At 40.6% G+C, this 72089-nt stretch overlaps 1 protein-coding gene across 2 annotated transcripts; it reads left to right on the top strand.

The window, feature by feature from the left end:
* Positions 1-5555: 5555 nt before the first annotated feature.
* Positions 5556-34475, top strand: LOC148027447 (polyadenylate-binding protein-interacting protein 8-like). 2 transcript variants are annotated; one of them, XM_087689134.1, is made up of 10 exons: positions 5556-6405; positions 6741-6854; positions 7043-7087; positions 7176-7248; positions 7364-7476; positions 7560-7619; positions 7719-7766; positions 7901-7969; positions 33472-33533; positions 33878-34475. In XM_087689134.1, the coding sequence occupies exons 1-10, from the start codon at positions 5926-5928 to the stop codon at positions 33933-33935; spliced, it is 1122 nt and encodes a 373-aa protein (XP_087545260.1). In that variant the 5' UTR covers positions 5556-5925; the 3' UTR covers positions 33936-34475. The 2 variants fall into 2 exon arrangements, with proteins under 2 accessions (XP_087545260.1, XP_087545261.1); XM_087689135.1 differs by having other exon boundaries at positions 5557-6405; positions 6744-6854.
* The last annotated feature ends 37614 nt before the right edge of the window (positions 34476-72089 follow it).

Consider the following 72089-nt stretch of genomic DNA (forward strand, 5'->3'; position numbering starts at 1 on the left):
TATCTTTCCTCTCTATTATTCTCTTTCTCTTTCTCTCTCCTCCTCCTCCTCCTCCTTTTTCTTCTTTCACTTTCTTTCCCCCCTCAATCTCTCTTAAAGTATGCAAATTTTTATTTTTTCTTTTTTACTTTTATTTTTTCTCTCTCTATAATTCTCTCTCTTCTTTTTATTTCTCTCCTTTTCTTCTTTGTCTCTCTCCCCCATTTCTCCTCTTTTTTCCTTTTTTCTTTTCCTCTCTCTCTCTCTCTCTCTTAAATTTATATTTCCTCTCTTTATAATTCTCTTTCTGTTTGTTCCCCCTCACTCTCCCTATCTTTCTCTCATCTTCTTTCTTTTTTGCTCTCTTGTATCTTTCTCTTGATTTCTCTCTCTCACCTTATTTTTCTTTTCCTCTCTCTTTCTCTTTCAAGTTTTTTTCTCTCGCTCTAATTTCTCTCTATATATTTTTTCTTCTCTCTATTTTTCTATTTTCTCTCTTTCCCTTTCTCTTCTCCTGTTTTCTCTCTCTTTCAAATTATATATATTTTCTCTGTGTGTGTGTGTGTGAGAGAGAGAGAAAAAAAACTATATCAAAAAATGTTTAAGTTGAAAAATACTATTTTCTTTTCTCTTTTCCCCCTCTCTCCATCTTTTTCTCTTTCTTCTTCTTCTTCTTTTTATCATTTTCCTTTTTCTTCTTCTTTTATCTCCCTCTCAAAGTGTATGAAAAACTGTTCAAAAAACTTTAAATTAAGTTATTAAATATTTAATTAAAAAGTATAAATTAAAAAGTTTAATCTATGAGAGAGAGAGAGAGAGAGAGAGAGAGAGAGAGAGAGGACCTAGGCCCTACACATGAGAGAGAGAGGGGGAGGGGAGGAAGAAAAATGTTTAATTTAAAAAAGACTATTCTCTTTTCTCTTTTCCCCCTCTCTGTCTTTTTCTATTTATTATTATTCTTCTTTTATCCTCCTCTTTCTTCTTTTTCTCCTCTCTCTCTCTCAAAGTGTGTGAAAAACTATGTTCGAAAAAGATTAAATTAAAAATATTTTTAAAAATATTTAATTAAAATAAAAGTGTAAATTAAAAAGTTTAATGAGAGAGAGAGAGAGAGAGAGAGAGAGAGAGAGAGAGAGAGAGAGAGAAACCTAGGCTCTACACATGAGAGAGAGAGGGGGGAGGAGGAAAGAATTTAATTAAAGAAGAGAGGGGAAAAAGAAAGAGAGAGATTATATGAGAGAGAGAGGGGAGGGGGTTTAATTTGAGAGAGAGAGAGCCTAGGCCGTACAATGAGAGAGGAGGAGGGGGAAAGGGGATTTTAATTAAAAAAGGAAAGGGAAAGAGCCTAATTATATATATATATATATATATATATATCTCTCTCTCTCTCTCTCTCTCTCTCTCTCTCTTTACCTTCTATTTTAGTTTATGTTTTCTCCTCTCCTAGTTCTCTCCCTCTCTCTCTTCTTTTTCTCTCGTTTTTCTTCTCTCTGTCTCTCTCTCTTCATTCTCTTTTTAAATTTTTTCTTCTCTCTCTTTCTGTCTCTTGTTGTTATTGTTGTTCTTCTTCTCTCACTCTCTCTCTTTCTCTCTCTCTTCTTCTTCTTTCACTTTCTTTCCCACTTTAGTCTCTCTTAAAGTATGTAAATTAAATCTTTTTCCTATATATAATTCTCTCTCTTTATGTTCATATTCTCTCTCTTTTTCTCCTTTTATCCTCTCTCTCTCTCTCTCGCTCCCTTTTATTCTCATCCCCTTTCTCATAATTTTCTTTTTTTTCTTTTCTCATTCTCTCTCTTTTAAATTTTATATTTCCTCTCTCTCTCTCTCTCTCTCTTTCTCCCTTTGTCCTTCTTTCTTCCTTCTCCCTCTCTTAAAAACTATTTAAATAAAAAAAGAATTTTCTCTTTCCTCTTTTATCCCATCTCTCTTCCTCTTTTTCTTTTTCTTCTTATTCTTATTCTTCTTCTCTCTTTCTCTCTCTCCCCTCTCTCTCCTCTCTTTTCCTTCTCTCCCTCTCCTCTTTTATCGTTTTTTTCTTCTCTCTCTTCATTCTCCCTTTAATTTTTTTCTTTTAAATTTTATATTTTCTCTCTCTATAAATCTCTCTTTGTGTTCAATTTCTCTCTTCTTCTTCTTCTTCTCTCTCTCTCTCCCTTTTCTTTTGTCCCCACTTTTATTCTCTCTGTCTCTCTCCCCCCTCTCTCCTCTCTTTTCCTTTTTTCTTTTTCTCTCTCTGTCTCTCTCTTAAGTTTTATCTTTTCTCTCTGTACCTCCTCTCTCTCTCTCCCTCTCTCTCCTCATATTTCTTTTTTGCTTTCTCTCTCTCTCTCTCTCTCTCCTTATTTTTCTTTTCCTCTCTATTTCTCTTTCAAGTTTTTTTCTCTTGCTCTCATTTTTCTCTTTATATATTTTATTCTCTCTCTATTTTTCTATTTCCTTTCTTTCCGTTTCTCTCCCCTTATTTTCTCTCTCTTTCAAATTATATATTTCCTCTATGTCTCTCTCTCTCTCTCTCTAAGTCAAAAATTATATTAAAAAAATGTTTAATTTAAAAAACGCTATTATCTTTTCTCTTTTCCCCACTCTCTCCGTCTTTTTCTCTTTCTTCTTCTTCTTTTTTTAATCCTTCTCCTTCTCCTTGTTCTTCTTCTATCTCCCTCTCAAAGTGTATAAAAAACTATCCAAAAAACTTTAAATTAAAAAGTTTAATCTAACTCTCACAGAGAGAGAGAGAGAGAGAGAGAGAGAGAGAGAGAGAGAGAGAGAGAGAGTCTAAGCCCTACAATGAGAGAGAGGAGGAGGGGGGAAGGGGCATTTAATTAAAAAGGGGAGGAGGAAGAGAAAAGGAGAGATTACATATGAGAGAAAGGGGAAGGAAGGGGGTTTTAATTGAAAAATGAAGGTTTGGAAAAGGGGGCAGGTTGGGGAAGCCTTTTGGAGGTTGGGGGCTTTTAGAACCTACAACCAAAATAATATTGTAGTAAGATGAATAGCATTTGCAAATCTTTTTTTCATGAAACTTTGAATGAGCCTACAATAGGTCTTGGGTATGTTTGAAGCTTAGTTTGGTGTTTTTGTTGTTTTAGAATTGTAAAAGTTGGAAACTACCAAAAAGTTTTGTTATTGGCATGCATTTGAGTTCAACTCAAAGTTGAGTTATTAATGTGATTCATTCTATTAAAGTTGTGCTATTTGAAGTGGAGAAACACAATCCTACAATAATGGGGACTTCCCCTAGGGAAAAAAATATTGTGACCCTTTTTTTTTTGCCATGAATATTAAACACCTCTTGCCATCTAAATTTCTTGCTACATAATCAATGATAGAATTTTCCTAAATATATGAAAACATCTTATTTTAGTGGACACAATCCGACACACTTTCAAAACAAAAACATTAAGAGTGCAAATTTGTGTGCTTTTATGAAGGGAAATGCACATAGAGTGGCAACAACCTAAAAAATGTTCAAAGAAAGTAGTCAAATACAATTGCATTTGCTGTGAAATGAAATGCATAAATGGCGTGTATAAGGTTGGATACTCATTTACTTTCATTAGCAATACTATTCTATAGATTATCTTGTGAGTCACTATTAAATAAACCAATATGGACGAACATTATCACACATGATAGGGTGAACAATATCAGTATTACCTACTTTATCTAACTATCAATTCAATGGTCACAAGTGAACACATATGGAAGTGTCCTTGGGCATAGTGTTCTATAATTTATGATTGCACATTTACATCACATACATAGGTATTTATAACTCCATCCAACAACCTTAAGAAGAATTTAGAAAAATGTAAGGCACTCCCATTTGTACTTTCTAATGAGGGTAGTGTCAAGTACTTTGCATTCCGATATTTAGAAGGTGACAAAGGGAGTAAGAATAGATGTTCTTGCTACAATGTCAAACCATTAAGGGATTGTGGTTGATAATGCCTTTTGTTCTCTAAGGTAGATCCACCACTCACACAATAATCATCATAGACAAGGACTAGCTTAAAGCATACATGCCCCATAAAGAAATCACTCATTGCTAGTTTCTAACATTCATAGAGAAATGTTGCAACTCTGAAGATAGAAGGTTAAAGGCTTTCTAACCATACATATAGGGAAAGCTAAAAAATATACAACACTAAATATATAAAGTCATCTAACCAATGTGAAAGTGCGCCCACCAAATGTTTCAAGGGCATTATCATGTGTCCAAATTGGTATGTCATCAATAACCTTATTACTATTGTTCATTTGCCAGTATTATATTTCCTCTTATTTCAAGCCTTATTTTTTTATTGTGACACTCTTGAATACCTTAAGATTTCAAGCCTCATTCCTGCTCATTTGGAAATATACATTGTAGAAAACCAATAATCTAGCCTTATTATTAGTTATTTGCAGATAGTATTCTTGTTTATTAATTGACCTTATTTGAGATTTTATTTTGTTGTAAGTAAATCCTTGTCTTGTTGAATTGAACTAGTTTAAAACTAATATGTAGTGTACCTGACTATTATAGCAGGGCAAGGACGAGTGTTCATCTCAAAGTGGTAACCGACAATTGGATGAGCATTAGTTCGCTATTAAGGATCTTGTCACATATGTACTTTCACCCTATCTTGGCATCTCTTCTTGCTCATGTTGAATGAGCATTAGTTTGCTATTCAGAATCTTGCATATGTACGTTCACCTTATCTCGGCATGGGATTAAGACAACAGTTTTTGTGCTACAAAGATGCTAAGGATGTGTTTCAACCAATATTATTCGGGGCAAGGAAAGGGCAAGCATATGTGACATCGATGATGAAAGAGGGTTTTTTTTAAAGGTGCCACACCACTCATGAAAGAGGTTTTTGTTGTGGGTGTTGCATCATGATGTTTGCAATGTCATGTGCCGTTACCATATAGCATAAAAAGCAAGCAAAACCCTATCAGGGTGATTGGATGGCCAGAGAGGGATGATAGAGCTTAATCCTCTTGGTTACCTCTAAGGGTGGGACGGGGCTCTAATGTGGCCTTTTAGGGAAAAGTCATTGGAGGATAGCTTAAAAACCAAGCAAGATCCTGTTGGGGTGAATAGACGTTTGCAGAGGATGAACGATAAAGCTCCATTCTCTCGGTTACCTCTAAGGGTGGGATGGGGCTCAAATGTGGCCGCTCATATTGGTAAGAAGCTTTACACCGACTCCCACATTGTGAATTACAACAACATTATGAGCTTTTGCAACTGGGTGTGTGGTTGGGGGCATGGGGCCAATAGCCACTTCATGGCACCTAGCTAGGTATGTGGTGTCCTTTGAGGAAAAACTCATGATGTTGAAAAACAATGGGACGACAATCCCATGTCCCAACAACACTAGCTAGGTGTGCCACCGGTGTCTCACGAGAAGAAGCTCATGATGTTGGACAAACAGAAGAGCCCCCCCTTTTCCCACAAGTTCGCGTGAATGGAAAGAGAGGAAGGGGCTGGCGTGGGAACGGGCGATTAATGAGAATGGCACACGTGCGCGTTCGCTAAAAAAAATTCTCCCCGAAGAGCACTCGGTCTTTTTCGGCCTCCCCCCCGGCTCTGTCTTCGCCCCCTCTCTGAGAGTCTCTTCCTCTCTCTCCCCCCTTCACCACCCTCCTTTTCCTCTGCTTACACACACAGACACATTGACCCACCCCACCTTTTCTTATGCATTTTCTTCACCTCCTCTCTCCTGCCAGAGTCCTCTCAATTCTTCTTCTTCTCTCTCTGCGCTTTTCCCTTTTACCATAGCCAGCCTCTTGTTCTCTCTCTGCTTGTTGTTCTCTCTCTCTCTCTCTCTCTCTCTCTCTCTCTCTCTCTCTCTCTCTGTGGTCATCGCCCACCCCTTCCCTATTATAATTCTTTTCTCCTGTTTGATCTTCCCCCTCCCCAAGTCAGCTCCTTGCCTCAGGCCCTGCAGCCCTGCCATGGCCGTCCTGGACACTGCCCCCCTGCAATCCTCCCCTGCCACTGCCAATGGAGCACCCGGATTCAGCCGCACCGGCAGTGCTGGCTTCCCTCGCTCTGCCGCCACCCCCACCTATGACCTGCTTGAAGCAGATCACGATCAGCAGCAACAGCACCTTCATCGGCCCTCATCCCCATCCCCATCCCCATCCCCATCCCCGTCCCCGTCCCCCAAATCCCCCTCCTCTGACCTTCCCCTGCAACAGCAGCAGCAGCAGAACAGCCTTGATCGCCCGAATGGAAACCCTAATTTCGAGAATGGGAGCTCCACCACTGCGTCCTCGGATGGGCCGGATGTGTTCCAGCATGACAGCATGCGCGAATTGGAGGATCTTTTCTCGAAGCTCAACCCACATGCAAAAGAGTTCATCCCACCTTCATACGGTGATAGTGCTTCTGTGGGTTCTGCAGGGAATGGAAGCAAATCGACTAATCGAAGAGTAAGATGCCATATTTGAGCTGATCGGCATCTTAATTACATTTGTTTGGGTTGATTATACTGCATTTTGGGCTAATCCGAACAAAACACACATTTAAAAAAAAAACGTAATCATCTAAGTTCTAATCTATCAACATGAAATCAAAGCATGTCCACTGTGTTTTTTTTAAATTTAAAGTTTCCAAATTCAGGCTTTTCTGGAGCCGTACACTTTCAATTCTCTGCTTTGTCAATTCTTTAGATTTAGCAATGATCTTGAGTTTGTGGGGGGGCCGGGGGGGAAAGAAAACAAGATTGCAATGAATGAGTTTTCAACAAATTTTTATTGCGATCTAGAAGAGAAATGGCGGCTACAACACAAACAAGAGGAGGAATAACAGCAGATTACTCAGAGCACAGAGGGATGATAGCATACGAAGAACAGTATACGTCTCCGATATTGATCAACAGGTAAGTATGTTGTCAAGCTGCTTTGACTTTGTTTGCGGTTATTGTGCACCTCTCCCACCTGGGAATAGGAAATTGTAAACCTTTGATCAGTAGTTTCTTAAAAGCTTCCCTATTCCCACTTGTGTTGCAAATTCTGTAGTGCAGCTAGGCTTCGTTTGTATTCATCGTCGAATGATCTCGGTTTGCAGGTTACAGAAGAGCAGCTTGCAGCACTTTTTCTTACTTGCGGACAGGTATTATTTACATTGTCTTTTTTCTGAAATTATTGATGGTTGGGCTTGTATAATCTTGCTTTAACTTCCATATCCATGCCTTGTACAGGTTGTTGATTGTCGGGTTTGTGGAGATCCAAACTCAGTACTCAGATTTGCATTCGTAGAATTCACAGATGAGGGTAAAGCCCTTACTTTGTACTTCCGCTCTGATGATCAAACTGAACTGGCCTCATACTCACCTTGCAAAAAGAGAGTATTTATGGAAGTGTATCCCTTTTTTTTTTATTCCAACAGAGGGGGCACGGTCGGCTCTCAGCCTGGCAGGAACAATGTTAGGTTTCTACCCTGTCAGAGTTTTGCCTTCTAAAACAGCAATTATCCCAGTGAACCCCACATTTTTACCTCGGGTACTGGATGCAGTACTATCTGAAATTTTATGCCAACATACCTCTGGATACCCATTGATTCATTCATGTATTGCCTTATGCAGTCTGAAGATGAGCGTGAAATGTGTGCACGGACAATCTATTGTACAAACATAGACAAGAAGGTGAAGTTATGTGTGGACACAAACCATTTGGTAAACTATACTGTACTTGCATCGTTTCTGAGGTCCTGAATGAGCTGCTATACTTTCTTTGGGGAGCAGGTGACACAGGCAGAAGTTAAACTGTTTTTTGAGACCTTATGTGGGGAGGTATGACTCTGTATTGAGAAAAATTGGTGGGTTTTAAGCTGTGGAAAAGAGAAATATAGCTTTTAAAAATGAAAGTTAGCTTCAATATTATCATACCCTTTCGTAGGTTGATTTTCCTCTTATGCTGAATCCAGGTTGCACGTTTGAGGTTGTTAGGAGACTATCGACATTCAACACGTATTGCTTTTGTGGAATTTATCATGGTAAGCATTAAAACTTTCTATTTCCTCATCATGCTTTGCTATAGCCATGATGTTTCTGTGCAGGTTTGGCCGATCTTCTTTTCACATGATTAATTGTGCTGGTCACCTTGTGCAGGGCAGGTTTTTAATCGTGACATTCTTTTTAGTTACCCTCTTTTAGCCTTGCTATCATGCTGTCAGTTTGTCCTGTCACCAGAAACAGTGTTTTTCCAATATTGGATCAGGTTTAGAGCACTCTCTGGAACAGATAGGTAGCATGAATGAAATGATTCACCTATAAGTGGAGGCAAATCTGAGTAGTAGTAGTAGTATGTGTGAAGCAGGTATAAAGTGTTGTTAAGAGCAACTTGGGATACAAATGCTCTTTCCAGTTACATCTTGTCTTGCAAGTCGTCTGGACACACCAATGTGGATGTACAAAGCAATCCAACTCATGAACTCAATCCCTGAATTCACAGCAAAATGATCAGGTCACAAATGTTTACCTCTTCTAGATGTGTTGTTGTCTGGGTTTCAAACAAATGGCTTTTTAGTTTAACACGTCAGGCTGGAACAAGGCCCCATCCATTGAGACCCACATAAAACTGCTTGGCCTAACCACTGGGCTTCTCACACATGGCTCAGGGATGTCTAGTTGATCCCATGATATGACCAATGGGCTGATTCTTACTTCTCGAAATGAGTGTACAGGTTTGGTGAAGAGAATCGGCCATATATGTTTCTAAAGTCCACAGTGTAAAGGTCCTTAAACGATTCCTCTGCACAAGGCAAAGCTAACCAAGTACGGTGGTGGGCCTTTACTGCATGAGTCAGATCAATACTGCTTTCTGCCCTACACTTGGGTAACTCGACCTTCCTGTCAAGCAAAAGGAAGTTTGACCCCTAATTCGAGCATTCCATGCCAGCAGCAACTGTCCATGGACACTGGAAGAATGTGTTAGCATTATGGCCATCTGCACAAGGCAAAGCTAACCAAGTATGGTGGTGGGCCTTACTGCACGAGTCAGATCAACACTGCTTTTTGCCCTACACTTGGGTAACTCGACCTTCCTGTCAAGCAAAAGGAAGTTTGACCCCTAATTTGAGCATTCCATGCTAGCAGCAACTGTCCATGGACACTGGACTGCATGAGTCAGATCAACACTGTGTTTTGCCCTACACTTGGGTAACTCGACCTTCCTGTCAAGCAAAAGGAAGTTTGACTCCTAATTTGAGCATTCCATGCTAGCAGCAACTGTCCATGGACACTGGAAGAATGTGTTAGCATTATGGCCATCTCTTGCTTGTGGTCCTGTCATTGACTTAGCAAGGGGCACGAGGAGCACTGCTCTTCATCAGGTACTCATTGAAGTTCATTCATTACTCGAGTCTTGTGGTTGCTTTATGGCTGCCCATTCCTTTTTGAGGTAGATTCTTATGGCACCTTGTCTTTTGGTGGTCTATGCAGTGTGCACACTTAGTGCTTTGCGTTCAGCTTTTCTTTGTCATTTTAACATGGTATCTTCACTTTGTTTAATCTCACGGGCTTTTCATGTCTTTTTGCTGTCATTGACGGCAGCATTTTTGTTTTATAAGCCTGAGAACTGTTGTGTTTTCATCCCTCACAGCTGCATTCTGTATTGTTATCTCTAGAATCAGTGTCATCTTTGTTTTGGTGGGTCAGCCCTGTTGATGCATTCCATTCCCAATTTTGTTGTACAGGGTGATAACTGGACTTAAATTTTCACCAACATTACAGCCTTTTGGTATATGCATAGATCATTGGCGGACGCATTTAGATCATCGTGTGAATCTGCTCGAAACTTCATCCTTTTTCTGCTTCCTGCATTTTTTCTTATTTTGATGTTGGTGGTTATTGCACTGCATTTGTACTCATCCTTGGTGACCACTGCTGCATTTTCAGCCACAATCTGTCGTGTTTTGATTCAAGCCAGTGCTGTATTTTTCAACTTAGTCAGGGGTGGCACTTTGCTGCCTAAAAGTTTTGTGTTTTAACTTCTTGGACGGTTGGTTTCTCCATTTGTTTTCTTTGCTGTTGAGACCCTTGCTTTCACATCCTTGGATCAGCCAACTGATCCAACCTGCATACGAGACATGACACAAGCCGCACTTGCAACATAGAACATAAAGTGAACGGACATCAGACTCACTATCATGAGGATGTGTATTTTTAATGCTTAGCTTTGCCATTATTAAGTTGTGCACATGTGAGGTGCACACATGAAGTACAAGTCAGTTAGGTCACCATGATGGCCTAACTAACCCAAGTGAACAGTGGGTGACATTGGCAAAAGTTGTACAAAGTTATGCTAGATAGGTGCTTGTGGTTACTTGGTGTTAGTTTGGGGTCTAGGCCCTTAAATGTTCAATGGTGGCAACATTGTGGGGCTCAGCATTAACTAATAAATCTAAGGCCAATTAATGTTGGGACCATTAAATGTCCTATGGGGCCTAGCACATTAATTGTGAATGGGCACTAGTGAGTTCTTGGGCAAGGCCAAAATGGACAAGTAATTAATTTTCAGAATTTAAATTCTGAAAATTAATTAATTAAAGCTGGAAATCACAATTAGAAGGCTGCCAAGTGGCAAAAGAGGCTGCCACTAGTCAAAATCACCCATGCAAACTGAGAAAAGGCTGGGGCTGGCGGAGGTTCTTTCAGAATTTAGAGGCTGAGGGAGGAGGGAGCTGCTGTCTAATGAGCTCTGAGAGAGGTGACAACATGATCGTGTAGTGGGATAGGGGTGCCGCTTGTCAAAATTACTCATGCAAACTGAGAGAAGGCTGTTTGGGGGACTGGTGGAGGGTCATTCCAGCATTTAGAGGCTGAGGAAGGAAGGAGCCCCCCCCCGTTGGATGGACTGAGAGCCGAAACAACTGATCGTATAGTGCGACAGGACAGAGGTAGGAGGTGAAACTAGCCTTCTTTCTTGGGAAGGATGGTATAAACTTTGATTTAACTCAAATTACAGCAAGCATTAAATACACAAATATGAAAATATACATATCACTTAATCTTGGACAATTGACATCCAATCAGCCCCAACAACTGGCACCCCTTGCAGTATTTCTTTAGCTGAATTGTTCTAATTTGAAGTAGAAAGAGATGTAGATTGATTCCTCTTCAAATGGGCTGTCTTAAATGACCAGCACTGCTTGGGCACAATTTGCCCCTTGATAGTACAACGATTTGGGCATAGGTTGCTTTGGGTCACAATCTCTTGCATGTGGGCCACAAGAATTTGAGAATGGGCCACTCCTTGGTTTTGCTGCAAATATCTTGCCTTGAGCTGCTACTCCAAGTTTTGGGTCTTCAATAATTAGGCACAGATTTGGTAGTGGTTGTAGAAACCCTAATTTTTACTGTAAATTAGGGTTTTAGCAGTAATTTCTGCAATTGCTCTTCACCCCAAGCTGGAAATGGCTGAGAACTATTGAGGGCTAATTTATGACCATTTGACCCTACCCAAGAACTAGCTTTGAACTGACTTATGCCCATTTACCATTATTGTGATTGTTGAACCACTTCTTCGGTTTACACACTTCATTTAGGGTTTCATATTGACAGCCCCAAAAAGGGCTGGTGTCCACATTTTGGTCACTTTTTTCGCGGGCGCCCACATAGTGTTGTGCCACCCTAGACAACTGATGCCTTTAAATAGGCAATCACTTCATTTATTCTTACACCACTTTAGTCATTCTTCACCCCTCATCTTCTGTCACTCTAACACTCTTCTCTCCTCATGCCATCTCTGCCCACACCCTTATTAGAGGACATCACAGTTAGTGGCCTTCTTCCACTCAGCTTGGTGTTGTCTTCCCTGATCAGGTGTCAGCTTTTCCTAATTAGGCATCAGTCTTTATTAGTTGGCGTCATCCTCTTCTTTGTGTTTGTTGCATTCAGATGCTTTCCCTCGGCTGGTGTTAGCTCCCATCACAGCCTGGCTACTTGCTATCACCTGCATTTTGCATCTTGAGGCCTTTCCTCTGCCAGGTGTCAACTCCTAGCACCTAGTTACAGCATTGTGCATTTGGTGATTGCCTTCTCACCCTTTGCTTTAGTTCGACACACCCCATGTATTTGTGTTTTGTAGCTTGGGAACTTCCTCTACATTTGCCATAATCATACTCCACTTGGTGTCTGTATTTGAGCTGTTTTCTTGCGTTTGATAGCTCGGACGCACCCTGGGATTTGCATTTTGCTTCCTAGGCCACTCCCCGGCATTTGAGGACAGTGGTCCGTTCCCTCCATAGCTGGTGATCATCTTCTTCATCTCTGATGGCATTTGAGAAGTGCGGTCCTCTCCCTTGACAATTATCCTTCAACTTCTGGTGATTACTTCGATAACTCATTGCCCAGAGGACTGCATTTTACTCTCTTCTCTGTGTAGATTTCCATAGGTGGTGTTGCTTGATTCAGACATGACAATGCAATCATCTTTTGAGCTTTAGCTTTGTTGTATTGGCTTTTTTTCTCATAGCATGATTTAATGTATCATCATCGTGTTCTTCTTGTGTTTCTGAGTTTCTCTAGCATTGTTATAAGCAAACTCAATCTGAGAAAGATTAACACTCCCAATCAGATTGTCTGTAAGAGATATATACTCAGAGCATATTCTCCATGGTTTGATTTGTCCTTTCGGTCTGTCCATTGGTTTCATGATGTTCTGAGGATGACATGAATAATCGAGTTTTCAGTTTTTGGAAAATCGTTTGCTAGGAATGACAAGTGAACGTATGATCTCGATCATTGACTATTTCTTTAGGCAAATCATAAAGTCTATAAAGATGTTCAACAAAGAGACCGATCAACTCGTGGCTTTTCATGGTTATCTTTGTAGAAATAAATTGAGCCATTTTCCTCAATTGATCGATCATAACCCAGATTGTGTGATGACCTCGATTCCTTCGGGGAAATTCTACTGCAAAACCCATAGAAATGCTACTCCACTTTCTATCGGGAATTTGTAAAGGATGCAACATCTGTGTTTATCTGTGTTGTTTAGCTTTGTTAAGTTGACATTGTGGGCAGTCCTACACACAAGACTTAACCATAGTCTTAATATGCAGTGAAATAAAGTAGCAAGTAACCAAGGTTAAAGTCTAGGGTGTCCAATACTTGGCGCATCGTGATACTCATATAAAAATTTCTTGCGAATATCATGTTCATCGGACACATACACTTTGCCTTGTTTAAAAAACAATTCATTATGAATGAAATACTTTTCTATCATCTTTCTCTTAGTAGCCAGCTTTTGGGTGTTTGGGCTGCTAAATCTTCTCTAGTGACTAGATCCCTCTTGAACTTGTTGCCTTATCTTACCAAAGTGAAGATCATTTTGGCCATGCCCTTTGAGAGGAAGATAGAAATTAGTCAAGATTTTGGAGAAGGATAAGGCATTAACTTCAAGAATTTGACTAAGAGCATCAACAATCATTTTAGTTGCACCCTTTCTATAATGAATCCCAAAGTAAAACTCTTGCATAAGCTTCTTCCATCTCACCTTGTGGCCTCGGAGATTGGGCTGATCACAAATATATTTTAATGAACGGCGGTCCATCCAAATAATAAATTGGATGCCATATAAATAATGATGCCATACTTTAAGCCATAGTTGCTAGGTATTAAAGCCAGATATTGTAATGTACAATAAAATATGGTACTAAATGGTACCTTAAGATTTTATAAGATACGATATGATATTAATATGGAAAAAAATCATGTTGTGTATTTTGGACTAAAGATGATAGAATAAATGTGTAAAGTCTAAATAGCAATGCTATTATAGTATGGCTCTTGCATAATGTGCTACAATTTACAAGTTACAAGTACATAGATGGGATTGGATACGTCATATATACGTGATAATATAAATGTGTGTGTGTGTGAGAGAGAGAGAGAGAGAGAGAGAGAGAGAGAGAGAGAGAGAGAGAGAGTCGATCATTACGAAAAAAAAAGAGAGAAGGTTGATACTTAAAAAAAAGGAGGTTGGGTAGTATGGCAAAAAATATCATATTTTTTCATGTGAAATTATACTATTATATATCCTACCATACCGCATGGGTCAAATCCCTACTATGTAGGGAGACAACTTTGGTTTAAGCGCTTGAGTGGAGTGATGTGTTTGGGCGTTTGAGGTCTATCTTGATAAAGAACAACACCTAAAGCATAAGCACTTGTATTCGTATGAACTTCAAAAGGTTTATTTGAAACTTTGATTGATAATCTATAACATCAGTGTAGTAGCAACTAGGTGTTTTAATGTTTCAAAACATTGATTAAGCTCACTGGTCCAAACAACTGACGGATTAGTGTGCTTTTTTTTGCTTTGTATATCGTTAAGTAAATGTGTCAAGGGTTTAGCAATATGAGTATAGTTCTTTACAAACTTTGGAAAAAATTCAGTAAAATCTAAAAAAGATTTTACTTGTCTTATGATCTTCAGAATAGACCAAGTAAGTAGTACTCTAATCGTTTCAAGATCAATTTGAATGTCATCAATTGAGATGTCGTGACTAAGATATAGTATAGCTTTGTATGAAAAGATTTGCACTAGGATAGTTTCACAAACAGTTACTTTCTTCTTAAAGGATGTAAGACAATGCTCAAATATTTTGCATGCTCCTTCAACGACTTACTATAAATAAGGACATTGTCAAGAAAAATGACAATCCACTTTTTGAGATATGAATGAAATAAGTCATTTATCATCTCTTGGAAAGTTGTGGAAGCATTGATCAATCCAAAAGGTGGGACCTAAAATTGGTAATATCCATTCTGTGTTCAAAATGTAGTTTTTGGGACATCCTTCGAAGTTGTCTGTATTTGATAGTAATTAGACATAATATCAATTTTGGTGAAATATCAGGCATCACAAAGCCGATCTATAAGGTCATTCATCCTAGGTAACAAATATTTATTCTTAATGGTTAGCATATTAAGAGCATAGAAGTGCATCATGCCATTCTTATTTCTAGCAAGAAGGACAGATGGCACCCCATGGCGATTTACTCGGCTCAATAAAACTCTTAGCTAGGTAGACTTGCAGTTGCCTAGCTATCTTGTTTTTCTTTTTTGGGCTAAATCTATAAGGTTGCTAAGAAACGGGATGGCTACTGGGCAACGTCTTAAACTTACGGTTTAAGATTCTGTGAGACGGCAGAAGTCCATCACTAGTTTGGATGGAAAGACGTTAGCATACTCATGTAATATCATATTCAAATACTCACATTTGAATCACATTAGGATTACTATTAAAAGAAGTTGAATTACATTGCGAATCAGATGATTGGACTTCTCAATAAAATAAATATATGTAGTAACACTTTGATAAAAAAACATCTATTAAATTCTAATGTTGAAATCATATGTACATTATTTTCAGTGATCTTGGAGGGTAAACGACCCTTGATTATATGAAAATGACAATCAAGCTTAAAAGAAAGTGCATGATTTTTGTAGTCAATGGACAAAGATGAATATTTATTAAAGGACCATGGCATGCTAAGAATGACAAATACATAGTCAAGGCTCATAAGTCGGATGTCCATAAGTTGATGGCATTGTTGAATTGAAAGATCCTAGTATCATTTGATCTTAGTGATCCTTCACATATCAGACACGACCAATTTGATCAGTCGGGTATTGTGTAGAGTTGTAGTTTCTACACTACATGCATGCCCTTAATCTAAGTTTGGAGAATTGCCACAAGTGACAAATCTCCATTAAATTTAGAGGAAGGAGATGCTTCATGATGTAGCCTGTGCGTGTGTTTGGGTCCTCAGTAGGAATGGGTGCATTGAAAGGAGAGACATTGTGGGAAGTTGTGATGGTAAGAGAGGAGATGTAGATCGAGATAGAAGGGTAAGTTACGAGAGTACTTGCTATTCAAATTGAGAGATAGATAGGGCGTTGTTGGAGAAATGACCTATAAGTTTCCCCTACTTTAGACTGATTCAAAGTCATTCTCTCTTTGTAACATCAAGATAACATTGATAGTAAAATGAGTTTATCATTAAATAGTGTTAAGATGATAAATAATAATAGTATTAATGTAAAAATTAAATGTTAAAAATCGAAATAACACTTAATGCACATTAACATTAGAAGTAATGGCAACATTAAAATTAAATACTAAATCAACAAAAATCATTGTTAATGAAAGTTTTGATGCATAAATGGGCTACAAGAATTTAGCTTCCAATGATGGTTTGCCATAGTTGTGGTCCGTGGAGTGGCAGCTCCTTGGACTCTGCTAATCAAAACCATAAAAAATCCTTGTGCACAAGCATCACCTTAACCCAAAACCCAAGCACGAGTACTGAACAAGAAACATACCTTGTTATCATACCCACCATTTGCAACATGTGTCCTTGCGCATGCCTCTTCTATTGATAGTGTCCCATACTACCCTAAATGAGATGAAGGTGTACCTGCAACTCCAAGCTGAAAATGGCTTCAAAAGGGGGGGCAAAACTCACTATGATTGACGAGTCCTCCTCTTCTACTATCACCTCTCATTGAGGTGGAGAAGGAAATCTGTTGCCATTGTTGTATCGCACTATGTGATCATTTGTTGCCTTTCTCAAAGCTCATCTAGTAGGAGCTTCTTCCACTTGAGACTCTCGATGCTCCAATAACCCTTAGCTAGCTCCAAACAACCCTCCTCTAGTTTGCATGGGAAGTTTTGACAAGTGTTAGCTTGTTTTGCCACTTGATTTTTTACTTCAATTATTTAATTTTCAGAAATTAATTTCTAAAAACGAATTAATTAACCATTTGATCCTGCCCGAGAAGTGGTTCATACCCATGCTCATTAATTGTGGTAACCCCCATTGGACATTCAATTTTCCTTATGTCACAATTGGACATTTAATGGCCCAATTAATGCCCAATTAATGGCCAAGATCCAAACTAACACCATGCACCCACAAGTACTTGTGGCATAACTTTGTACAATTTTTGCTAATGTCACCTACTAATCTCTTGGGCCACTAAAATATTCACAATCAATTAATCGACTTTGGAGTTCACATGTGCACAACTTAATAATGCCAAAGCTAAGCATTAAAAATACACATCCTTGTGACACTTGTGCTGTAGTCTAAAGTTCTAGTACATGAACCAATACATTGTCAATGCAATTCAGGCAAAACAGTGTCAAAGCTCTAGCATTGACCCGAGAATCACCATTATTGGGTGTAGGAATTGGGTGGGAAATAGGTCGAGAGCCAAACATCCACATCTCATATGTGTCGTCGGGCCTTCACCTTCATAAGGAGTAGTTGGAGCCATCCAAATTTTTAGCCTCAGATAGGTTGGGGAGAAAAGATACATGCACTATTGGTCCAAGAAGAGAGAAATGAGGTTGAGACCTCATGGTCACTGAAGGGGACAGAGAAGAGGTGGTAAAAGATGGAGAGGTTCCAAATAGATCAAGGCTGAGAAATGTCAGAAAAATACATTCAAAGTGTAGAAGAGTGAAGCATTAGAGAATTGGAGGATAGTGGACCTCCAAACACAAAGTCTTTAGTCTTTAACTGCTGTCTAGAGTAAAAATGCAGCAATCAGCGGCCCTCCATAGCAGGAATACAGCATCCCACAGCTGTTTCAACAGAAAAATGCAGATCTCCAATCTTTGTCAGAGGTCCACCATGCAGTTAGAGCATCAAACTGCAGCATTTCTATCCTTCACAAGATGACCAACAGTTGTTGAGCAGCAAATTGCAGGTCTGTCCAGACATAGCCAGGGCAGAAATAGTGCGCAGCAGCAGTCTCAAACAGAGAGGACTGCAGAAGGGTTAGGAAAGATGACTGATGCTGAGAAAAGGTGAAAGCAGGGTGGAAACAGTAGGGCGAAGGGGTGGAGAGGATGGGCGAACAGTTGTAGAAGCAGGGTGAAGGGACGCAGGCTGTAAATGCAGCTATGGCGAGGGAGGAAGAAGCTTGCAAAGACATGTAACTTGCTTGTAGTGAGTAGGTGATGGATACCATGTGAGAGAGGTGTTAGTAGTCATGCGTGTCTTGCACAATCATCTCTTGCTTGTGAGCCTTAGTCCGAGTCGGATGGGGACTTTCGGAGTTCTAACATTCAATCAGATAGTCATGTCATGTGTTTTGACAGAGGAGGAAGCTCTATTTAGAGCATGCATTTCTTTTTCAGTTGGTTTTAGGTGTGTTAACATTGCTATAGGATAGTTTCTAGGCCTTTGCACTGCATTTTTTTTCAATGGCTAGAGAGTCTGTTCACACTAGACAAGAGGCGATCTGCATTAGTATGCAGCAATCAGCAGTTTACTGTGCCACACGCATTATTTTATCATTATTTTGCAGGTCGGCTAGAGCTCAATGGCTCACAAGGCAGCAAGCTGGGTGGTGGCTGAGCTGGCTGTACCTGCAGCTGAGCTGACGTGTAGAGAGTTCACAGCAGCTCCTCCTCTGCAAGAGCTGAGTGGAGTTGTTTGCAACATGTGTCAAAAGTGGTGCAGCAATGGAAGCATAAACAACATGCTGAAATAAACTGCTGAACACAAGACAAAAGAAAAGAAAAAGATAACACAATACAAATGAGAACTCGGATGTATACTCGGGAAATGGAATCCATATACCAAGACATGAGACAATACAGATACAATGTGAGTCACCGACTGTGGAGACACTGGCACCTGCTCCCTCTCTCCAAGGACTGTCCAGTGATGAATGAATGAATGAGGAGGGAGCTAGACAATATATAGGACAAATAAATGCCCAAAATATGACTAGTCGGCCAGCATTAAATGCTAGTTGACTGGCTGCAAATAATGCCTAAACCATAATAAATAATGACAAATAAAATGCCTAAATAATCTCTGTGCCCAGCTTGCTGCACCGCAAGTCCAGACTCAACCATGAGCTGACTAATCTGCGAACAATATGGACCACGAGCAGGTGGCACCAGTTGATGGTGATGAGGCGGAACCCGTGTGTGTGGCTTTGATACCAAATGTGAGAAGCAGTTGGTTGGCTATGGAGGAGAGAGAAACGAGAGAAAATGAATGAACAATAGATAATGTGAGCTCAGGATTTCACGGCAAAGAATGAAAGTACAAAGTAGAACCAAGGTCTACAGTTGACCTAACCAAACTCCCACACCCTAACGAGAGTTGGATTGACTTAACTCTAAAGCCTAGTGTCACCACATTTAAAGTCCTAGACACACCACACTTTGACAGTGTTAAGTGTCCACACACCACAAATTACATTGGGCATTGCTTAGAATTGGCAAATTCTAACAATTTTGGCCAGTGTAAACACAATCGAGACCCATTGAGAAAGAAATGCATTGAATTGGAAAATAACCAGCCAGTGCGAATACTCTTAAATGCAACCGAAGAAGAAATGTATGCTCTAGAAGAAGCTGCCTCCTCTATTAAAACACATGATAGATTGAGTGTTAGAGCTCCTAATGTCCCAGTCTAAATCAAAGTAAGGCTCACATGCAAGAGATGATTGTGCTAGACACTCGACTATTAACAGTCTTAGCTCATAGCCAAGAGATGACCAACATGAAATGCAAAGAATGCTAACACCCCCTCTTAGATCTTGGGGAGTGGTTGAAGTCCCAATAATCTTATGTGATGGAGCATGGAAGCTTGAGATGGAGGCTTTGTGAAAAGATTTACTCCATTGCCCTTTGTAGGACAGTTGACTAGTTGACCACCTTAGCTTAGATTCCTCAATGTGCTCTCGAATATGATGGTATTAGACCTCAATGTGTTTTGTAGGGCATGAAACACTGGCTTCTTCGGCAAAAGCAAGGGCATTGTGGTTATTCATCCATAGCACTATAGGTCCTGTTTGTGGAAGGCCAATCTCTGCCAACATATGGTGGAGCCATATCGTCTCCTAAGCGGTAGAGCAAAGGGTAGGGTACTTGGCCTCTGTCAAAGATAATGACACCAGCCCTTCTCGAAGAGGTTGATGAAATCCAATTCAAGCACTCAATTGCAATAATCAATAAATCACCATAAATTGAAATGCACACTTTACCATATCATTCTTGGACATTGGACACTTTGTTGGCCCCAAAATTGGCGTTCCTTGTGGTATTTCTTTAATTTGTATTGCTATTGGATGGAGTACAATTGAGATTTCATAATCCCCTCTGCTGATCCAAAAGCCCCTTGTTATCACAACCGATCAATAGATCAACAAGTCTTCCGGGCAATTTGCCCCTTGATCTTCACCTAGGACTTGTATAAACGGGCCAAATGCCGCCACAAATTAGGGATGGGTTGGCATTTGAAATTATTGGGAATTCCTCGAATTCCAGCTGCTGATTTCATTGTACTATGTCTCCAATTTGTTGGCACGGGTCCCAAGGTGGTTGTTAAACCCTAATTTCTGCTATAAATTGGGATTTATAGTAGAAATCTCAATGTTGTCCATCAAATTTGACTGAGAACACCTTCAATTGACTGAGAAATGCTGAGATACTCAAAGAATAGGCTAGAGAATGTGAGAGAATGCTGATATGAGAGAGAAATTAGAGTTTCCACATGGGAAAAGCCTCAAAACTGATTGTTGCCTGCTCTAACCTGCAATAAATGCAATTGCCCGCTGCTTGGCACCTCTAAAATGCTATCACCAGCTTTCAGTTGCAATCTCTGAGAGTCACCAAACTGTTGTTACCTGATCCTAATTGGCCCTTGGCTATGGTTGCATGCAAAAATGATTGTTTTTTTGCCATGAGGACATGTATTTTTAAAACTTCACTTAACATGTGGATTATTTTTTAATCACATGGTTAAGTAAATGTTGCACATGTGAGGTGTAACTAGGGTTAAAGTAAATTTACGAGTTCGAGAACATGAGGATGAGGAAGTCGTGGGATGTTAAAGGCAAAAGTTGCTATAAGTTATGTCGCACAAGTATTTGGTGGTATTTGGTGCCAGTTGTTGGCCTAGGTCATTCATTTGGCCATAAATGTCAGTTGGTGACATTAGAGAAGTGACGTTTAATGGTACCTAATACCAATTTGATGGTCAAAGATGGCATAAAGGCATTTGGGAATGGAAGTTGCCTAGCCAATTTAATAATTTGGCCAGTTGGATTATTTTTTTGACCATAAAAATAATTATTAGATTAATTTTTAGTATTTAAAGATAAAAAATTAATATTTAACTATGGATAATGTTGAAAAAACCATTTGGGAAGGTTGCCACTTGACAAAAATTGCCCATGCAAGACTGAAAAACGTCTTTAGAGGTTGGAGAGGGGCATTTTAGTGCACTTAGCTTGCAAGAGAGAGGGAGGAGATGTTGCTGGTCTGATTTGCAGCCATTGGAGGACCTCTTGAGGTAGCCAAGGGCAGGAGAAGACCAATCAATAGTAGGTGACAATATCTATAGACATGGCAGCAGTAGTAAATGATTGATTTTCTTCAGTTCTTTGCATCTACAAGCTGTTGAGATAGGGTAGCAGTAGTAAATAATTGATTTTCTTTAGTTCTTCACGAAGAAAGTCCGAATTTTCTCTCTCCTCAGCATTCTCTCTCATCTCCCAACCTTTCCACAACCTTGCTCCAAAGATTACAACATTGAGATCACCAGAGGCTGAGAAATTTCAGATTTCTCTGCTATAAACTCTAATTTGTGGCAGTAGAAATTAGAGTTTAGCACCAGCCTCGGGAAACATGTGAGAAATTAGAAGCTCCAAGACTTGGATTCAACATGGCTGAAGCTGTTTTCAGTCAAATTCAGGTGGAGGGACCAACAAATCAATGAATTTGGGGGCATTTTCTATTTCCATCAAAGCAGGTTAAGGCCAATTGATTGCTTGAATTAAGGGGCAAATCAGATTGAAGACTTGCTAGTCATTTTGGACAGCAAGGGGAGTTGGAATACCGAAAGGGACTGGGAGAATCCCATTGTACATCAACTTCTTCATCAATTAAGTTAAAGAAATATCGAAAGGGATGCCAATTTTGGGGCCAACAAGGTGTTCATTGTTCAAGATTGTAAGTTATTTTGCATTTCTCAGTTTTGTAATAATTGTATTTGCTGTAACTAATGTTGGGAATAAAGGCCTCGTGCCTTTTAAATGTGCTCGGGTGTGAACACACCCTTAGCACTTGTACTTACACATATATATCTATCTAAAAATCTAAAGGTACTCTCTCGTAATTGTATCTAAAAACGTGCTGACTCTCTACTCTGCTCGCTCTCTCTCTCTCTGTCTCTCACTGCGCAGAACGACTGTCTGTCTAGATCTCCATGCCTAACCTGTCACTACAAACTGGTATCAGAGAGCATAGAGTGCACGCTTTTTGAGGTCAAAGGCAGCTCGTGTACAGCTGTTGAGTGTATGAATCGGCAGACAGGAGACGAGTAGCAGTCGGGCAGAACTAGGGGACAATTCCAGGGCTGCACGCAAGTCAAGACGTTCGGCGACAACTGCTGCAAGTTGACGGGGGTCACAAAAGAACTGCATGCGACCAGGACCAGGCAGCGGGCAACGGACAGGACAGGCTGCGATGTGCTCGAGAGGGCTTCAATGGGCGTTAGCAAACGTGCAATCAGCAATGGGCAGCAGCACTTGTCGCTCGACAGCTGTTGGTGTGCGACTGGGCGACAAGCGGCGTGAGGGACTGGGTGAGCAGGTGTCGTCGCGAGCAGGCAAGCAAGTGTCGTCAGCGTCATGTGATGCGACACGGATACCTGGCGGCGACCTGCACGGCGGGTCTGTTGACCCACCGTTCGACGTTTTTTTTTCTTCTTCAAAGTTTCCCTACCGAGAGCGTTCATGCGTGGAGGCACAGCTTCCAATTTTCGTGCAATCCAGAAATTTGGGGCTTTTCCCAGATTTGGGGAATTTAGTGCTGGACAAGCAAATCTGTCTCAGAAATTGCAGGAATTTGTGACATTTTGTCCCCGACATTTGGGGCTTTTCATGTACATGCACAAATTGGGCTGAAATTTACCCAATTTCTTGACATTGAGGCACATTGGACCCCGTTCAATTTGGGGCTTTTGCAGTTTGGGCAAAATTTGTGCAGCATTTATTCAGTTTATGTACATGCAGGTTGAATTCCACACAATTTGGACATCAACACTTGGTAAAATTTGGGGGTTTTGCTAAAATTTCTCTATTTTGGCAAAATTGGCCTGTTCTATGCATGATAGAGAAAATGCAGATGTGCAACTGATGCTTTGAGCACAAAATTTTGGGACTTTTGACCATTCGTGTCATATTTCGTGCCCGTGGGTACATGTATAACAGAAATTGCAGCTGAAATTTTGGGATTTCTCATGTAATGTGATGCATATGCCCTTGGAACCGCTGTAATTAGTTGGATAATGCTGTAGCACATGATTACTTCTGAAAATTTAATTACAGATCTGAAATCTGTGCTTCTGCGTGGTCATTTATTGTTGATTGGTACTTGTTTGTACCTTGGTCACTTGGGTAACAATTTGGGCCTGCATTTGCTGGTTTTTTGGTCACATTTGGGCTGAAAATCATGGCTGGCAGCAATGACAGCAGTAATCTGATGCACATAAAGAAGCTTGAAGGCGCACATAACTTTGCAGTTTGGCAAAAGCAGTGCTACAATATCCTGTTGCAAAAGAAGAAGGCAAAGCTGATCAAAACCAAAGGGGCAAAGCCGGTTGACATGGAACAGGATCATTGGGATGAGTTAAATGAGCTTGCACGCTCAACCATAGAGCTTCTGTAAATGCATTTTCCTAGGATATGGTGACGAGGGTAAAATGGGGTATAAATTGTGGGATCCCGAGAAAAGGAAAGTAGTACGCAGCAATGACGCTATCTTCCGGGAAGATCATATGCACAAACAGCCCGAAAAGACTGAGGAGGTTCGTAGGGTTGTATGCTGGGAATAAATACCTTTTGGACAGCAAAATGTGCCCGCTGTACAATAGCAAATACCTGCTGTAAATGAACCTGTAAATGTAGGAAATGATCAGCCAGCTATTGACCATGAAAATGAGCCATTACATGTGCAGGAACAGCTAGGATAGCAAGCTGTTGATGCTGATTTGCAGGCTGAAATGCTAGGACAGCATGCTGAAAATGGAAATTTGTAGAAATAGCCAGCAAACAATGACCATTGGGTTAGGAGATTGTCTAGGGCTACTAGACAACTTGACAGATTTGTTCCTGGTGCAAACAATGTGGCTGATTATGTCATGTTGACAGACTATGGTGTACCGTCTTGCTTCAAGGAAGCAATGGACAGATAGGACAGCAAGAAATGGTATAAAGCCATGTTGTCAGAGATGGAACCTCTTGAAAAAAATGACACTTAGGACTTGGTGCAGTTGCATGAAGGGTAGAAAACCCTTCCATGCAAATGGATTTACAAGATGGTCACTTTTGGTTTCTCACCAAAGTACAAAGGAAGATTGGTTGCAAAGGGGTACAAGCAAGAGCATGGAATCGACTTTAATGAGATTTTCTCTCTTATAGTCAAGATGACTATCTTGAGAACCATTTTGGGCTTGGTTGCAGTTGAGGATATGGAGCTCATACAGATGGATGTAAAGACTGCGTTTTTACATGGTGATGTGCATGAAGACATATATATGCAGCAGCTTGAAGGGTTTGTTGAACAAGGGAAAGAAAAAATGGTATGTAAACTCAAAAGGAGTTTGTATGGGCTGAAACAAGCACCAAGAGAATGGTATTATAAGTTTGATATATTCATGTAGTCCCAAGGCTTTCATAGAAGTCAAGTGGATCACTGCTTGTACACTAAGAAGGCAGCAGATGGCAGCCTGATTATCTTGGTTTTGTATGTTGATGACATGCTGATTGTTGGCAGGGATACTTATGCCTTGGATTCATTAAAGCAAAGTCTTCATGGCAGCTTTGACATGAAGGATCTTGGTGATGCAAATTACATTCTTGGCATGCGAATACTCAGAGATAAATCGAAAGGCTTACTCTATCTATCTCAGCAGGAGTATATCTCCAAAGTTTTGCAGCATCATGGAGGGGGGAAAAACAATTGGGGTTCCATTGCCTCCATATGTGAAACTTAGTGCAGAGGAAAGCCCTACATTGATGATGAGAATGCTGAAATGGCCAAGATACCATATGCTTCAGCTGTTGGCAGTTTGATGTATGCTATGGTTGCTACACGTCCTGACATTGCCTTTGCAGTGGGAGTGGTTAGCAGATACATGGCAACCCTTGGCAAGAAGCATTGGGATGTAGTGAAATGTATTATGAGATACCTCAAAGGCACAAAGGAGTTGCGCATTTGCTTTGGAAAGCAGAAGGTATCTGTTGTTGGCTTTACGGATGCAGACTATGCTGGTCATGCAGATTGTAGGAAGTCCACTTCTGGGTATGTGTTTACTTTCACAGGAGGAGCAGTCTCTTGGATCTCCAGGCTACAAAAGTGTGTTGCATTGTCTGCTACATTGACAGAGTATGTGGCTGCCATTGAGGCATGCAAGGAGGCTTTATGGCTTTCACGTCTGGTGGGAGAGCTTAGCATCTCAGAGTTACATGTTTTCCATTGTGATAGTCAGAGTGCTATCATGCTAGCATGGAATCCTGTCTTTCATGCAAAGACAAAGCACATATAGGTGAAGTACCACTTCATTAGAGATATACTTGATAGGAAGAGCATTTAGCTTGTCAAAGTGCATACAGATGATAACCCTGCAGACCTTCTCACGAAGGGTCTTCCAACAGAGCGGTTTGCTCATTGCCGACAAATGATGGGAGTTGGATAGATATATGTATTTCAGCTTTGTACATACCTAGACTTGGCTGATTATTTTCTCCTCTTAAGGCACATTGTTTTTAGGTGGGAGGTTGTTGGGAATAAAGGCCTCGTGCCTTCTAAATGTGCTCGGGTGTGAACATACCCTTAGGACTTGTACTTACACATATATGTCTATCTAAAAACCTAAAGGTACTCTCGTAATTGCACCTAAAAACATGCTCACTCTCTACTCTGCTCGCTCTCACTCTCTTTGTCTCTCATTGCGCAGAATGATTGTCTGTCTAGATCTCCGTGCCTAACCCGTCACTACAACTAAGTTGTAATTAGGGAATTATCATCCATCCACGGAAGGAAGGTTGGTTTCACCTTCTTTCTCTCTCTCTCTCTCTCTGCTACAAGCTGAATGCATTGAATGAGTGTCTTCGAGCCCCCTTCTCTCCCATTTCATGGGTATTGTTGCCAAGTGGCAGCCTTCTAATCCCATTTTTGGGGAATTTTTGGCCATTTGATTAAATTTGAAAATTAATTTTAGCTCTTTTGACTTTGCTCATTAGGTGTCCCCATCCACAATTTAATTGGCTAGGCCAATCGCAACCCCAAGTGGTCCCTTACCTATCCCCAACCCAATAAGAGTTGCTTCCTCTCCCTACACGATTGTGTGGGATTGAGTCCACTATAGATAGTGTAGAACTTGCAGTGCAACTCTTTAGTGATCTTGCAATGGAGTCTTCATGAAAGAATATAAGAGTGCCACCACATAATAGATATCTGTCCTTGTATGAAATAGATGAGGAAGCCAACAAGGCACTTCTAAGTGGTAGCATCTAGTAGAGGATCATGTGCAATAGATAACTTGGATTCAAGGTCCATGGGGCATGAAATGGGCTTAGCTCATAGATATACCTGTATACAAAAATAAAGATACCTTGTGCAAACTAATAGATCTCCTATCTAAGGAAGAAATGGAGGGTATTGAAGTCCATCATATCAAACTCTTGGTGCAATATGTCATGTGTACAGTCCATCTTCTGCGTGGCTACCTAACATGATCAGATCATCCAGATAAAGAACGACTAAGACTCACCTAGGACCATCCAATAATGGTAGAGGTTAGGGTTGTGCTCTGATTGGCGGAAACCACTCCGAAGAAAGAACTTGTCAATACGTTAGTATCAAGCCTTGGAAGGTTGCATTAGGTTGTAAAGAGGCTTTTGCACAAGCGATAGACATGGTTCTTCTTTCTAGACACCGTGAAACTTGGAGGTTGATCAACATAAATCTCCTTTTGTAAGACGTAGGAAGGCAGAATTTATGTCAATCTGATACATGGGCCAATGACGGTGCTTGCAAGAGCCAAAATAGTAGATGCACGAGCCGTCGTTTGGGCAACGAGCCCAGGTGGCTGCCATAAGTGCAGTCTGACCTGGTAATAATGTTACTTGCTCCAATGTGAATGCAACCGCTAAAGTGGTACAAATGGAAATGCAAAATAGCTGGATCATTGTTTGCCTGTGTGAATGGATTGAAACACACTAAAACCGAAATGCAAGGCTAGAAATTGAAGTCTGAAATGCATGGGCTGGCAGAGCTCCAATGTCTCCGTCAAAGTGATGTAGCTCACAACCAGAAGATGACCAACATGAAATGCAAGGAATGCTAACAGAGTGGCGTACAATTGAAACACGAGGGAATTCAATTGATTTGTTAAAAAGACGCGGATCTAGAGCATGGCTATGGCAGGTGGAAGATGAAGATTAAGCTCATGACAATGAATTAGGTTCCAAGATGAAAGCTTGGACTCATAAACACAATCTTGAGTATGAGATTGATAATGACCAAGACACTAATTGAGATGGAAAAACTGTCAGAAGTGGTGCAGCAATGGAAGCGTAAAGAATATACTGAAATAAATGCTGAAACACAAGACAGAAGAAAGAATGAACACAGTAGACAGATGAGAACTCAGATGTATGCTCGGGAAATGGAATCCATATCGAACACGAGACAGCAGCATACAACGGTGAGTCACTGGCTGCGTGGGCTCCTCAGCACCGGCTCCTCTCTCCCAGAAGGATCTCCACTGATGGCTGAAGCACCAAAAGACTGTGGAGGAGGAGCCCTATAAATAGCCACAAAAAGTGGGGAGCATAAAATGCAGTCGGCCAGCAACAAATGCTAAATAATACATCATAAATGGCCACTAAAATGTGCCATAAAATACTGCATAAAATGCCCAGTCTCTAACACAGACTCACACCATGAGCTGACTAATATCTGCTAACACCCTCTCTCAGATCATGTGTGATCGGATACAATGAAATAGTACAATGATGGAGAATCATAAACTACACAACAAAGAAACACCAGAAGGACCATGGATGTCCAAGCGGTGAGTGGCCAGCCCACCACCAAGAAGCCTCGGAGAGTATCTGATGTCGATGTCGATCATACCAACAACACCTGAAAATAGAGAAGACTCATAGCAGCTCTCTGTGTAATGTCACCTATGTCACTCAGGACATACAAAGCCAATCTGCCAAACATGTCTCTGAACATGTGACCATGGATTCCCCGCCTTTGGCCAAACCACCAAAGTGTCCCCTCATGTGAGCTCGAGACGAAAGCCTCTCGCTCTCTGTCAAGAAGAACAGCTCATCATGAACCCAGAAATCAACTTCAGTCTCTAGGATTTCACTGCCAGATACCGTCGATGCGTCAGGGACGTCCCTCTCTGGAACCTGTGCATCGGTATCAAAATATAGATGAGGCACTGCAGCCCCACCAACACCCGCTCACACTCCCTCTCTGGCAGGAGTCGTGAGGGATGACCGCATCACCACCACTAGAAAGCAGCCGAGGAAGGGGCCACCAAGCCCTTCCCGCGATCCGAAGAAGAGGACTCCTTCCGCGCCTTGGACTTCTCCTTGGTCGGAGGATCGGAGTCGGAGTCTGATGAAGGAGAGGACTCATCGGTAGAGTCAGCATCCTGCTTCGTCTTCTGCTGCTCCTTTCTGGAAGCCGCTAACTTCTTGCAGTCCTTCCGCAAATGTTCCTTCTTGCCACAGTGATAACACTGGGCTTTCGACTTCTTCTTCCCGTCACCCCTCTCGGAAGCTACATAAGCCTCACCTCCATAATGTGCCGGAAGCCGCCCCTGTAATCTCAAGGATGCCTCATGCTCAAGAAGCATCGAGGTTATATGTGTAAAACTGACAGGAGTCGATGATGTCTGCGCCCGCAAAGCATTGGCCACTCCATCAAACTCCGGGGGGAGCTTGTAGAGGACCGTCCCGACAAGATGCACCTCGGGAAGAGCAGATTGCATGTGCCGAAGCTGGTCCTGTACCTGCGTAACACGAAGAAGAAAAGACTGAATAGTATCTTTCGGCTCAAACTTCATCTGCTGGAGCTGGCCATAAAGTGTGACGGCCCGCATGGTGGAAGGTGCCTCGTACATCTGCTGCAACTTCTGCCATACTTCAGGAGATGTCCTACAGGAGGTAACCGCCGATAAGACCGCTTTAGAAATACACCGAAGCAACGCCGAGTAAGCACGGGCATCGTCCGAGTCCCATGTGAGCACCGCTTCCTCATGGTTGTCCTCATCAAAGTCTTCAGGAAGAGGAAAAGGACGGAGAGGTCGAGCAAGAGCTCCACAGACGATGTACCATAGCCGCTTCTGCACAAACCAAGCTTTCATGACAGCACTCCATGTGAGATAATCAGGGCCATGTAACTTATCTTCACTTGAGGTGCACGGAGGGTCCATCTGGAGGAGGTAGAAAAGAGAAGTAGAAGAAAAGAAGGTCGTTTGGAGAGTGAGCACAGCCAAAACGCAACCAAAAACACCAAAAATAGTGAGTTCACATGCAATATAACCCAAAGGCTGACCAAAATAAGTCAAAAGCTGCTGCACAAAGTGAAAAAATCAGGTTAAAACTGTCAAAAACAGCAAAAACGGCCTGAATAATCAGAAAAACAGGCAAAAATAATGCTGTAAACAGCAAAACGCAGGCTGCAAACTGAAGAAACAGGGGTTAAAGACTGTTGCCAGCAGTTTGATGAAGGAAACACGGGCAGCAAAGAGTGGAACAGCAGTAAACGCAAATCTGTCCAGAAAAACGCAAAACGCAAATGCTGAAACACTGTCGCCAGCAGCAAATCAGCAGTCGCCAGCAGGAAGGACAGCTGCCTGATCAGCAAGAAGGGTGTAAATCCTGAAATCAGCAAGAAAACACAGCACAAATAGGTTGCAGCCTGAAATCTGATACCATGTCAGAAGTGGTGCAGCAATGGAAGCGTAAAGAATATGCTGAAATAAATGCTGAAACACAAGACAGAAGAAAGAATGAACACAGTAGACAGATGAGAACTCAGATGTATGCTCGGGAAATGGAATCCATATCGAACACGAGACAGCAGCATACAACGGTGAGTCACTGGCTGCGTGGGCTCCTCAGCACCGGCTCCTCTCTCCCAGAAGGATCTCCATTGATGGCTGAAGCACCAAAAGACTGTGGAGGAGGAGCCCTATAAATAGCCACAAAAAGTGGGGAGCATAAAATGCAGTCGGCCAGCATTTAATGCTGGTCGGCCAGCAACAAATGCTAAATAATACATCATAAATGGCCACTAAAATGTGCCATAAAATACTGCATAAAATGCCCAGCCTCTAACACAGACTCACACCATGAGCTGACTAATATCTGCTAACAAAAACATCATGATATTGTATTCATCATATATATGTGTAAAAGTGGTAGTCAAGTACAATGCTTTATAGTTGCTGGATGGGTAGCAGTTTTCCCTCTCTGTGCATATGGGATTCCCGCAGCCTGAATGTCTTCAGCCCAAACTGCCTCATACAAAGAGGCTACATTAGGTGTGATTGCAAATATCTCAACATTCCTCCTCAATCACAACCAAAAAGTACAAAGTGTGTAGAGGCTTTAGTGTGAGCAACACCTGCAAAGTGTGGGCACACCATAAACATGGCAAAACACTAGAGGCTATTGCAGAAAAGGCTAAGTGTGGATACCACAATATGATGGTCATCCACAGGGTGTAACAGGGGCCTCACAAAGTGTACAGAGGCTGTAGTACAAGGCTATATGAGGAGTTTACAAGTTTATGTCCGAAGCATTAGGACTAGGCAATACAAGGCTAAAAAGGTCTAGTTAAAAATTGGGTCAAGGACCGGCAGGCCCTTGCAGTTTTCAGCATTTCTTTTCGCATAGATCTTCAATTTATTGTAGGTCTTCTTGTCGGTGTAGTCCAGCTTGCTCTTTTTGATGTTGTATTTGTTCTTCACTTTGCTTGCAGCTTCAGTGTCTTCATGGTTGATCTTCGTCTTTTTCTTTTTCTTATTTTCTTCCACTGCTTTGCTTGCATTGATCTTTCCTTCATGTCATCATTTCCATGGAATTTTCTTGCATTAGTCATCTGGTTCTTTTCTTTATGGTCCCCCTCAAGCAAAGATACAATCTCTGAGCTTTGCATGGTCTTTAAGATAGAAGAAACGTCTTCAAAAACTTGCACTATCTCTAAGGTAGCAGGCATGTCTTCAAGTTCTTCACATGGAAGCATGGATGTTATCTTCATGAAAAACTTCAAGTTTGTCATTGAAAAACAGTCCACATCTCTGATTTTCTGACCAGCAAAAAGAGTTGAAACTTAATGTGTCAAAAGACACTAGAGATACTATTGCCAAAAAGCACTATGTAAGTATCAAGAGATACTAGCAAATTTAAACTTTTGATTTTTGATGTTGATGTTGATGTTGATGAACCCGTTGCTTGTGATGTTGATGTTGATGATGAACCCGTTGCTTGAGTCCCCTCCTTGCTAGTAAAATCTTGTTGAACACTGAGTAAATACTCAGATGAGAGTGACAATACTTGCCTTGCGAGATGGAGGAAGAATGAAGCAGAGAAAGAAGCTTTGGTATTTATGCTATTGCTTGAGGTCTTCCAAATTTTCCAAGCCTTCAATATCTCCACTCCTTACTGATTTGATGGGCAAGTGTTTGCTTAGATCAAAGTGGCAGAAGCTTTGTTTGAGTGGCAGGAGAGAGAAAATGATGAAAATTGAAGCTTTTGAGAAGTTGGCTATGGAGGTTTTGAGTTTAGGATTTTTGGCGCCTGGTTTTTCAGCTTGTGCAGCTCGTGGATGTCACCATTTTGCACAAGACTTGATGGGAAAGAAACTTGGGTAATGAGCTTCAATTTCCCTATGGACACGGACCAGATCACAGCACGCAGAGGCAGCACAAACTGTACAACCAGAATATGGCGCAAAACAGGCAGCGGCTGCAAATTTCGACAATGCCGGGATCAAGGCTCACCAATGTTGGGGTCTATGGTAATAGGCACTGGCGCCCTGGGTTAGGGAGGATTTTTGTAGAAGAAAGCATGAGGAAATATAGCATGTAGAAGGAGATCAAGAAGCTCCAAGACAGGTTAGTGCAAGCTGGCTATGGCTGCCAGGTAGAGAGAGTGATGATTCAACTGAGGAGATGAAGTTAGATACTCAACCTGAGCTTGGACTGAGCTGGAGAGGGATTGAGAGAGCAAAGAAGAGTTAAGCCGAGTTGAGCCATGTCCGATTGGGCTCTGATACTATGTTAAAAAGACGCGCATCTAGAGCATGGCTATGGCAGATGGAAGACGAAGATTAAGCTCATGATGACATAGACAAGACTTGACCAACTGCTACTCAAGTGAATTAGGTTCCAAGATGAAAGCTTGGACTCATAAACACAATCTTGAGTATGAGACTGACAATGACCAAGAGACTAACTGAGATGGAAAAACATTATGATATTGTATTCATCATATATATGTGTAAAAGTGGTAGTCAAGTACAATATAGTTGCTAGATGGGTAGTAGTTTTCCCTCTCTGTGCATATGGGATTCCTGCAGCCTGCATGTCTTCAGCCCAAACTGCCTCATACAAAGAGGCTACATTAGGTGTGATTGCAAATATCTCAACATGATTTGCCCATATAGTATGAAATAGAAGGAAAAAACTCTTGCATATCACTATGCATAAAAGCTCTTAAAGAAGAGGGACGTGTTTTTATGGAATCTTCCTTTTCTCCTATCTGTTCCATCAATTTTGAAAATTTTGAGCTCTCTGCCTAGTTAAGATACCTGCCTTGGCCTGCTGTCTGAATAATCTCTTCCAATCTCTCTCTTGCTCCAACTGACAAGCTTTCTGCCTAGATAGGCTATCCTTCTGAATATGTCTCCATGTCTGATGTTTGCATTTGGGCATTGTAACAAAAAGCAAATGAGAGTGCAGATAAAGAAAGTGAATTACTCATTCTATAGGCAATTTGGGAAGATAATTATGAGTAGCTAAGTCTCAGTACCCCAGGATGATCTTCCCTCTGATGAAGCATTTCCTGATTTAAAAATCTCTCTCCTCTTTTTTAGATGAGGTGCCTGCTGCCATTTCATTAAATCATGTTTTAAGTGTACTCATCCTCTTTACATTAATAAATTGTACAGAACAAGTTTACATGCAAGACATGGCATTGTAGAAACCTATCTTGTATGGATTTTCATTTGCTGGATAGTACAGTTGATTGTCCTGGGACATATTTGATATCATAGCTACTGTTTGTGTTGCAATGACTAAATTGGAGCTGCTCTGTCTAGCTTTCTGTAGTGAGCTTAGCTGGCCTTGGTGTTCAAAGAATTTGTAAGCTCCAAGAAACTTTTAAGCAGTTCCTCTGTCTCATGAGGGTCTTTCTTTTGCAGGCAGAGAGTGCCATGGCGGCTTTGAACTGCAGTGGTGCTATATTAGGATCTCTGCCAATCAGGTAAGGTATTGGGCTGTAAGGGGGGGCAACCTTACTATTGCAAGGAATGTGATAATATGGGTGCCCAAATTAAACTTCTTTCTTGCACGTCAATGCAAATGTTTATAGGACTCTGAAAGGCATTCTAGTTATGGCTGGATTGCTAAGTGGAGCAGCTTACCTTGTGCAAATTTAGTAATGCATCTCGCAAAGCTGAGGCTGTAAATGCATTTATAGTCATTGAATTACTCTTGAAACCGAAATACTTGAAAATAACTGACCAAGAATGACCTGTCTTGATATTTCACTATACTGCTGAGAAATTTGGACAGTAACTAATGTATGTTTCTCTTCTGTTTGTACAGAGTCAGCCCCTCAAAGACTCCTGTCAGACCTTGCTCCCCACGTTCTCCTTTCATGTAGTCTTCTCATATTCAAGTAACACTTGAAACTACATCAGCATCTTCGGCTTGCAGGGCCTGTTGAAGGTTCTCACCCAAATTTGCCAATCCTTCCAACTTTGAGGTGTTTTCAGTCACATTATACTGTGGGGATTAGGTGTACTACTTCAAGTTGGCATTGAGAGTAGAGAGGCAGAACTGCATTTGCCTAAAATTGCAGCATTTAGCAGGATTGTCATCTCAGTTATCCCCTTGCTTTTTTGAGTTGGTTGTGAGTCCACTAATTCATTTACTACCAGAGCTCTCGGATCTTTGTACACTCATTGCGAGTGGTAATGTACTTAACTGACAGTTGCTACCTGCCTCAGCTGTGTTTACTTGCTCAGGCTGATTTGGGGGTGGTTGCCAGGACTGGTAAGCACCTGCTACCACAGGTACAACATGTTTTTGTGCTTCTGTATCTGCAGGAAGAGCTCTGGTTAGTGTTTGCATAATAATGGATATTCATCCACATTGCCAGAGGGCATTGATATTTATTCAACATGCTTTGATATCCTTCTAAGGCTGAGTAGCTAGTGTTTTAGAGTTATGCTACACTTCATCTTGTGCAATGTGTATCATGCAAGTAATAATGGATGTTTCATGTTGAAATATACTTTTCTTTGCTTGATAAGATTGGGTTGTTCTGGGAGAACTTTATGGACTCGATGCAATGCACATTTTGGGAGTGGGGGCAGGATTAGGACAATATGGGGTGTCTGTTTTGCCTCTTCAGATTTAGTAGTTTATTAAAGTCTCTGTATGAGCCTGACACAGATGTTGGAAAGCTTAAAGAATGCAGTGGAGCTCATCAATATATGTAGTAACCGAGATACTTATTGTTTGCGTCTCATGGGTGGCAAAGTAGCCAATATACTATTAGTCAATGCTGGATGTTGCTCATTGAGCGTGCATGTTCAGATAGTGTGGCAAAATGTTGTTTCTAAGAAACTGACGATCTATTTCTATTGCCTTCTGTCTTGAGCCTTCGAAGTTTATTGTTTGAAAGTAACTGTCACAGTGAAAAGATTGAAATATATATGCAGTTAATAATTCTGTCCTAGGAGTGAACATGACACAGCCTTGAAGGGCTAACATTAGCCAAACAACAATTTGCATGCTCAACTCTGTTACTTCCATTTGTTAGCATTTGCCAGCAGTTGAAAAAAGAGCATTATAGTGCATACCCATTTGGAATTCCGTCGGAAGAGAACATGGAGGAGACAGTGCATTATTTTGGTATGGAAATGATAAAGCTACTGGTATAAGATGTTAGCTTGTTTCTGTTAGAACTTGGCTTTGAGGGCTTGATGCAAATCATGCCAAGGAAATACATATAGGTTACAATTTAGTTATGGCAATTCCTTGTGTCTTCAGGTGGTTGTTGTAAGAGTGTGCAACAGGAGTAGGAAACGGGGAGAGGAGATAAAATAGACATGAAACACCAAAAACACTAATATAAGGCTGCACAATCAGCCCTTCTATACTGCGGAGTTATGTTAGTGAGGGCATTGGATTGAGGGCAGAAGAATTGAGGGAGATCAGTGAGAATGATGATGGTTGGAATGATGGCCAGGAAATGACATGGAGGCATCGGTTGGAGCAGCCTACCAATAAGCAACTGACCAAGGACAGGCTGACTTGTTATAAATGCCCATGAAGAATGTCTGATCCATTCAAAATGGATTATTACAGGTCGTGCAGAGGGGACCTAGTTGACACGTGGCACAAATGGCAAATGCCTAAGATATGCAGTGTGAGCCAGGCTTAAGTGAACTGGGGGATGAAATTGAGAAACTCTTAATCTCTACCTAATGTGCTTGGAATGGAAAAGGTTCACACACAATGATGAATGATAGATTGTGATGGTGATAGAGCTTCCAACATTCTTGTTTGATTCAGATTGAGGTTCATGAGTGGGAGATGCATGCAAAAGTTTGACGATTGTATCATGTAGATGTTAACGAAGTCTACTATATAGGTCTAGCCAAGTGGCACGACTCCCTCAAGTGAAAACCTATTGTTAGGTTGACTAAAACAAGCCAAGTAGAGGGGAGAGGCCTGAAATGAGTTGCATTGAATGTATCTAGTTGGAAATGGATGGGTGACATCTTGATTCGGACCAAAAGAGGACAAGGAGTTGTCGAAGGCATTGTAAAGCACTCCCAAAGGAAGACATCAAGGATCAAACACTAGGGGGATGGGTATGCTAGTAAGCAAGGGTGGTCCATGTCGAAGGGATTTAGCCATCATTTGTAAGTTGTGATTGTTGGAGCGCGCGGGTAGCGGAAGCGTGAAGATTTGCAGCAGAGGAAGTGAACAGGTGAGTGAGAGTGAGAGTAAGAGTGGCGAACAGATTTGGGTGTACCAACAATGTGTTGGTACACAAAGAATAAAATGTATTTATACTTAGGGCCCGTAAGGGTGCATTCACATGTACAACATAACAATACACGTGTAAAATACACGGAGGTGAATAAAGGACCTTTACATCCCAACAACCTCCCACTTAAAGATCCGGAGTGAACCTTTAACCAACTCCCACTAGTCGTATGCAATGCTCATGCCGAGCCTTGCCTAGACTTTTAGTGAGAACATCTGCAGGGTTATCCTGTGTTTTGATCTTGGTCAATGTGATTAGACCATCCTCCAGAGTCTGTTTGATAAAGTGATATCGCACATCAATATGCTTTGTGCGTGAATGATACATGGCATTTTTAGCTAGATACACAGCACTCTGGCTATCACATCCCAACACTGGAGTACTCATAGACATGTCGAGATCCTCTGCGAGTCTGTTCAACCATATAGCTTTCTTAGAAGCTTCAGTAGCTGATATGTATTCAGCTTCAGTAGTACTCAGTGCTACGATGTTTTGCAACCTGGAGCACTAAGAGACGGCCCCTCCAGCAACTGTAAAGACATACCCGCTAGTGGACCTGCGAGTGTCTAAGTCACTTGCCATGTTTGCATCACAATAACCCTGTAAATTAAGTGCACCCTGCCCATAGCAAATACACTTTCTTTGTGTACCCTTCAGGTATCTAAGAATACTCTTGATAGCCTCCCAATGTGGTTTGCCAGGATTTGACATAAACCTGCTAACAACTCCCACTGCATGAGCAATGTCTGGACGAGTAGCCACCATAGCATGCATAAGAGAGCCACAAGCTGATGCATAAGGGACTTCCTTCATAGCATTGGCTTCCATGTCATCTTTTGGGCTGTTAGCTTTACTAAGCTTAAGGTATGGAGGTAAGGGTACTCCGAGAGGCTTAGCTTCAGCCATGTTAAATCTGTCCAGTATCTTTTCAATGTACTTTTCTTGAGATAAGAACAACAATTTCTGCGTTCTATCCCTACGAATCCTCATGTCCAATATATGCTCTGCATTCCCCAAATCTTTCATGGAAAAAGCTGATTTCAGCTGATCTTTGAGAGCATCCAAGCTAGTCTTTCTCTTCCCAGCTAGCAACATATCATCCACATACAAAACAAGTATGATAGGGCTGCCATCGGTATCCTTTTTCACATACAAACAATGATCTGCATGGCTGTGTGTAAACCCATGAGAGAGTATAAAAGTGTGAAACTTTTTGTACCACTGCCGTGGTGCTTGTTTCAGCCCATATAAGCTGCGTTTTAGTTTACACACCAACTGCTCTTTTCCAGGAACTACAAAACCCTCGGGTTGTTTCATGTAGATCTCCTCATCAATGTCACCATGCAGAAAAGCTGTTTTCACATCCATTTGGTACAGCTCTAAATCCAATACAACAGTGAGAGCAAAAAGCACACGTAGTGTGGTCATCTTCACGACAGGTGAGAAGACCTCCTGGAAGTCAATCCCTTCCTTCTGTGCATACCCTTTGGCAACCAATCTTGCCTTGTACTTGGGTTTTCCATCAACTGTCTTTACTTTGTAAACCCATTTGTTTGGAAGAGGCTTTCTTCCTTTGGGCAATGACACAAGATCCCAAGTATCATTAGCATACAGAGATTTAATCTCTTCCTGCATAGCTAGCTCCCACTTATTGCTGAATTTGCATGACTTAGCCTCTTTATATGTCAGAGGCTCACCCTCATCAGTAAGCATCACATAATGCAAAGAGGGGTCATACCTATGTGGCTACCTTCTTAGGCGTGTAGACATGCGTACCCAATGATCCACATTCTCAGGAATCGGATCTACATCTGGAGGCATGTTATTTTCAGCATTTATTGGCTGTTGGAAGCCATTTTCAGCATGCTGTTCATGCTGTACAGCACCTTCATTTTCATTTCCAGCACCTGCATTTTCATAATTAGCAAGTCTATCTTGCTGTCCATGACCTCCCTGTGCTTCTATTTGCTGTTCATCACCATCTGGCTCAAAGATAGTTGCTGATCATCAGTTTCAACATGTGGTACAATACCACGAGTGTCTGATGACTCAGAAGAAGAACGATGAAGCCAGAAGAAAATAGTTTTCCTTCGTGAGCACGAGTGATTTGTTTCTCCTCCCAACCTCGCCTAGATAAGTGCTGGCCCCCTCTCCTCGTTTCCTCTGCCAGCTGTCCACTTTTGGTGAGTCCTACTATTCTTGGACTCTCTTACTCTCTAGGCTCCCCTTAATCCCGTTCGGGCGCCCAAGAGCCCGGACGGTCATCCTCGTGCGTGTTCCCCTAGATTTACCTTAATGTCACATTAAATGTCACTTTAATGTCACATTCAATATTTGTGACCTTAATGTTACATTAAATATCACTTTTAATGTCACATTAATGTCACATTTCCTTCCCCTTAAGAATCGGTTTCGTCCTCGAAAACGATACTTGGAAGGTCTAACTGTAAATCGGGAAACCTTTTCTTTAAAGTACTTACTCGCTCCCATGTTGAGCTTTCTTCTGAACAATCTTTCCACTTAACCAAACATTCTTGATAAATAGTATTCCTTGTTCGTCTATTACGAACATTTAATATTCTTTCTGGTTCATGTGGATGAGATTGGTCATTGAATAGCTCCTCAATATCATCATTTAAGATTAGATTATCCAAATCACCCAGCTTCTTCCTTAATTTACTTACATGAAAAACTGGATGTATTTTACTACCAGCAGGTAGTTGGAGCTTGTAAGCCAATTCTCCCACCTTTTTAAGTATTATGAAAGGACCACAATACCTTGGTGAAAGCTTTGGACATTGTCCATTTTTTATAGTTTTAGTTTGTTCAGGCACCTTAAGATAGACCAATTCTCCTTCTTCAAAGGAGATGTCTCTTCGGTGAGGATCTGCATATGCTCTAGCTCGATTTTGAGCTTTTTTAATATTTTGTTGAGCAAATTTTAACATACTATTCATATCCTCCAAAAAGTCTTTAGCTGCCTGAACCTTTTTCTTATACAGTCCTACTGCAAAAGGAGCTCTGGGCTGAAACCCATACATTAACATAAATGGACTATATCCAGTGGAAGAGTGCTTGGCACTGATATATGCAAACTCTGCTATTGATAAATACTCTTTCCAATTTGTTTGCCTTTTACTTACATATGCCCTAAGCATATCTTCAAGAATTTGGTTAACCCTTTCAGTTTGCCCATCTGTTTGCGGATGATCCGCCGTACTCATGCTAAGTTTAATATCCAATTTCCTAAATACTGCACGCCAAAATTGGCTATCAAATTTTCTGTCCCGATCAAAAACTATATTTGCCGGAAGGCCATACAATCGGTATATGTTCTCTACGAACAATCTAGCCAATTCTGGTGTTTTAACATCAGTTGAAGTTGGAATGAACCTAGCCATTTTGGTTAACCTATCCACAATCACCCACACAGAGTCATGCCCCCTCTGTGTTCTAGGTAAAGCAACAATAAAGTCCATGGAGATACTCTCCCATTTTCCCGAAGGAATTTCTAGTGGATGGAGAAGTCCTCCCATTTTCAGTCTTTCAGCTTTATTAACTTGGCATTTATTACATTTGACCACATAGTCAAGGACGTCCTTATTCATTCCAGGCCAATAGGACTACCGTTTAATAAGACTATAAGTCTTATTAACTCTTGGATGTCCCGCGCTAGGGGTATCATGACACTCAAAGAGTATCTGGCGCCTTATTTCTGTATCTTTCGGGACACATGCCCTACCCTTGTAGAGTAAATAACCATTATCAATGGTAAAATTCTTCCACTTGAATCGAGTTTGAGCAACCCCTGATGCTCCATTTCCTTGTTGAACATCCTCAGATATTCCTTCCTCAGTAGAAGCACTTCCATTTGGATCCCCATTTTTTATTGCTTCCCATATGTTGGAATATGCCGGATCAACTTGGCATTTCCCTTTTAAAGATTCAAGCAAGTTGGAAGTGGACTGAGTAAAACTCAATTCATTAATGATGGGCATTCTGCTGAGTGCATCAGCTACTATATTATACTTTCCTTTTCTATATCTTATCTCATAGTCGAACTCTTGGAGGAGTTCGGCCCATCTGGCTTTACGCCCATGTAAATTCGGTTGATCATTAAGCCACTTAATGCTTTCATGATCTGATAAAATCAAAAGTTTGGCACCGTACAGATAGTGCCTCCATTTCTTCATTGCATATACTATTGTATACAACTCCCTCTCATAAATAGAATAATTCTGTTTTGCACGGTCTAATTTCTTGCTTTCAAAAGCAATTGGTCGACCTTCTTGTAATAAGACCACGCCTATCGCCTTATCACTGGCATCAGCTTCAACCACAAACGGTTTATTGGGATCCACAATTAATAATACTAGAGCTGTAGCAATAGCTACTTTAAGTTTTTGAAAACTTTCATTTTGGTCTGTTCCCTAATTAAAACTTTTTCCTTTTCCTTTAAGTTGGTCTGTCATTGGAACAACTATTTTGGCATAATCTCGAATGAATCTACGATAAAATCCAGATAAACCTAGGAAGATCTGCAGCTCTTCCAGGTTCCTTGGAGGTGGCCATTCAATAATTGCCCTTATTTTTTCCGGATCCATGTTGATTCCCTCTTTCGAGATAATATGCCCCAAATATTTGACCTCTTGTGCAAAGAATTCACATTTAGTTTTCTTTGCATAAAGGGAATGTGTTCTTAACAGTTGGAATACTAATTATAAGTGTTCCAAATGTTCTTCTCTTGATTTACTAAAGATCAAGATATCATCCAAGAAGACTACTACAAAATGTCCTAGATAGGGCCGTAAAATACTATTCATCAGCTTCATAAAGGTAGCTGGTGCATTAGTGAGGCCAAAAGGCATCACCAAAAAATCATAATGCCCATATCTAGTACGAAATGCTGTCTTGGGAACATCTTGTGCCTTAATTCTTACTTGGTGATAACCTGATCTTAAATCTATCTTTGTGAAGAATTTTGCCCCTTGCAATTGATCAAAAAGATCTTCCATTCTGGGCATAGGAAATTCAGTCTTCACCGCTATTTTATTAAGTGCTCTATAGTCAACACAAAGTCGCATAGAACCGTCTTTTTTCTTTACCAATAAAATTGGTGAAGCCCAAGGTGAATTACTGGGTTGAATAAAACCCTTTATCCAGGTAATCCTTAATTTGTCTTTCAACTTCTTGATGCTGTGTTTTACTTAACCTATACGGTGATTTAGAAATAGGGTGTATATCCTTATTTATGTCAATTGGGTGATTTATATCACCCCTATCTGGTGGAAGGCCACTTGGTAAATCAGAAGGAAACACATCTTTAAAATCATCTAACAAACTACTTAATTCATTATTAACATTCAACTCACAAACATAATAAAATTGTTGCTTTATATTACAGAAAGTAAAAGTATTCTGTACATGAAGAGACCATAACATATATACCTCACAAACTTCCTTCTTTATCAGCTTCTGAACTTCAGTAGAACACAGCAAAGGATTATTAGATACTTCATGTTCACCTTGAATGACAAAAGTCTTACCATCCCTTTCAAATTCCAGTGTATTATGGTGATAACTACGTGTTAAGGATGGTTCCGATCCCCATAGCCACTCCCTCCCTAGAGCAATATCAGCTCTTTCCATGTTCATAATTTGGAAATCAAGTTTATCTTTATATCCTTGAATCTCAATTTCCAAATTAGATACCATTGTATCCCATATTTTATTGTCTTGGCCTTGCATCATACGAACAACATATTGATGCTCACTCTTTTGTTGGGGAAGTTTCAATTTTTTGACAAGTGCATAATTTATAAAATTATGTGTGGCAGAGTCATCAATCATGACTCTAACCCTATTTCCAGCTATCAATCCATGTACTCTAAGTAAATCATGTGGCCCAAAAGTAGGCTGCCACATAGAAGTTGATATACAACACTTATGTTGTACATCCATGTGCAAGACCTCTAAAGATTTGTACTTTTCATGCCCCTTTAATTCTAAGGTCTGCACTACATGGATTCGTTTTTCTTTTCCCTTGCCCTTGTCCTTATCCTTTCCTTTGTCTTCCCCCTTTTTCTTTTGAGGGCAATTCCAAGCAGCATGGTTAGGGGATAGGCAATTGAAACACAACTTTTCTTTTTTGGCCTTATCAAAGTCATCAGGACTTAACTTTGGCCTCATATATGGTTTCTTTTCAAAAGGTTGTTTTTTACCCTTAAAGAATGGCATTTTCCTTTTAAATTTGCCCACAAATTTTGAGGTTTCCAATTCCTTAGACTTGGGCTCCATATCAGTGAGACTAATGAGTGTACCTGGACGCATACTATCTTCATGGATTAATGCAAATTTAATTGCCTCTTCCAGCGTCTTAGATGAACTCCTTTTTACTTCCTTTTTACAGGCTTTGTCTAGTTCCCTAATGAATCCTCTTGTTTTTTGGAATTCATCTATTCCTTCCAATTTGAGGATTATCTCACGATATTCCTCCAGATATGTCAGCAGGGGTCTTCCCTTTTGTCTGACATAATCCCAATCTTCCCAATTTCTTTCCATTTCATTTTCAGGAAGGAATTCTTTCAAAAAGACAGATTCAAATTGAGCCCAAGTTTCAGGTATTTTATTTGCCTCCTTTAAAGTTCGCCACCACTTATATGCTTTGGGCCCCAAAGTTAAACTATCCCCAGTGCTTGGAGATGTGGTGGGGTATTTTTTAGTTTATGTAAATCTTCCCATTTTTGGAGGAAATTAAAGATTGTATCTTTATTCCTATCTTTTTCCTCCCGTGAAATTGAGGTGGTTTCATATCCTTCAAAACTAGATTATCCCTCAATTTATGGTGGGGTTCCTTAGGATCTCGCATAGTCACATCTAAATCTTTCGATGAAGATGGGACATCCGAGGTTTCTATTTTATTTTTATCTCTTTCTAACAATAAAGTTAATTGAGATTTTATTTCAGTGATGAGTGTTTGGGTTAAAAATTCCATTTGAACCCCCTGAGCTTGCACACGAGCAGTAAGATCATCAAATTGCTCTCGTGTAGCAAAAAATTATTCCCACTGTTCTTCTTGTATTTTTGGTTCATGGGGATCTACCATAGGTTGGTCCCCAGAACTAGAACCTTCCATTACTCTCTCTTTCCCTTTTTCTGCCATTAATACACTGGAATTGGAAAGCAAAGATAAGAAATTTGCATACAAAGTAAAGTACTTCCCTGATTTTAATGGCATGCAGTTGTTGCTGGTTTGGAAATAAACCCGAAGAGCAAGGAACAAATTTTATCGCCCGAACAAAGTCGGTTACGTAGGAAATGAAGCTTCTTTGCAGAAACGACTACTATTCAGTCCCTTTCTTTAATAATCATGCAGGCCATCAATGCCCCTTTCTTGAATTTGCTCTCTGCTGAGCTTGTACTTGTGATGTAAATGCAATCGAGGCTGAAAAGAAGAATTCCGAACACGCAGTCGGCTGATCAAATACGTATCAGAAAATAACTTCAACTTCAGCCCGTGAAAAGGAGAAGAATGCGTGTTTCGTTGGTGTGTTCATGGAGGGGCGTTCACGGACATGCATGACCAGGATTCGGTGGCCCACGATCAGCCTACGGTGTTCACGGACAGGCGTTAAAAGGTAGCTGCCCCCCTCGATAAGTGACGTGACATAGATACACGCCACATCAAACTTTACGTGACGTGTCACCCAACACCTTTGACCAGCGACTTCACGGATTCGTGACAGGTCGACAAAAAAAAACCCGTCGACTGAAATTTCTTGCGTGATGTATGAAACCCGTCGACTGAAACGCTGGCGGGCGAGCCTCACGCGACTGGCATCCTGGTTGGCAACTCGTCAACTGAAACGAACCACGAGACCATCGATGAAGAACTCCACAAGTCCACACGACACTACCTGTCGGCTCTGATACCAATGTCTGATGACTCAGAAGAAGACGATGAAGCCAGAAGAAAATAGTTTTCCTTCGTGAGCACGAGTGATTCGTTTCTCCTCCCAACCTCGCCTAGATAAGTGCTGGCCCCCTCTCTCCCCGTTTCCTCTGCCAGTCGTCCACTTTTGGTGAGTCCTACTATTCTTGGACTCTCTTACTCTCTAGGCTCCCCTTAACCCCGTTCGGGCGCCCAAGAGCCCAGACGGTCATCCTCGTGCGTGTTCCCCTAGATTTACCTTAATGTCACATTAAATGTCACTTTAATGTTACATTCAATATTTGTGACCTTAATGTTACATTAAATATCACTTTTAATGTCACATTAATGTCACAATGAGGCTCATCATTTGAAGTAATAGGTGGCTGCAAATTCTGAAATTTAACATTTTTCATGTCTTCATCAGAGGCTAAAGTACTTTTCAGCAACTTTGCCTCATTAAACACAACATTACGGCTGCGAATAATTTTCTTGGACTGAGGTAGCCACACTCTATAGCCAAATTCACCCTCATCACCATAGCCCATGAAAATGCCTTTCGTGGATTTCGGGTCAAGTTTATTCCTCAGCTCATTTCTAACATGCACAAAAGCATCACAACCAAATATTCGTAAATGGTCATATGAGGCCGGTTTGCCAGACCAAACCTCCTCAGGAATGCCATTATTTAGGGACCTGTTTGGAGAGCGGTTGCAAATGTGAACCGCGGTTTTAAGTGCCTCTCCCCAAAATTCATGAGGGAGATTAGCAGTGGACAGCATGCACCGCACTCTCTCACATAGAGTCCTATTGTATCTTTCAGCCACACCATTTGAAGAAGGGCTGTAAGGGGCTGTAAGCTCCCTCTTGATCCCATGCAAGTCACAAAAGGACTTAAATTCATTAGATGTGAACTCACCCCCATTATCAGTTCTCAAGCATTTCAACTTTCTACCTGTCTGAGTGGTCACGAATGCGTGAAAAGTTTTAAAAACAGCAAACACTTCACTTTTCTTTTTCAACAAATAAACCCAAATCTTCTTGGAACAGTCATCAATAAAAGAGGCAAAGTATGCAGCACCACCCAACGATTTCAAAGGCATGCTACATACATTAGAATGCACTAAGTCCAATACATTTGACTTATGGGAGACACCAGAGTAAAATGAATTTTTCATTTGCTTTCCAAACTGACAGTCATTACAAAAATCAAGTTTAGAGCCTTTTCCATCAACCCTCTTCAAAGAGGTAAGGACATCAAGACCTTTCTGGCTCATATGGCCTAATCTCTTATGCCATAACTCCAAACGACAGCCAATTTTAGCAACTGCAAGAAACTTGCCATTCAAGGCTTTATAGTGCAAACAATACAAAGTGCCCTTCTTGGTTCCTTTAGCAATCAGCATGGAACCCCTTTTTAATTTCCATAAACCACCACCAAACAGTGTGGTGTAACCATGCAAGTCAAGTTGTCCAACAAATAGTAAACTCTTCTTGATGCCAGGCACATATCTGACATCTTTCAACGCAAGTTCTTGCCCATTATCCAAAGACAAGTGTATGGTGCCAATCCCATCAATGCTGCAAGCATGATTATTTCCAAGGTAAACCTTGCCATAACAGCCTGCATCAAAAGTAGCAAAACACTCCAAGCATGGAGTCACATGGAAAGAGACACCAGAGTCTAGAATCCAAGTCTGAGTGACACAATCATCAACTGACAAAAATGCATCAATCACATCAGCCTTGGTGATCTGCATATCCTGCATGTGACATACAAGGGCATCATAATCCACTGCACATAATACATCAGCCTCTGCATCTGAGAGCTCCTCTATGACAACACTAGAGGCCACATTGGCCTTTTCCTTGCCTTTACCTGCCTCAGATGGATCTGTCTTTTCCTCTTTCTTCTTTTTGTCTCCTGCATTCTTCTTTCTCTCTTGTTCCTTCTTGTAATACTTGGAATCAGGCTTCTTGTGGCCCTTTCGACCACACTGATAGCATGTAACATCACTCTTTTCTTTTCCTTTGCTCTTGCTCTTGCTTCTCTGTCCAGCATTTGTATTTTTCTTTTCAGCCCTGCCTCTAACATTATAAGCTGAGTTGCTGCCTTTTCCACTAGAATTACGTCTAATTTCTTCATTCAAGATCGAACCCCTCACACCATCATATGTGAGATTGGGGTTATTGCTGAGAGAAACAACCAAAGTCTCCCAAGAGTCAGGCAATGTCATGATAAAAAAGATCGCCCTCAACTTATCATCAAAATCCAAACTTGCATCCTTCAGCTAATTTAAAATGCCAGTAAATGCACTCAAGTGCTCAGCTGTAGGCTTGGACTCATCCAGCCGCATATTCACCAATTTACGCATTAAATGCACCTGATTAATAGGTGTGGTGATCTCATAGGTAGTCTTCAACTTCTCCCATATCGCATGACCAATGTCTAAACCCTTAATGTCTGTCAAAATGTCATCAGTGACACCCATCTTTATATAAGCCATAGTCCTTTTATTGACTTTGGCCCAATCCGCCTCAGACATTTGTGCGGGTTTATCCATTTGCAAAGCATCCTCACAATCCTTTAAGAACAGTATGCCCTGCATACGATCTTTCCAAAGATCAAAGCCCTGACCATCAAATCGCTTGATTTCCATCAAACTTTTAATGTCAGAACTGGAAGAAGTTGCAGCCATTTTTTTCACAAGTACAAGTGTAAAAGCACTGAACTGTAAGAGCACAAGCTAAATTAGCAAATACACTGCTGTTCTTGCATAACTAGCAATAATCCTCTGCTGTTTTGACATAAACTAGCCCCTGCATATGCAAATAATACAGAAATTTATCAAATTCTGCACAAAATCCAAAATTTCTAGGTCTAAATGTGCGCAAATGTCAGCCAAACTGACTCAGCTGAGCAAAATTGCATCAATACATGAAAAGCCCCAATTTTCCTTGGTCCAATGCCAAGAAAGTTTACTCGGATGAGCAAAATTCCAATAAATTTTGAAAAATCCCCAAATTAATTGAGGCTAATGCGCACAATGTCTGCAATTTCTGACACAGATGTCACTTTCAAGCATAAACAACATCAAATCTGGGAAAAGCCCCAAATTTCCAGGTTCAAATTCGACCAAATCTGAGAATTGTGCTTGCGCGCGCGAACTCCTGTCAGTGGGGGCAAAGAGGTTGCTTGCAGTAAACCTTAGAATTTTTTTAAAAAATTTCTGGAAGAAAAAACGTGTCGAACTGCAGCTGTTGACCTGTGATGCCTGCGGCAGCCTTGCGTGAGCTGTCGCCTGCTAAAAAATGTGACGAAAACAGCATCGCGTGACCTGTCCAGCCTGCGCCTGATGCTCGTGACCTGCGTTGACCTGTGTAGCTTGGGGCTGGCTGCTTGTGACCTGTTCGACTGCCTGCCTGATAAAAAAACGACATGTCCCTGCCTGCCAGGTCAAAAACGACCTGTTGCCTATCTATCAGGCTGTCGCTTGCACAAAACGTGACTTGCAACACTGTCGCCTGACTGTCCAGCACATACACGTGCCTGGAAACAGTGACAACTTGACCTGTATGAGTGACGACTTACTGATTTCTCGCGAGCGAAGAGCTGGTGTTGTCTCACACGGACTTCGAGGAGCGCGAGCACCTTAACCTCAGCTCTGATACTTGTTGGAGCGCGCGGGTAGCGGAAGCGTGAAGATTTGCAGCAGAGGAAGTGAACAGGTGAGTGAGAGTGAGAGTAAGAGTGACGAATAGATTTGGGTGTACCAACAATGTGTTGGTACACAAAGAATAAAATGTATTTATACTTAGGGCCCGTAAGGGTGCATTCACATGTACAACATAACAATACACGTGTAAAATACACGGAGGTGAATAAAGGACCTTTACATCCCAACAGTGATGATTGTAGCTATAAATAATATCAAAACAAGCCCATGGAATATGTAGAGGATCCATTGAACTGAGCAACAACAAGAGGGAAAGTAGTTGCTCCATAATGTAAATTTCTTGTAATGACATGCATATTTGAAAGAATGCATCAAAAACTTGGAATCCCCCTCTAAAATTGATAGGACTACAGAATGCACAACCACATCACCAATAGCAATATCCCTCCATGAAAGAAATATAAGGGATTTGAGAAAACTAACAAAGGCGATTGTGGGGGGTGAGTAGGAGCTTAGGGCATGTACGGGAACTTGATGGTTGAGGTAGTGGGAAAATGTTGAGAAGGACCTTGCATAAAAGAAGGGGAATGGGGCTAATAAAGTCCATGCTCTTGACTACTTGTCCAAAGAATGATTGATGAGAACATTCTTTATGAAGATAGTCAAGTTGATGAAGATCACCCAAGTACTCACGAGTAAGAGCATAGAATGAGAGATGGAAGCTAAGATCTAGAACTCCAAGGACAATTGAGTAGAATTAGTATGGTGCTAGAAGATGTGTCTCCTACAGTCATTCCACCCTCTTGGGACCACAAGCTAGGCTATCTTTGAAGAGGAGATAGTTGTAGAAGACTTCTGCATTTGATGGATGTGAAGGAGAAGTGATTTCAATCATAACAACTAGAGTAGATGTGGACACCAGGAAAAAGGTGAGGATGCTTCCAACACTTCTCCTTGGAATGAGGTCGTCCCATAGTGTGGACATTTGGGAAATCCTTTGTGCTTTTTCTCTTTGCATGGTTAGGGAATCTGTGATAGAAAGCGATAATGCTTCACCTTGAGGATTATTTTATGGGCGAATATCTTCAACTAGTAAAGAGAACACAATTGGGTTTGACCTTTGAAGCATTATGGATGCATCACACATGAATGAGAACTAACTTATGGTGGCTAATGAAGAGGAATAATCGTGTTGGGGGGTTGAGTTGATCTCATTAAAGTTGATGAATCCATTGTAGATCAATTTACCATATCCACTTAAGGGGCAAGGAGTAGGAAGGGTGATGCAATTACAGAGATATAAAGGGTAAGAATACACTTGATTTTGGATGAACATGACGTTTTCTTGCCAATGCTTGTTTCATTTAGCATGAGATTATTTGATGCACAAGACTTTCCATTTTCTTGTGTAGATGGTATTTGAGGTAATCAATTCTTGTTTTTGATATTTGGTTTTTAGTATTTGGGTCATTGGTCAATCGAAGTGCATGCTTTATAGAATATTTAACTAAGTAATATGATGGTGGTTATATAGGGTTCCTCGATTGGGATCTTGCCTAGTTATTGGCTTTTGGATCTAAAATGTAGTGGTTTAATGGTATTTTGTTGTGATATGCTTGGCTTTCGAATCTAATGGACCAACATTAGTAACATGGTTGCTTACATTATTGGCTTTCGCATTTAGGCTAGATGCAAGGTGTGGCTTTGATTTTTCGATGGCCAAACTAGTATAATGGTTGCCCCAGATTCTAGATAGTTGCCCTTGGATTGACATGATGTTTTGGAATTTGACATTTTTTTGCTTCTTAACAAAATTGGCCATCTTGTGTTACATACTTGTCATTGTCTTGGATTGAGCTTCTTAATATATGCCATTGAGTATTAAGGGGGAAGTTTAGGCTAGCTCTTGAACTTTTGACTTTGTTCACCACATATATGAATGCATTATCATCTTGAAACATGAAGCTAATTGGTTGCACATGGGATACTTTGATATCAATTCACATGTTTAGTGGAATGAAGGTTGAGGGTGTTATTTTGTGCTAACAAGGGGGGAAGGGTAGGGGGTGGGGGATTGAACTATTAACCATGATTTCTTGACGGGCAAGTTACTAATTGAGTTGAAGTCATTTGATGAGATCTTTAAGTGAGGAATTAAGGCGATTAGATAATGAAAGGAGACATTGGACGAGAGGGTGGCACCAACTTCTATGCCCAATTGATAGCAATTTCTACTATCGTGCAATCATGTCAATTTCCTTTGAATTGTAATTTTTGTTGAGCTCTATTTATAATTTTACATTAAATTCCAATGGTTGTTATGCCCCTTTTAATTTACTTTTGTAAATTTTCACATGATGCCTTATAATAAGAACTCGCCCATTTGAAGATGATACATAACATCTGTTAGGTTGAAAGCAAATAATGGTTCAAAAAGTTGCTAATAAAGATTGCATGGCTAATGGGTTTGATAAGATTTTGAAAAGATGCAACATGAATTACTAAACATAAATTTGTGATTTCTTGATGGTCAAGTTTTTCATCCTAAGATCTCTAATGAGGGATCAAGGAGATTAGATAAATGGAGGAGACAATTGGCAAGAGGATTGCATCAATTTTTGTAGCTAGACATGTCTATATATTTGAGAAAGTACAGTGCATGTACATAATATAGAGGTTATTCTTTTATGTTGCCATAGAAAGTGCATTGATTTTTTGGAATTTTCAAGTTGATTTGTTTCTCATTTCCCTTGCCATCTAGATATGGTAGATATAATTAAAGATGCCATTTATTAGATTTAAAAAAAATGGTGGTATAAGTTGCCAACAAAGGCTGCATGGTTGATTCATTTTAATGGACAATCATGGGATACTGATTTTTTAAATCGAGGAAAAAAATCAAGTTTAATTGTTTTTCCCAAAACCACCATATTGAAAAAGTATCCATAGCTTAAAAGTAATTTTTATACCCATATGGATATTAATCTTATCATTAAGTTTCTACAAATGTTACAAATACTCACAATAGTGGTCTCTTTCCATAACATAAATAGTGAGATGCCTTTAAGAACTCTATAGACTTCCATTCCTTAAAGATATATCTTTGATTTGAGGATGAACTAGAGTAATGCATGTTGCACTATAATATTTTTCAAATATTTGGTTCAATTGGTTTTGTATTACAAGACTACTTCGAGCAAATTTTCTCATCATATTATATGGAATCAAGTGGAAATATGAACATTAGGTGTTAGATAGGTTAAAATGCCACCACATATTCTGAAGTATATTTCACATTTTTTTAATCTTGGTTTGAATTGTAAGAATCAAACTACACACCACACATAATAGTGGAGAGTTGAGAAGGTCACCTTCAAATTCTCCCCTTCTAATAGGAACAAAAGAGTGTTTGAGTACATGAATAGAGAGCTTGCTCATATGTTAACATTATTGTCTGATGTAGTCTTTAGGTTTTGCATGGCATTTCCTCCAATTGAAATAAAGATTATCAAACTTATCTTGATATTTCTACTACATGGTACAACAACAAGTACTTCAATGTTATTGCTTAACTCATCTTGACATTTGTACAATATTTTATAACAAAAAACATCAAACACTTCATTAAGTATTGCTTGGAAATTACATTTATGCATGAAGATTATTGTTTAGATATGCTATGTATTCATGGACACACTTGTCAAAATCTTGTGAATAGAGCCTATACCCATTTATCATGGCTAGATGATACATTTCTCTCAAAAGCTTGCAAGTACTTGCATCTTTTTCAACTTTTGTGCATTCACATGACCAATGAGTTTACCCCAAATATTCATGTCTACAATCATTTCTTCACCACTTTCATACATTGCAAAACTTTTTGCATGCATATTCACATCCAATGTGAACATTATTCCGATTGTCTTGCCTTTTGTGACCAACTTGCAATTATTTTGAATATCCTCAATAAAACAATTGTGTTGATTGAACTTAACTTGTAAACCTTGGTCAACCATTTGACCAAAAGAAATAAGATTCTTTGCAATTGTTGGCATGTGCAATGCATCAACCATATACTTTTTCTTCCCATCATGCATACACAAGGGAACTTTCCTTACATGTGCAATAGCATGGATTGAACTACCCCTGTATTTTCACATAGCCTAGTTCTTTGATTAGATCTCATTAAACGAGTCTTTATGATGTGCCATGTGATTTGGTACACTCAAATCTGCATACCATAAATCACCAATTTATGTATTTTGTGATGTAGCACTCTATGTTGCATAACAAAGAGACTTTCATAATCTTATTTAGAAGTAGATGTATAATTACCATGTTGCTTACATCCACGATTTTCACCTTTTGATATGTGGTAACATTGTTATGCAAGATGACTAGTTTTTTTCATAATTCCAACAACATGTAACATTATTGCTTTGTCTTTGTTGCCATCCATCTCTACCTTCATAGCTGCCTTTTCCTCTTTGTATATCCTTGATCCCTACCATGACGTGCACGTTCTATAATTAACAGATTTTGCTTATACTACTAATAACCACATTCTCTTTTTGCACCACCCTCTCCTTATCTTCCCTTGCTCCTACTTGAAGCCCCAAAAGGAACACCAAGAAAAACGGGGAATCTATTGCAAGAAAATCTATATTGTATCATCAACAAGTATGTTCTTCATAGTTTAATCAACCACAAGAAGAAAAACAACACCAATCTTCTCAAATCTTCACGTAGCATCATATAGTAATTCTCCCACGGGTTTATCACAATAGAACTTCAAAACATTCTTTATATTTCTCATAAAAACCATAAAAGAAGCACAATGACACAAAAAAAAGATCAACTTTTAATGAAAATTATCACATAGTATTTATCTTTCATCATCTTCATAGTCTCTCTAATGTAGATACAATGTTTCTCATAGGAAATTGGCTATCTCTCATGCACTCTATCTCTCTCACATACGCTCTTTTACAATAATACATTTGAATAATGAAGGATAATAATCCATAATCTGTCTTTGTTCAGGGATATCCCTCCCAAGAGATCTATCTAATATGAAGAGTCACCAGAGCCACTACAATGTCCTTTTGTAGCTCAACAGTGTCACTATAACTTTAGTCTTTACCGGAGTCTTCAATAGCTACTTTTTCCACTTCTTTGAGCTATTTTGAGATTTTATTCATGCCTTTTCAAGACTAGAAAGTTTTCCCAAGCTACACATTCATCCCACATAACACTTATAGAGGCATACAAAGGATCTATAAAAGCTCAACAACAGAAGGTCTACAGTACCATATAGAAGGTCATCAGAAAGCATTTAGCTAAACTAAAACCATTCAAAACCATCAAGAATAATTCAATAAGCTTCCAAATACCCTTAAACTCCATCAATCATCATTCCAATCCCTCATACATAAAGAAATAAGAACAAATAGAAGCTAAATAGAACTAATGTCAAGATTGTGGGAGAGAAGGAAGGAGTCTCACTTGTAGCTTTCTCACTTACACAATGGGGGAATACACACAAAGGTGGAGGCTGAAAACAATTTTTCTCTTCTTAGTTGTGTAAGCCAAAGGAACTCTTATAAAGAGAAATAGAAGAACCCTATATATGGGTCTCAAACCAATCTCAACTAACTAAGGTGGCATACTAACTGAGCCACGAACTAGAGTAGATAAGGATAGCTGTCATTTAGCTATTATTCATGGGCGGTGTACCAAACGCATCTACAGCTAACAAGTCGGTGACATAAATGCACAACGGTCACCCTGGCATATCACGAGTGGAGCTCGATATCTCAACAATTAGAACCAATCAAGCACTCAATGGAACCTTTCAGCACATCATATCTCCACTAAAAAACATCATGAGCTTCTCAAACTTATTCAACCTTATTCAAAACTCTCTCAAACACTTCTAGACTAATCAATTATCATTTAAATCATACAAAAATTACCCAAAAATCCAATAAAAAACAACCAAATACACAGTCATATCAACCCTCAACATATCCCCACACTTAATCAGGGAGTGTCCTTGCAACCTTAGAAAAAGAGAATAAAAGTTCAAAATAATAGCTTATCACTTTATCTTCAATATCCAATCAGCACAACCAAGAAGGGCTCTAGCTTTATCTCCAAAAAAGAAAACTAGTATCTAATCCATTATTTAAGGAAAAATCCCAAAACAAGAGATCATGAACAATGCTTAATCAAACCAACCAAATTTAAACAAACTCTTAAAGGATATGCGAGTTTCTTCATCGGTATCCATCCATCTGTCATCACCACGAATCTTCAAAAAGATATATTCTCGAACAGTCTGAATATCCAATCATGACCCCATCATATAACTAATACATACACTACAAATACTAAACACAAAACAACCATTTGAATGGCACCTCCAAAAGAGAGACATAATGTTGTAAATCATAAAAATACATCCAAGGATATCAATGAAGGTGATCCCTCTTAAAAAGCTTGGTGGTTTCGAAAACGATCCATGCATAGAGATTCATCTACAAAAGTCTTGGGAGGATTTTGAAAAAATTGCAAGCGACACATCCTCTCCACCAATACAAGATATTGGCTAGGCAAGCAAAGGCCATGAAAGTAAAAAAATATCCAATTGTTGGGGATCAATATTCACATTTCATACACAAATTCAGGATTGAATTCTAATCATTATGCAAATTCTGGTACATGTAGGCAAGATACTAAGCAAAGTGAGTAGGCAGTCCCACTGAAGGATCTAAAGATCGAGAATACATTTGAGAAAAGTGTAAATAATTATGAAAAGATTGGCTAATATTTATCCATTCCCCTAGAATCAAGAGCCAATTTATTTGAGGTCCTCTTAGGGAATCTACTGAACTCCATCCTTGACATCTAAGGATCTTGAGATCAAAACCTATGTAACTACTAACCAACTGAGGGGAATGAGGGATAAAAGTGGTAGGAGATGGAAGAGAAGCAAGCAAGAGAGAGTGAAGGGATGGATAAGAAAAATCGTAAAAGGAGGAAAATCTGATAATTTGGGGGAATCAGCTAAAAAGGTTGTTAACAAGTATGCTAGAAAAGTGGAAAGAATAGCTATGGATGGGGAAGGGCAAGAAGAAGGCGGGGAAAATACATGATCCTCAATAAAAGAACATCATGTGAAAATAGGGATTTGAGGGGCAACTTAGGGGGGGGAGGGGAGGTTGAAAAAGAAGGACTAGAATAATCTATGGATTAGATTGATAAATCAAAAGATAGACTTCATATCTATGGGCCATTTGCTAATAAGATAAACAAGGCACTGATGGACCTATCACATATATATGATGATAGGCATCAAAGAAAGAAGAATCAAATGGAGGTTTTTTTGGAAAGGTGGGCTAAGAGATCCACCCTTAGTTGGTTAGTGTTTTGCAAATGAGCAGAGGCTTTGGTTTGACGGTGATTCAGAATCACATGATTAATCATTGTATGCCAAGAAGTTTTAAGGCAATTAGTCACTTTGGAGGAATATGTCTGCAACATCTTATCTATTTGCAACTCCAAATGTTAGAGATATAAAAAGCTTGCAATACCCCATCTTTGATATACCAAGACAAATCTTCATAATCTAGGATCAACAAATCACCTCACAAGTATATGTATGACATAAGCATGATATCTGAAGTCACGGAATCTTCAAAAATCATTCTTACAACCTCAATCAATAAATCAGAAGACTAAGCTTCACTCCAACTATCCTTTGGAGGAGATAAATCCATTGTGGAAAGCTTAATATAAAATGCCAACTTATGTTGCTGATAGTACACAAAGAAGGAGTGGTATGCATGAATAAATTCTTGGAACTACTCAAAATAAGTCCATAACAAGTCCATTCTTGACTGAAGCCTTTCCACCTTCGCTTGAAATAAAGGACATAATGTTGCATTTCTTTGAAGAACAACTAAATCTACAGGGGATAAGAAAGGAATTGGCTGCACAGGACTCTGTGAAGCAGAATGGGACTGAGTCAATTATTCCTTAAGCTATTGAATTTGAGTACTATTCTGGTCTACGATAGTGTTGGTTGATTTAAGCTCTTCTACATTTGGATAGCTATCAAAGCTTTTAGCTCTTGGGCTTCCTTCAAAAACCTATCCCTCTCCTCAGTCACAATAACCACTTTTGATTTGGCATCTACCCCCAACTGAGCTTGCAAAGTAGACATTTGTTCTTTTTGGGCATCAATGACCTTATTCTGTTGCTCCATTTGTGTACAGAGGTCAAATTTTTTTCTTTAGCAGAGGCTACCTTAGTATTAGCCTTGTTCAATTCCTCCTTGGACTACTATATCTCCTCATAAAAAGAAGAATAGAGTTGCTGAATACAAGCGATGTGACTGAGAGTTCAATAGAGCTTTGAATGTCTTTGCATAGAAATAGATTTGCATTTCCCGTCACTAGACGTTGCATAGAGGGAATTGAAATATCTAGAGTACCATCTCTATGTGCTTTGAAAAGATTGGGCATTGTAAGCAATGCAGGTAGCTTACTGCAAGATTGGACAGAAACTATAACTGAAGGAGTGGAAACTGATAGTGATTTAGCCACTCACTTAAGATGTTTCCTCTATATGACCAAAGGAGGATCAATATCCTCAACGATGACATTAGGATCTTTAGTAGGAGGAAGAGGAACCACTAGAGGATCAACTGGTAGTAGGGGAATTTCCTTCGTAGGGGCACCATATGTCAAGAAAACATAAAGGCAGCAACCATATGTGATATTAGTCACATTACCCCTCATGACTTGGATAAAGGATAAAATGTCGATCCATTTTAGCGAGGAGATATGAACTCCAATCAATAGTGATACCCTTCAACACCATGTGGGAAGATGTAAACAATTCCTTTGAAAGATAATTAGAAGGGGTTTTGGTAGGCATGAACCTATCCTGAAGGAACTGGCACAATTGTTTCCAGAAAGGGTTAGAAATCTTGGATGCATCAACTCCCAAAGTAGTAATGACCAGCTTAGGATCCAATACATCCATGGTCTACTTCTATAAAAGCTTCAAAATGTCCTCATTTGAGAAAAGTTGATGGGCAATAGGAAATGGTTCCCCACAATAGGATAAAGAACGATCTTTGCTTATGCTCTTGGGCATCATGAGGATAACTATCATGAATAGAGCCAGTTCTCTTGTTGTAAGAAGAACTGATCACACATGTTAAGATCATCATGGACAAGTGGTAGTGGAAGAGCCACAAATTTGGATAACCCGGCCTTAGAAATAAGATCCAATTCCAATAAATGTGAATAATCATGAGAAACTAATGGAATATACTAGACCGGGGGAGGAGTACGAGGCACTAGTTAGATGGATCACACACACACCACACACAGAGAAAATCACAAGGCATGCCCAAGGTTGACTCCATGTGACCAACAACCATCCCACTGCACAAATAAGACCACACACACATCCTCGCATGTGAATGACCATGAAAGAACAACCATGCGAGATCGGCACGAACAAGGTGGATCATGAACATGGCATGAAGATGTACTGTATCATGCGCTTGACATGAGGTGGGGAAAGAGCCACAAATTTGGATAACCCGGCCTTAGAAATAAGATCCGATTCCAGCGACTGTGAATAATCATGAGAAACCAATGGAACATACTGGACTGGGGGAGGAGTACGAGGCACTAGTCAGATGGATCACACACACACACCACACACACAGACAATCACAAGGCATGCCCAAGGTTGACTCCATGTGAACAACAACCATCCCACCGCACAAATAAGACCACATGCACATCCTCGCATGTGAATGACCATGAAAGAACAACCACGCGAGATCGGCACGAACAAGGTGGATCATGAACATGGCATGAAGATGTATGGCAGCATGCGCTTGACATGAGGTGGGGAAAGAGCCACAAATTTGGATAACCCGGCCTTAGAAATAAGATCCGATTCCAGTAACTGTGAATAATCATGAGAAACCAATGGAACATACTGGATTGGGGGAGGAGTATGAGTCACCAGTCAGATGGATCACACACACACCACACACACAGACAATCACAAGGCATGCCCAAGGTTGACTCCATGTGAACAACAACCATCCCACTGCACAAATAAGACCACACGCACATCCTCGCATGTGAATGACCATGAAAGAACAACCATGCGAGATTGGCACAAACAAGGCGTGCACGATCATGAACATGGCATGAAGATGTACCGCAACATGCGCTTGATACGAGGTGGGGAAAAGAAGGCAATTTTTTGTGTGGTTGTGGTTAAGGTGGGGGAAGGGTTTTTTTTTTGGGTATTTTAGGCAGGGGGATAGAAACAGGTTGTTTAGGCATGTCAAAGGGTTTTGGGGGGTGGGCAAAGGGAGGTGGGGGGGACAATGGGTGGTATTGGGGGGTGGACACAAAGGGGGGCGGGGACAATGGGTGTGGGGGGGTGGACACAAAGGGGGGGGGGGGGGGAATGGGTGGGTGTGGAAAAGGGGATGGGCCAAGGGGGGAGGGTCATAGGGATGGGGGGTGGGCAGACTGTGCATGGTTGGCAATTGGGGGGGGGGGGGTGGTGGGCTACAAGATGGGTGGGTGGAAGGGATGGTGGGAGGGAGGGAGGCTGAAGAGGAGGTGACGACATTGGGGAGGGCAAAGCGTGGTAGGAGGCACACTCAGTAGGATAGGTGGGGAGTTATGCGATGGCGGGGAGGAGGATGCAGGGGAGTAGGAGGAGAAGGGGGAGGGAGAGGAGAAGGAGAGGAGGAGAAATAAGAGATAGAGAAGGAGGAGAAGGAGAGGAGGAGGAGGGAGAAAGAGAGAGAAGGGAGCAAGAGGAGATGGTGGGAAGAGGAAGATGGTAGGAGAGGAAGCCGTAGGGAGGGGGGATGGTAGGAGAGAGAAAGAGGGAGAGGAGAGGATGAGGGTCAGGGGAGAGAGAAAGAGGGAGGGAAGAGAGAGGAGATGGGGGGTAGGTGGGATACTTCGGGGGAAAATGAGGTTGAAAAAAATGTTTTTAATATTAAAAATCATATAAAAAAGAGAAGCATATCCCCCATCTTGTGCTATGTCAAATGTGATGCTGGGGCGTATCAACACACATCCCAAGATGAAAACTGGTCATTCACATGGCACGTAGGGTGACAAAAAGACAAAATTCATGAAAAAATGATTATGGAAGATTCGAACATTAGATGAACATGTTGTAAAAAGCAAAACTAGGTAAGCGATCGGGGGAAGGAGTTGGAACACATCGTCAACATGTCCAGTGGACAAAACATGTGTTCACATGGAAAAATGTCCAAAATCAAGCACAAGAACACACCCAAAAATTAATTTAGGGGAATTCGTTAGTTGGAACAAAGTGTGGGAAGAAGGAAAAATGCCCGACATGAGATGTTGGGCAGGCCTCTCACATCAAAGCATAGCTCTGACAAGAAGAGGACCCGATCACATGGAAGAATTGCAAAAAACACAATATAAAATGGAAATAAAAATTAAATTTGCAAAATTTGGCGGGCAAAACAAAGGGGAGTGAAAACAAAAAATGTTTGCAGTAAAGCGTCAAACAAGATGGGTAAGTGAAAATGCAATTTTGGGGATAATGGGGTGTGTTCATATGAAAAAAACAATAAAAGGACACACGCAAACGGGGTTGAAAATTAATTCAAGAGAGTCAGTGCATCGGAACAAAAGACAACACAAGTGAAAAATGTCAAGGTAAAATCATTTGATAGGGCTGTCAGGTCAGAATGTGCTTTTGGTGAAAGAAGGGCACATTCACATGGGAAAAATAGTAAAAACGAGTATAAAAACACATGCAAAAATGAATAGCGCAAAATCCGTGTGTATGAATGTGGTGGGAAAAAAAGGAAAAATGTGCAGTTTGGCACATTGGTGAAGATTATCCAATTATATTAGAATTTAGATGAGAATAAAGGAAGTTCAAAAATAAAAAAAATCACATTTGAAGATATTCGTGAATATGCAATAATTAATAATGGCCAAACTATGCATCAGAACGACGGACTATAAAAAGAAAAAATATCAAGGGGAAGGGATAGGTTGGGGTTTTAAGGTCAAATGGCAATTTTGGCATAAAAAAGATGAATTCACATGGAAAAATGACCAATGTGCGTAAAATCCTTCAAAAATTAATATATCATGGACTGTAGATCGAAATGAAGAGATGAAAAGCACAAAAATATCCAATGCAAAGGAACAAATAGGATGGTAAGGTTAATATGAGTTTTGGTGAATGTAGAGTGTGTTGACATAGAAGAGTTGCAAAAGAAGAGAAAGGGTCACCCATCTACCAAGTGACGCTCCAATCCACTACATGGAAGAGCCGAACGACGAAGAGCCTTACGTACCCTTATGTCTCGTACGACGAAGAGGGCAATGTAGTCCATGGACTACCAAACAACCAGTATCGGTGATAGCATTAGGTAGAGGTTTAGGAGGGCAAACCCAAGAACCACAACAATCACATGCTGGACTTGTAATCACCCAGAACATATCTCTTTGCATTTCCCTGAATGCGAGCAAGCAAATCAAGACAAGGCCAATCGAAGATGAACTGAATGCAGAATCACACACCTTTTTGTCAATTGCCCTAGACGAAAGACCTCCTGTATCTCAAGGAACAAGCCCTCGGCCCCATTAGGGTTGTTCGGTGTCGAGACACTCGATGGGGAGGCCACTCCTATCCCATTGCATGCCATGATCCATGCACAGACAAAGTAGGCTGGCATATAATTGCCAAGGCCTAGCAACTTAGATGCAGCCTCAATCAGAAAGAGGAGCTGTAGGAGAAGGAGGAAGAAACTGTATACAAAGGTCATGCTGAAAACAGAAAGTGCCACAACATTGCTTGTAGGAAAGAAAGTGTCAGACGCAGAAGCAGAAACATCAGCCCCAAGGACGACTGAGAAAGAAATTGTGAGGGTGAGGGAGTACCCCAACCCAAAGTACCAACTCAAAGCCATTGAAAAGGTGAAGGAGTGGGTGAAAGAAGCCCAAGAACACCTAAAAGATGCCGAGCCCATATTGGAGGATGAGATAGATGATCTCTCTAGCATAAGCATGCCAGTGTCACCTTCATGACCAAAATCGAGAGATGCGACGGCACCACAAATAGTGCCATAAAGACAAAGCCTAAACACTATGGGCCAGCGAATCAGCCAAGGCCATTGGCCAAGAAGCATAGAGACAGGAGCGCGGCAAGCAGCTAGCAACCTCCTCACCTCATTGGTAAGTGCCCCTATGATGCTAAGCCTAGGAGATCTACTTAGGGAGCATCGACCACTATGGCATGAGCTAAAATAGTGGGTTAAAGGACGAATGGGGCAAGGTGCTGTTGACTTGAACGAACATAATGTAGAAAAATAGATACCGAGTATGATGTTGCACTCAGTGCCAAAATCCTTACACGTCAATGCTTTCTGGGAGGGCATTGAAACTCATGTTGTCTTGCCAGTACTAGCTCTAGGAGACACCACAAGGAAAGGAATCATAGACACAGGAGTGGGAGTCAGTGTGGTGAGCCATGGAGTGCTCTAGACCTGGGGTAACCCACCAGTCGAGACGGCCAAGTTTAACGTCACTTTGGCTAATAAATCGCAGGACTCCAATTCTCGGTTGATTTTATAGTTATGAAGGGAGTGGACTATGATATCCTACTAGGCGGACCCTGGGATGCGCAGTAATGCAAGAGTCATAGAAGACTACTGTAATAGATTAATGTTCCTAGGCAATCGAATGGAAGCCGTAAGAGTAGAGATGGACATGTGGAAGAGCATGATAGTCTACCTAGACACAATCTCCTCTAGCTGAAGGGTGACAATGAGCGGTGGATTTTGCCTAGGAAACATGCTCAAAATTAGCCAAAAAATCCAAATTTCAAGGGAAAAATAGACTTCGTCGAAGGCGGCATAGGCATTTGGGACGATTTTAAGCAACAAGCAACCGATGGGCTCCAAAAGTGCTTTAAAGACCCATCGAGCAACGGTTGGGAAATTTTCATAATTTCTTAGGATGTCGAAATGGACCCCGAAAAAAGCTAGGCAGTGCAGGACCTTGAGACAGATGCCCAGAATATTTTAGAAGCTGATTTGGATGCCAGACACGAGACTGGAGTGCCTGAGGTGGAGGGACAAAAGCAAGTGGAAAAGGACTTTAAGCAAAAGGGTGTGACCCTTGGGGGACTCCCCTTGTGCCCCCTCCCCCTCCCCCCCCAAAAAAAAAAGACGAAGGGGGGAGGCATTTTTGCCATGGCATGAAGGAAAAATTGACGCCATTCTTGTAGACACCGAATCTATGGAGGGAGAGAGAGAGGGGCAATTGCCACTTCCATACAACCCTGTAAATCGATTGCAGCAATGATTTGCTTGCTTCCTTTGCTCTCCATCGCCGCCTTCATCCTGTGAAATGGTTGCCTGGATGGGAAGATAAAAAATCAGTATTTCTCTCTGCTCCATGTCTCTCCTCTATGGGTTGTTCATGTGTATTATCTTGAAGGAAGAATCGGGAAGGAGATTGAAGCAAATGGTGATGGAGATTAATGGAGATGCTGAAACTTGATGTGTAGCATGGAATTGAGAGAAATGGAGGCATCGTCTGTTGGTCACGCAATCATTTAATGCGTCTCGGGTTTTGTAGAAACACAGTATGACTATTTTTTATGAAGGAAATAAAGTTTTTTTTTGACATTTTATGATGAAAATTGTGTTCTTATGCGATGAAAAATAGTTTGAGTGCTGGTTGCATCATGTTTAATTGCTGTCTATCAAAAAAATTCTGATTTCATAATGATTGACATGCGCTATTTAAATCCCGCAAAATCCGAAATGCGGGTTTTAAGGGTAAAATGATGGTTTTGTGATTTCGAGTGGGTGAAATGTGTTCATATGAAAAAAATGTAAAATAAAATCTAATTTAAGTATGTTGAAATGTTTGGTATAAGAAAAATAAAAAATAGTGAATACTAATAAATAAATGCATAAAAATAAGAAAAAATAGAAAAAAAAGAAATACACTTCATAAAAATAAGGAAAAATATAATGAGTATTTGTGAATGTATGGTAGTGGTGGAGCATGAGGTTTAGCCTCAGTTTGCCCTATCTTTTTGTCAAAGTTCATGATTTATTGCTCTACACCTATGCAGCAGAAGCACTACCTAAAAGTAGGGGGTGGAGTGTTTGAATGATGCGATTTGAGTGTTGTTTATTGCTCATTTTGTTGATGCATATCATGCTATAGGGTTCATTATATTTTAATTAAAAGGATAGTATCATGAGCGTTGTCTTAGTGCTATTCTTACATTGCCGCAACGAGTTAGTAAAGGAGCATTGGAAAGCCTAATTGCGCACGTCACGTTTATGATTGAAAATTATGTTTGAGCATATTAGGATCATCGACTTTTGCATATGCATATTAGCCATGGTATTGGAATATGAAGAACTGGATGCATAGCACTTGTTTTTCGTTATGATGATCTATGTTTGAGTGTGTGTGACAACCTAATTTGTAGGTCAGTCGATTGTCATTTTTGAAAATGTTTTGGTAAGGACACCTGGTATCTCTTGGAATACATTCAAAATGATGTTTAGTTAGTTGCTCAAAGTATAACTAATACACTCTCCTCTACTTGAGTGTGTACTTTAGGCTGTTTATATAGCCACTAGAGGAGTTAGGATTAGGGTTTCCCCTGCTGTCCTCTAGCCCTTTTACACCTAGCTACCCTTATCCTCTCTAGTGTAGGGAGAGTTCCTATGCTTATCTTTCAACACTCCCCCTCAATGCTAGGCGGCATTGGATACACACATAATAGGATGCCTCCCCTTAATTCTCAATGGGATGCCTTTATAAATCTACCTACACAAACTCCTGTTGTCAATCCGGTTGTAGCCATGGCACAACCCATCTCAATTCTAGCAGGGGGTGTAGTTTTACTTACACAAACTCCTGTTGTCAATCCGGTTCTAGCCATGGCACAACCCATCGCAATTCCACCAGGGACACCAGATTTACCGGCATTAGGAGCACCTTTGCCCATCTTCCATGGGTTAGCAGAAGAAGATGGAGAACTCCATATTAAGGAGTTTCAAACACCCATGTTCAACTATCAAATCCAAGACGAAGGACACCTAATGATGTTCCTCAATATGGCATTAAAAGGAAGGGCAACAGTATGGTATCACAGTCTAGATGTTGGAATCATAACTAGCATTGACCAATTCTTCACGACCTTCCATAGAGAGTTTGCTCCTGAGAAAGGTGGACAGTATTGGTTGCGTGTCTTGAATGTAACATGCCAAGAGCCAAATGAGAATTTCTAGGCCTATGCCAAGAAACTAAAGCAAGTTCTTCGCAAACTTAATACTTATATCTCCATTCCACCGGCTGCACAGTTGCAATATTTTCTACATGGATTAGATTTCAATATCCAAGTGCAACTTAGTAGTGTTGCTTTGGTCGACATTGACATTGCTATTACCCAAGTAGAAGGAGTAGAGTCGTGCTTGCAAGGAGCTTATGTAGCAAGGATAAATTGGAATGGTAATAATTTGACACTGATTAACGGGAGTCAAGGGGACCCAATGTTAAATGTGAATGGAAGAGGGAGTATCATGCCAAATTTGCCTATGTTACCAGCTCCTCCTAGTATGACTATGCCTATGGCTAGTCAAATAGGCCCACTAAATGGTGGAGGCCAAACAAAAAATTCAAATGTTGTCCCAATAGGTCAATGACCAATTTCTAATCAAGTGGTTAGGCCGATGGGACGACAGACAGACAATTGCGGCTATGAGTCGAGTTCCTCTAATGTCCTCTTGGCGAAGTTAAGGACATGATGAATCACTACATCATTATGATTAGCGAACAGTATAGATAAATAGCTATGGATGCCAATTTTCTTAAGAAGCAGCAAAATTAGATAGGGAGTCGATGCCCTGAAGAGGGTGCCCCTCAAGATTTAGCTATAAGTGGTGTGGTGGCCAACATTTTCCTAGGAATTGTCCGAATGTCAAATGCGATATTTGTGGGAAGTTTGGCCACTTAGCTGCTACCTGTTGGAGTAAGATCAATTCTCTCCAATAAGGGAGTAAACTGCCAGGTCCGGTTAACCATTACGCACAAGGGAATAATCTCTAGCAAGATGAGGGACCAAGACAAATACTGTAAAGAGGAAAGGCTAATATAGAGGAGTTGCACCATGGCGGTGGGGTCAGTCTTATTGAGGCCGTACATGTCAATGACACTGAAACTTCTAATCTATGAGCCATAACAAGAGGTCAAAAGACTAGAAGGGTGACAAAGGAACTATAAAACCTGTTGAGGAAAACCCTAAGCAAGATGCTAGGGGAAGAATCTTGATATGGAAGGTAGACCTCTAAGGCTTGTTGATAGTAAAGTTGATCCCAAGAAGGATAAAGGATTGCCAAGAAAGAAGGCAAAAGTTAAAAAAAAGACACCAAAGCCAGTCCAAAGACCAAAGGAGAGAATGGTTTGGCGAGAGAAGAGAAATTCGACTAACTACCATGACTTTGATTTAGCAAGTTCTCTTTGAAAAGTGAAACCAGATGTGAATCTCCTGCAATTGATTAAATTGCCTCCAAGAGTATGCAAGGAATTCAAGAAAATCCTACATATTGGGTATATTGTAGAACCTTTGGGTATAGTAGGAGTGGGAGAAGATTGGTTTGATCATGCTGAAAAGCATTGCTCTAGGGTTCCAACATACGTGGATGGAATATTAGTAGAGCAAGCCATCGTGGATAGTGGATCCTCTGTCAATATCATGAGTTCAGACTTAATGGAGAGGCTAGGTCTAGAAATTCAAAAAGACGGCTCCACACTTTTTAGGATGGCTGATGACAGTCTAAGGCAACCAGAAGGTTGCATCACTAAAGTCCATGTTACCATTGCAAGCGTGGAATGCTATCTGGACTTTAGGGTGATACGGTTTGTAGGGCATCCTAGCTATTGAGTTTTGCTAGGCAGGCCGTGGATTTTACGAACGGACTATCAAGTTGATATATCCGTTGGTCGAGTGATTCTAGGTAGAGGTGCAAATCGTGTAATAGTGGATGCTTACCTTGAGTCTCCTCAGAGTGAGAGAGCTCATTTATCCTCTATTTGAACTAGAAACAATAGATGATCCATTTGGTAGTGAGATGTCATTGAGTGATGGATCTAAAGAAGGGTCCACTACAGAAGACATCTATCAGATGCCTCAAGATCGAATAAGAGATACGGACGTTATTGAGTTGGACCTTGGTACACCTAATGATTCGCGGTCAATCAAATTAGGTTCCATGCTCAGTTCGGAAGAGAGAGAGGACTATGTGTCCCTGATTCAGGATTTTCGTGACATCTTCGCTTAGATCTATGACGAACTTAGAGGCATTCCTCCTAGCTTGGATGTGCATACCATTCCTCTAAAGGAAGGAAGTCGGCTCGTACATCAGAAAGTAAGGCACATGCCTTTTGCACTAAGGGTTGGGTTGTTTGAGGAGCTACAGAAGTTGCGCAAAGCGGGTTTGATCTTCCCTGTTCAGCATACTAAATGGTGTTCACCAGTTATGATTAGAAAGAAGAAAAATAATCAAAGGCGGTGTGTAGACTTTAGAGAGCTGAATAAGCAGACTGTTAAAGGACTACTACCCATTGCCATTTATTGATCAAAATTTGGATAAATTAGAAGGTATGGAAATATATTCGTTCATAGATTGCTTTGCAGGGTATAACCAAATGACGATTGCTAAGCAAGACAAGCTGAAAACAATATTTATTATTGTCTTCGGTACCATTGTGTACTATGTGATGGCATTTGGTTTATGTAGTGCACCTAGTTTGTGGCAAAGAACAACCAACAAGACTTTTGGTGACATATCCCCAAAGGAGTTGAAAGTATTTATTGATGATCTAGGGGAAGCCACCATAAGAGAAAGGTAGATGATTATTTTGCAAAAGTGTTTTGAGCGTTGCAAACAATTTTGCATAGCTCTCAACCATGGAAGTACATCTTTGGAGTGCCTTATGGGCTATTATTAGGTCATGTGGTTAGTTCAGTAGGGATCGCGACTAACCCTAAAAAGATCAAGGCCATAGTCGCCATGAGTCCGCCGCATGCTCCAAAGGAAGTGCATAGCTTTCTGTCATTGGTAGGGTATTATCGAAGGTTTGTCAATGCCTTGGCAGAAAGAACATTGCCACTAACGAACATATTGTCCTTTAACTGTTAGGTTGCATGGAGTGATGCTTGCAAGATATCTTTTGATGATGTGAAGTAGGAGCTTGCCAAAGTACCTATTTTAAAAGCACCTAAAAGGGGCAAAATATTTTATATGTTTTTAGCAGCAACAATGTATAGTATCCTGTTTGGTCCAAATTTGGAAGGAAAAGTGGTACCATCTGATAGCCTTTGCTAGTCGAAAGTTGGGCATATCGGCAATTAACTACACCTATATGGAGAAGTTGTGCCTTGCGATGGTATTTGTGACCAAAAAGTTCAAGCATTACATTCTCTAGGAAGGGCTTTGATTGTTGCTAAATAAGTTACATCCACTTGATTGTTTAGCAAAGTGGTTAATCACTTTGCAAGAGTTTGATTACAAGATTAAGAGCAAGCCACCGAAGCTGTAGAGCATTGTAGAGTGTCTTGTGGATTTCGGAGTGCCAAAAGAGGCCTTGGGTGAAGGAAGTGGTATGGAAACATGTTTAAGATTGATACGACGTCTATTCCCTCTCTTGGTATGCTGCTATAACGCATTGTCTATCTATAAGAGAGACTAGAGCTACTCTATCCAAATCTGAGAAGAGGAAAATTAAACAACAAGCATTGAAACTTTCCTTGATCGTAAGAACACTATATCGATAGGTGTTGATGATATCTATCGCCGATGTGTGATGCTTGACAAGGTTCCATTTAGCTTGGAGGAGTGCCATGACTCTACTTGTGGGGGCCACTTTGCTAGGTGGTTGACGGCGCAGAAGGCTTTAAGAGCTGGATATTGGTGGCCGTCCATCTTCAAGGATTCATTCGAGTATGTTAAGAGATGCGATACATCTCAAAGACATGACAATATAGAGAATAGGAAGCGACCACTTACGCCTATTATGGCTACCCTTTCATTTGAGAAGTGAGGCATTGACTTTGTGGGTCCTATTACACCGTCATCTACTACTCAGAAGAGATACATTATAGTAGCCACTGATTACTTTACAAAGTGGTCAGAAGCATGGGCAACGAGGCAAGACAATGCAAAAGAGACTGCCAGTTTCCTACTTGAGCAGATCATTTTCCGTTTTTCAGTCCGCCAAAGGAAATAGTATCGAATCATGGAATCCATTTTTTGAATAAGGTGATTAAAAGCCTGACTGAAGTATGGAAAATTAAGCATAACAAGAAGACCCCCTATAATCCGCAAGAAATGGACAAGTTGAGAGTACCAATAAGCAGCTTGTTGGTATCCTATAAAAAATAGTGTTTGAAAAGAAACATGACTGGGATACAAAATTTTATGTGGCAGTGTGGGCATATAATACGATGTTTAAACAAGCCACTGGCCACACCCCATTCAAATTAGTTTATAGGGAGGAGTGTGTCTTGCCCTTAGAAATTGATTTTCTGACCATAAGATTCACACTCAATCATTCTTTGGGTGAGGAAGATGCCCTATTTGAGCATTTTACAACTATAGCCCACTTGGATGAGCTCAAATTGCAAAGTTTGTTGCACCAGGAAGTAGCTAAACATCGGATGAAGCGGTTGCATGATCTAAAATCAAATAAATATACCTTTAAGAAAGGACAGTTAGTTCTATATTACGATGTGTGTAGGGAGCTATTTCCAGGAAAGCTGGAACCTGGATCGGATGGCCCTTACAAGGTAGTTAGGATAGGTAAAAATAAGTCCACGACTTTACTAGTTGATCTATAGGGAGTGGAATTTAAAAATAAGGTTAATCTTAATAAGATTAAACCTTATTATTTTTGAGTATTCTAACACGCTAAATGCATTGCAGGTCCATGTTGGGGCTGATTGGAGATACACAGGAGAGCTTAAATTGGTTGATGGGGCAGTTAATCCATTATTTGAAGCACCCATATCTAGAGCAAAGATATTATCAGGGAAAGCTTATCTGATGGAGCAAAGGATACAAAGTGACTGAGTAAGAAGACGATACCTTTGTGCGGAAATCAAAGTTTTCTACCATCACTGCTTACAAATTTTGACATGCATCCCTATTGAGTTTAATGAAGAAGGTGGGATTGAGCCATCAGTTCACCTTGTAAGCATGTTGAATTTTGATTATCATAATTACGAATAGGGGAGTTCTTGATGACTGGCTGTGTAAACCCATTGTGGACGTATACATTATACTTTGATGGAGTGTCTAGGGGCCCTAATCAAAAGGGGAGTGTTGGAGTAGTTATCCAAGATCCATGACGTAGAGTTACAATGAAATTAGATGTTTATTTCGGGGTAGGATTCACTAACAACATGGCAGAGTATAAAGCCTTGATTATGGGACTGAATATTTCCAAGAAAGGTGGTATTCAGTGGTTGTTAGTAAAAGGGGATTCCTAAGCTGATCTTAAATCAACTCAATGAGATATACACAACCCAAAATCCTTTCCTTTGCATGTATTATCGAGCTGCTATGACCCTACTTGATGAATTTGAGAGCGTCTCTCTTCAACTAATTCCACGTTCTTGGAATCAATTTGCGGATTCATTAGCCAATTTTGCTTATGAAGAGGACCTCTTCTTCAAATGTGGTCCTAGTCCGAATGTTACTATTGATAATGAGACATGACCTGGTTAGTTGTGGGGAATTTTATCAGACCATGCATTATATGGCACGCGATGGTTGGTATGGGTAATGCAAAGAGTGGCCGAGACCCATCTACCATTATTGTCTTGGACCCATAGGTTGGTTCGACAACATGTTATGCATACCCCTCTTGCTATATATGCAGGAGGGATAGGTCACAACTTGATGCATTTAGTTTAGGACTGAGAGCCCTATTTTTTCCCTTGGAATGGAGTGTATTTTCACATATCTACCTGTTTCCAAGGAGGAATCTAGATGAGTTGGTTTGCTTGATTTCTTTAGGCCAAGAGGGCCAGTTGCTTTAAGGTTTTAATATTTGATTTCCTTAGCCCAAGAGGGCCAGTCCGTTTTGCAGTGACATGATCTATTTATTTAGGCCAAAAGGGCCAGTTAATTTATAGTAGAATGTGCTATTTCTTTAGGCTACGAGGGTCCTATGTCTATTTGGTGTAGGTACGTTTAATGGTTTTTTGTTTTAGTGATTGCATCATATAGGTTGCTGAAGTCGCTGGGAGGAGCGTTTGCTACAGAGGAGCTTCTTGTGGCCATTCCAGGTGGTTTTGTCCCCCTTTTCAGAGTTTTTTTCCTTAAGTAGTTAATGATACATGTGCATGTCAAGGGTTTCTCTCTTTTTCTTTGTTGGGGACTGGCAATCAAGGCATGAAGTCCCAGGTTTAGGTTAGGCATGTCTGGGGGAGGTCTGAGTAGTCATTACCTCTGCAAAGGCATTGTCAGGCATTGAAATACCTGTCTTAGAGATGGAAGTTCTAGTGATCCTATTCTGTTGACCTACTAGGCGGCCGTGCTAGGAGTTCCTGTTAGTGTGAGGCAGTTAGAGAAGCATGCACTTAAATATCAAGTGAAGGACAAGTTCTGAATCTAGCTAAAAATAAATATACGGAGGTGTGTAAAAAGGGGTTCTAACCCCTATAAAAATAGAAAAAAAGTAGAAAAAACCCTTGAGCAGTTGTTCATCACCTTGAGAAGGCCTGGTAGGTTCTTGGGGCTAAGACAAGACCTAGGATTGATGCCTTGTCTTCCTAGGGGTGGCATCTAGCTGAAAAGCAAAGGAAACTAAGGTAGGTTGGAGCGAAAATAAAAGTGAGCGATAGAAAAGGATTAAGTGTCACCTTGCGAGGGCTTGGTAGGTTCTTAGGTACTGATACAAGACCTGAGGCCGATGCCCTATTTTCCTTGGGTCACTATGCTCAGCTCCCTCCTTTTTACACACCCGAGTATGGAAAATCAAAGCCTCAAAGGAGGTGTGCTAAAAAAGAAAATATCTATTGATCAGGCTATAGGAGTCCTTGCCTAGTAGGAACTCCTCGTTGAGTTGTCCTTAGTTAGGTAAGTAGTTAAGACCACCACTTAGGATGACCTATTTGATAGTTTTTTCTAGTTTGGTTGTGTTGGAACAATTGGTTAGTAACTAGCTTTAGACTCTTTGTTAAATTATGCTCGGCCTACTCCTCGTGGATTTCCTGCTTTGGTGTTGACAGGGGGTAGGGTGAGAGCTGTGATGTGGTTGTTGAGTATTTTTTTTGTATCAGCTTGATGCTCTTTGTGGTTGTGTTTATGTGCAGAATTGTTCGTGGGATTCGACAGGCTGAGTCGCCCTATCTCGAGGTTGCCAATGAGCGATAGATTTTTCCCAGGAAACATGCTCAAAATTTGCCAAAAAAATTGAATTTCAAGGGAAAAATAGACTTCGTTGAAGGTGGCATAGGCATTTGGGACGATTTTAAGCAACAAGTAGCCGACGGGCTCCAAAAGTGCTTTAAAGACCCACCGAGCGATGGTTGGGAATTTTTTATAAATTATCAAGATTTTAGAATGGACCCCAAAAAGAGCCAAGCAGTGCGGGACCTTGAGATGGATGCCTAGAATTTTTCAAAAGCCGATTCGAACACCGGACGTGAGATTGGGAGTGCCCGAGGTGGAGGGACAAAAGAGAAGTTAGTAGAAAAGGACTTTAAGCAAAAGGGTGTGACCCTTGGGAGACTCCCCTTGGAGCCCCCCCAAAAAATTTGACAAATAGGGGGGGCATTTTTTCCATGGCGTGAAGGAAAAACTGACACCCTTCTTGCAGACACCGAATCCATGGAGGGAGAGAGAGAGGGGCAATTACCACTTTCATACAACCCTATAAACTGATTGCAGCAATGATTTACTTGCTTCCTTTGCTCTTCATTGCCGCCTTCGGCCCGTGAAATGGTTGCTTGGATGGGAAGATTAGAAACCAGTATTTCTCTCTCCTCCCTCTCTCTCCC

This window comes from Lygodium microphyllum, chromosome 12, assembly GCF_053477565.2.
Source record: "Lygodium microphyllum isolate KBCC chromosome 12, Lygodium_microphyllum_v1.1.10, whole genome shotgun sequence".
Lineage (NCBI taxonomy): Eukaryota > Viridiplantae > Streptophyta > Polypodiopsida > Schizaeales > Lygodiaceae > Lygodium > Lygodium microphyllum.

Coding starts and splice junctions, on each gene's coding strand:
- LOC148027447 (XM_087689134.1), top strand. CDS start 5,926: ATGGCCGTCCTGGACACTGCCCCCCTGCAATCCTCCCCTGCCACTGCC. Junction 7,620..7,718: donor GTACAAACATAGACAAGAAG/GTGAAGTTATGT, acceptor TTTGGGGAGCAG/GTGACACAGGCAGAAGTTAA. Junction 7,767..7,900: donor TTGAGACCTTATGTGGGGAG/GTATGACTCTGT, acceptor TGCTGAATCCAG/GTTGCACGTTTGAGGTTGTT.